The sequence below is a fragment of the Esox lucius genome, chromosome 13, assembly GCF_011004845.1.
Source record: "Esox lucius isolate fEsoLuc1 chromosome 13, fEsoLuc1.pri, whole genome shotgun sequence".
NCBI classification, from domain to species: Eukaryota; Metazoa; Chordata; class Actinopteri; order Esociformes; family Esocidae; genus Esox; species Esox lucius.
The window spans coordinates 5807066-5879154 of record NC_047581.1 but is presented as its reverse complement, the minus strand read 5'-3'; the positions used below and the strand labels follow the sequence as shown (position 1 = coordinate 5879154).

Sequence of the window (72089 nt, the reverse complement as noted above, 5' to 3'; positions counted from 1 at the left end):
AGAAGAGGACGATTAATTTGTAGCCTATATAATGCACAGTTCTATATCGTGAAGCTTTGCCCATAGGGGCTTTGCTCCTATTGGTTTACCCCTCTGCCAATAGGGAGGCGCTGCCAAATATGCAAATCACACCTCTCAAGGCCATCTGCCCCATGCCTATAAAAAAGGTCGACACACCCCAATCTGCCTCGCTTCTGTCTTCACGAGAAAGTTTATTATGCACTCAGGGATTTCTACAACGCCAAGGATGGCTTCACCTATTTCAGCCACTGGAGCGCTTCTTCTGACGCGGCACCCCGGCCGCCGACGTCTGTCGGCCTGCTGGTGTAGCAAGCTGGACCCGGCGGTGGACCGCTGCATGCTCGTGACGGTGCCATCGAGGAGCCTGTGTGCTCCGCCTGTGCCGTCCTCCCTTTACCTGTGAGGATGGAAAGGCTGGTGTACTTCGCAGAGGAGGTCCCCCTCTGACGTCCCCCTCTGACGTCCTCTCTCTCCTCTCTGAGGAGGACTCCTTTCAGGAGTCTGGGTCGGAGGCTGAGGAGACCGGCCCGGTCTTGGTTCCGCCCGCCTCGGGAACTGTTCTCCTCTCGGCTGAGCGGGTGCGGAGTTGTTCCGGTTCTTCCTCTTCGGAGGAGGTGGTGGTTGCGCCCCCCAAGGACAGGAGTGTCGACCCCCCGGCAGTGAACGAGGATTTCTTTGCTGCCATCTCTGCTGCTGCCCAGCGCCTGCGAATTCCTAGGAGATTGTTGACCTTTTTGAGGATGCCCACAGGACGCCGCCCAACGCCAGAGGAGGCGTGAGGTGCTCCTTTCATGACCCGGGGGACTGTGAAGTCTCCCCTCGCCTTCACCACGCTGGCGTCCTCCCTGGCTTGAGCACTTGGACTGACAAGCGCCCTGCTGTCGGTGAGGGACTGTGTCTCCCTCCGCCAGCCTGGCGGAGAAGCAGTACGCCCTCTCGGTGCAGTCTCGCGACCTGCAATAACGTGGACCTTCTTGCAGCGGCTGTGGCCGGAATCTCGTTGTCCCCAGCTGAGGTGAGCGAGGTGGCTCGGGCTTCGGCGGCCATCTTAAAGCTCACGCAGGCCAACTCCCTCGGCCAGTTCTGAGTGGAGCGTCGCCCATAGGGTTCATGCCCTGACCGGTCACTGACGGATTTCTCGTGAAGAAAGGTATGTCGGGAGACAGAGCAGAGTAGGACGACCTCTTTTATAGCCATGAGAGGTGTGATTTGCATATTTAAATGTTCAGCGCCTGCCTATTGGTAGAGGGGTAAACCAATAGGAGCAAAGCCCCTATGGGCGACTGGGGTTACGAAAGTATCCATCGTTGTTGGGTGTTTTTGTTTAGGCTTCTTTTATTTTTTTCTGTTCGTTAAATTGTACATTCTATAAATGAAGTTCATACCTTAGTCTTTCTGTTCTCGTCACTTTACTTCAGCAGTAGCTGAAACATCGGCAGTAGATCTATTAACCGCCAGCAGTAGAGCTATTAAATGTTGGCTAAACAACGGCGGAGAATCGTCGTTCAAATATCGGCGGAAGAGAGCAGCCGACGGCCATACTGCATTCCGTGTGTATGTTGGGCCGACAGCGGTAAGACGTATGTGTGCTAACTGAGGGAGTACTTGGATGCATGTTATGGAGCATTGTCCTGCATAAAGAACATGGCCTTCTTGAATGCTGAGGACTTCTTCCTGTACCACTGCTTGAAGAAAGTATCTTCCAGAAACTGGCAGTAGGTATGGGAGTTGAGATTCAGTCTTCAACCCGAAAACGTCCAACTACCTCATCCTTAAATTTTAGCAGCCCATACCAGTAACCCTCCACCTTGCTGGCGCCTGACTCGAAGTGGTGCCGTGTTCATTAGTCCATCTGGTCCATCAAGAGTCACTCTCATTTCATCTGTCCATAAAACCTTTGAAAAATCAGTCTTCAGGTATTTCTTTGCCCAATCTACATGCCTCAGTGTGTGAATCTTATTCAGTGGTGGTCTTTTTTCAGCCTTCTTGACCTTGGCCATGTCTCAGCATTTGACACCTTATACTTCTAGACACTTCAGGTAGGTTGCAGTTCTGGAATATGGTGGCCCTGGAGGATAATGGGTTCCTGGTAGATTCACATTTAATTCTTCTCAAGTCTTTTGCAGTTAATTTGCATCTTCTCCATGCATTTTTTGCCACCCAGTTGACTATTCACAACAAAACGTTTGAGTGTCCAGTGGTCACGCCTCAATAGTTTAGCTATTTCAAGTGTTGCATCCGTCTGAAAGGCATTTTATTATTTAACTTTTCAGTGTTAAATCTATTTATTGGCCCATTTTACCTGAGGTCATGAAGCTGCCTAATAATTCTGCACACCTTGATATAAGGTGTTATTCACTTACATCACCCCCTCCCTCATTACACAAATGTATCACCTAAAAATTATTCAAATTCAATGAGCATTCAAGTTTATATGATTTGGAGTTGGAAAATTTGCATAGAAATATGATCAGAATATTCACTTGCCTAATAATTGTGCACGTATTGTACAATGTTGAGGTATGTTCTCTCATCTGTCATATTATTTGGTAAAAAAATATACAACCATATATGATTTATGACCAGAGTTGATTATTTTCTTTTGAGTGCTTGTATTTTAATATGTTCTTGTGACCACATGACCTGAACTTACTTAACACTGTGCATGACCAAATCTTTCTTTAAAGACTGATGCTTTTCCAGTGCCATGTTACGTGTGGGGAAGAAAGTGTTCATTCTTTAGGGATGCTTTTTTTATTTTAGAATGTTTCCACCTCCATGCTTACTGGTTGGTAGGTGATCAAATACTTATGTCATGCAATAAAATGCAAATTAATTTTGATTTTCGGGATTCCATCTCTCACAGTTGAAATGTACCTATGATAAAAATTACAGACCTCTACATGATTTGTAAGTAGGAAACCCTGCAAAATCAGCAGTGTATCAAATACTTGTTCTCCCTACTGTATATCCTACTTGATTCTTTGAAGAACAGAATGAAAAACCCAACAGGTTATGGGCCCAGGCATGGTAAAGGAGGAAGATGGAAGAGATTAGTTTTGACGGAGATGAATAACTACGACCTTTATGGTGTTAAGTTTCTTGGCCAGCTGAGACAAATGGGATTAAAAGACAATACTCTCCACCACCGAACCAGATCTAGAAAATAACCTGCAAATGCTACGCTGAGTTAAAAAATTCCTCGACGATAAAAGCATATCGTTGGTGATGAGTGCCGGCAGAAGATGGCAAAAAAGCTCTAAAAATGCTACGTGCCCATTATGCATGTCACGGTAAACCTAGAATTATCGCCATATATATAGAATTAACTGAAGAAAGAATCTGAAGAAACTGTGACAGACTATATAATCCGATCTGAAAAGGCAGTAATGTCTCTAAGAAATGCGAAGGAAGCAGTTAGTGCTGAGCTGAAAATAGCCATGGTTCTGAAGGGACTTCCAGAATCGTACAAATATTTTACCATACAACACAGAGCAGCAAGGATTTTAACATTTACACAGTTCAAAAGTTAACTACGGAGAGAAAAGTTTGACACCGGACAATGTTATGAAAGTGGATCATCTGTGGCTTGCTATGGATGTGGAAATCGCAGCCATATTGTGAGAGATTGCTGTCCAAAAGGAGCCAGTAAGTGGTGCAGCTACCACAGCAGCTCAACACACAGCGATCAGACATGCAAACGAAACACCAAGCACAAAGATGGCGCAAAACATGCTGCGGAAAGACAAGACGACAATGAGGGAAGAACATTTGTATTCTAGATTAGCCAAGGTTCTCTGCCGGAAAATATTAAAACAAACCGAATAATATTAGACTGGTGTGACATCCCAGATCATAACAGACAAGAACAAATTCAAAAGATTTGAAGAGACATTCAACCCAAAGTCACATTTCATGAAACTAGCTGATGGAACCCCCATACGGAAAATAAATTGTTTTAAATATATTTTTGCAATGCAAAATGTATGCTGAATATATGTCGAATACATTTAACTTAATTCAAAATACATTTCAGGTATCAAAATGTACAAACCGATTCCAAAAATGTTGGGACACTGTACAAATTGAGTAAAAAAGGAATGGAATAATTTACAAATCTCAAACTTATATTTAATTCACAATAGAATATGGATAACATATCAAATGTTGAAAGTGAGACATTTTGTAATGTAATGCCAAATATTGGCTCATTTTGGATTTCATGAGAGCTACACATTCCAAAAAAGTTTGGACAGGTAGCAATAAGAGGCCGGAAAAGTTAAATGTACAGCTGGAGGACTAATTTGCAACTTGTGTCAATTGGCAACATGATTGGGTATAAAAAGAGCCTCTCAAAGTGGCAGTGTCTCTCAGAAGTCAAGATGGGCAGAGGTTCACCAATTCCCCCAATGCTGCGGCGAAAAATAGTGGAGCAATAGCAGAAAGGAGTTTCTCAGAGAAAAATTGCAAAGAGTTTGAAGTTATCATCATTTACAGTACATAATATCATCCAAAGATTCAGAGAATCTGGAACAATCTCTGTGCGTAAGGGTCAAGGCCGGAAAACCATACTGGATGCCCGTGATCTTCGGGCCCTCAGACGGCACTGCATCACATACAGGAATGGTACTGTAATGGAAATCACAACATGGGCTCAGGATTACTTCCGGAAAACATTGTCGGTGAACACAATCCACCGTGCCATTCGCCGTTGCCGGCTAAAACTGTAGGTCAAAAAAGAAGCCGTATCTAAACAGGATCCAGAAGCGCAGGCGTTTTCTCTGGGCCAAGGATCATTTAAAAAGGACTGTGGCAAAGTGGAAAAGTGTTCTGTGGTCAGACCAATCAAAAAGTTCCTTTTGGAAAACTGGGAAGCCATGTCATCCGGACTAAAGAGGACAAGGACAACCCAAATTGTCCAACATGACAATGCCAGACCACATACTGCATCAATTACAATGTCATGGCTGCGTAGAAGAAGGATCCGGGTACTGAAATGGCCAGCGTGCATTCCAGATCTTTCACCCATAGAAAACATTTGGCACATCATAAAGAGGAAGGTGCGACAAAGAAGTCCTAAGACAGTTGAACAACTACAAGCCTGTATTAGACAAGAATGGGACAACATTCCTATTCATAAACTTGAGCAACTTGTCTCCTCAGTCCCCAGACGTTTGCAGTCTGTTATAAAAAGAAGAGGGGATGCCAGTGGTAAACATGGCCTTGTCCCAACTTTTTTGAGATGTGTTGATGTCATGAAATTTAAAATCAACTTATTTTCCCCTTTGTGATACATTTTCTCAGTTTAAACATTTGATATGTCATCTGTGTTGTATTCTAAATAAAATATTGAAATTTGAAACTTCCATATCATTGCATTCTGTTTTTATTCACTATTGTACAGTGTCCCAACTTTTTTGGAATCGGGTTTGTATTTCACCTTTTATTCTGAAATGTATTAAAAAATGAATACATACATTTAACTATATTTAATACATTGCAGCTATTATATGTATTTGAAAATGTATAAATCATTTTCAGTTTTGTCCAAATGTATTGCTCCCAACAATGCTCTCATTACAATTGTAATGTATTATAGAAAATATTTTTTTTTTTAAATGTTGAAGCCCATATTAAAATGCATTTTCCAGGTCCTGTGAAGGTGAAATGATAATGTAATTACTGACGTATTGATTATATCACATTTTGATGTTGAAACACATTTTATAGATGTGTACATTACCAAAATACATTTCATTACATAGTCACAAATATAGTCTAAGGTACTAAAGTAAACTTGGCAATAAACCTAATCATATTTGGTGTAGTGGTTAGTGCTCCTGATTGTGGAAAGTAAGGTTGCAGGTTCGAAACACCACCTTGCTGATTGTCTGGTATATTTTAAAAATGCATTAAATACATTTTTTATAAATGTATTTAAGTGGCCAATTTCCAACATTTTAACATATTTACCAAATATGATCAGGAATATATTTTCCAAATGTATTCAAAAATATTTAAAATACATTTATTTTCTGTATGGGCCAGGATGAACAATGTGGTGTTGAAACATGGCGATGTGGAGGTGGTCCAGCAGGTCACAGAGGGAAGAGGCATTAAGCTAATATTGAGGAAGGCCTTATCATCATATCCACAGAGCACAGTCTCTGTACAAATTGCCACCACAAATTGCCAAAGCAATCTTCCAAGAAGGACAGAATAATCTGATAAGCAAAGATGGAACCATTTTCCACACAGAGCAGCATGAGAGACTGTACTGCCTGAAAACGGTAATTACAATGAACACTGTTAATTATACAAGATTTAGTGATGAAGCAAATTTAATTTGCAATGTCAAAACACAGCATGGAATTCTGGGTCACTGCAATATTGATCTTGTGATAAAATTACCAAATGTTGTAGAAGGTATGAAAATCACAGGTAACACCAAGGTTGATTCTTGGTGTTACCTTTGTTCTTGGTAGAGTCTGCACTGAGGGAAAATTTACCAACAACAGATATAGGAAATCTGATGCAAAATCTTGCGTGCCACTTGAATTGGTACACACACCAATTACGCAATTTTATTTACAGATGGTTTCTCAGGGGCAGTGTCTGTTTATTTTCTTAAAAACAAGGGTGACACAGCATTAGCAACAAAGCAGTTCCTTGCAGACGGTGGAATATACGGTAAAGTTCCTCAGTGCAGACAGTGGAATATACGGTAAAGTTCCTTAGTGCAGACAGTGGAATATACGGTAAAGTTCCTTAGTGCAGACAGTGGAATATACGGTAAAGTTCCTCAGTGCAGACAGTGCACCATACGGAAGAGTCAAGTGTATCAGATCAGACAACGACACAAAACACAAGCCACACCTTTCACGCATCTTTAAGAGATAAAGGTATAAGACATGAGATATCCCCCAAATCTCATCATCAAAATAGTACAGCTGAGAGACAGTGGAGGACCCTCTTTGAAATGGGAAGGTGTCTATTATAACAGAATGGATTACCAAATGTATTGTGGCATTATGCAGTTCAAAATGCTGCTCATATTCACAATGGATGTTGCAATAAGGTGCCAAGTCTAAGATAGGTACAACATCATTCTCCATCTGTGCCCCTCAAAAATGATCCGCAGAATGACCTTAGGTGGATGCATTTTGTGTCCATAACACATTATTTAAAGTGTCTGACTGAACACTTACAGTAAATTGTAAATAAAGTAAATTGTACTTGCTTTTTAAAAATTGTTTTATATCGATTTTAAAATATTTTCACATTTGTTTTTATTGTTTGTTGTAATACAGGGCACCACTGTAAAGGAGACTGCAGTCTTAGCTGGTTTTCTCTGTATAAATAAAAAAATAAATACATTAAATGACAGGACTATAAATGACAGGACACTGCTTCATGTTAACAGGAAGAAAGACAAATCTTTCAAAAAGGTGAATTTTTGGATCAGTTTGTTATGCATACAAACAATATCATAAGAAATGTGAGAAGGGCATGTTTGTGGGATACAGCAAGAATAGCCCAGCATACCTGGTATATCATCCACATATGAAAAGGGTGTCAAAGCACAGACTGGTGAAATTCATTAGAAAAAACAGTGTTAACAACAAACTGATGAATATGATTCAGAAGTCCAAGAATACCAAGGCAGTGAGAATAGTGCTGATATCCCACAGAGTGAGAACGGCACAGAAAATCAGATCCCAGGTGGGAACGGGGCAAAGGTAAATGCAGAAAAATCTGACATGTCACAACAGGAGAAAATAACAGAAAACAGTCATAGACGAGAACGAAAACGGTGCAGATCCAAAACTTAGACTTATTCAAAATGAACACTACCCAAGAAGACATAAGAGGACCCCAAAATACTTAGATGATTACAGATTTTGAAGATGTAACTCATGTAACTAGTGATTATTGTTACAGGGTAACGTGGAGTTCCCCAAACCTATAAAGAAGCCCTGATGTCACCTGAGGCGTCTGGGTGGGAACGCCCTATGAATGAAGAATTTTAATCACTTAAAGAAAGCGAAACTTTTGAACCGACCTCTTTACCTGAAGGTTGAAGTACAATGGGAGGAAATGGGAATATGTCATTAAAGGAAATGTTGAGGGTGGAAAAATACTTAAAGCTAGATACGTTGCTGAAGGGTACAACCAGATAGAAGGCATAGACTGCCATAAGACGTTAGCTCCGACAGCAAACTTCCGTACAGGCATTGATGCAGGTAGCAGTGCAAAATAACTTAATTGTCCATCAGATGGATGTCAAAGCAGCAATCTTGGAACAACCAGAGGGTTTTGAAAAGGCATCAGAGACAGTGGAGAATTAGTATGTAAATAAAAGAAATCCCTTTACGGTCTAAAACAGTCGTGGGGAAATTGGTACGAACTTCTGTATGATTAACTAGAACAAAACAACTTTGTGAGAAATCTATCCGACCACTGTGTGTATAGAAACAGATAAGCAATGAGACAATCATTGTAATTATCTGGGTTGATGATCTAATCATTGTTGCCAGCAATAATGACCTGCTAAACAGGTTCTAAGACAGACCTGGGTAAGATGAGAGTGAAGAAGAGCCAGAAAATTCGGCTGGTGTATCAGTTGGAGGCTCAAGCCCAAACCAATTACACTGGCAGAGTAAGGAATAATCTCTTAACATCAAAATAACAAAATCATAATATTAATAATATAGATATGGTTTACCTTGTTAGTGCTAAAGATATTCCCCTCTCCTTGTATCCATTCCTCCAGCTCCACCATCTCACTGAGTGCCATGCAGCAGAGTCACTACTCCTCAACCTGGAGGAAACTGTCTAGGTAAAGGGGCCCCGTCTAGATTAATTGTTTTTCAATGGCAATCCATTCATGGGGTTGAAATAGGTAGTTCATACCAAAATGTTGAAACATACAAATTAATGTTCCCCATGACCAGAGATTTTTTGTTTGCCATTGTTTGGCCCTGTAGCTCGCAGCATACCATTGGTTAACAGATCACAACCATTTAATAGCAATCTCTCTCCCTTAGCACCTGACCATGGGGCCGGACCGCAACACCCTTCACCACCTCAACTCCCTGCACCTGTATTTAACATGAGGAGAGTTACTCAAGGTAGGGACTGATTTCTGAAATATTAGTGAATTGGAAGGCCCCAAAGTGTATTATAAGTCATGGTTAACAGATGACTACCATTTAATTTAAAATAATTCCCACTCTCTCACACCACCCAACTCACTATGGGCCAGGAACGGCAGTCCCTCCTCAACTCCCTCCACCCCCCGCACCGGCCCTCAACATGAGGCGAACAGAGGAGCCCTCTTCAAGCCTGGCCTACAGACCAACATGGCGAGGGGGAGGAATGACCGATACCATTCCCTGCTCTGGTGAGCACTAACTGACAAATCCATAGGGGCATTCTGTGCCACAGATTTTGGAAAAACATCCCACAACCATCACATATTTTCAGAACTTTTGTCATTAACTATTGTCAATAACTAAGGTTAGTTATGAGTAATGAGGATAAACACTGAAACGTGATATATTTTATCCACTACATTTTAGCTATATTTCTTGTGTGTCAACAGTGGCTGAGGTCCACATCCTTAGCCTGTTGGAGACCATTAAACAACAACAAGACCAGCTTGTGGCAAAGGTGAACTACCTCAGCAGCAGGCTGAACAGCACCCCGGGGCCAGATGTTGAGATGCCGGACAATATCCAGTTTCCCCTGGAACAATTGGAGGCAGTGGAGGCATTTGAAATGTTTTTAAAGGAACCGTCAAATGGCCCAGCTCAACAGAGCGTGGTGAGTTCTCTTACTTAATATGAATCTTGCCTTTAGGTTTATTGATTGTCCATGATTATTGCAAATGTTCTATTGAACAGCCCTGAACAGGCCTGTCCTGATCCACCTTTTCCCAGTGGTTAGATTCTGTCAGTGAGTGACAATCTCCCTCGTGGAGATGCTAATTTCCGGCACAGTCTTGGACAAGACAGTGGCATACCTGTATTTGTGCGTAAGAGCGCAACTACGGTCGAAATTTGGGGGTTGGAATCACAGTGGATTGTCATGTTATCGAAGTAAATGCACGCAAATGTATTTGCTGCCTGGTGGTTGTGATAGCTTCGCTTGCGTACATTTGTCTTGGCTCTCCATAATAATAATAAACACTGATGGAATGCAGTTGTGTGGTTTGTAAATGACCATGTGAGTTGTATTTTAATTTAGTGTTGCTTTTGGAATGGTTAATCTAACACTAAGGTCTCTGCTGCAACATATAGCTTGAATGTTAAGTTGCTTTGGATAAAAGCATCTGCTAACTGACGTAATGTAATGTTAACCAGGGCTGTAGTAGAGACTAAACGCAAGTAAATGGAGTTTACCCACCGCTCAAATGTCAGAAATAGAGTTTATCCATCTGTTAAGAGTTTACCTCCAAATAGAATCTATGTAGGACCCTACCAAACTTAAAATACTGATTTATCCACATACAATTGTGCTCTGATCAAAAACCATTTAATACCACTGATATTGTTTGAACATTTTGGATGTCTTTTTTAAACATCCGATAGCGAAAGGTGTGGCAAACCTTACCCTGATCACAAATTAATAGTTTACCCACCTCTTATTTTAACCACCGCAACCCTGTTTATAACTTTATAATAATTTATAGTCATGTTTCTTTTTTAATTTAATCTCCTTAATATCTATCTCATATTGTATTGTGTAAGCATACTTGGCTTTGGATGCCACATACCATAATCATATCTGTCTGTTTGATTACAGGTGCTGTGAGGAAAAACACAGTGACACGGTCAGCCACGGACGCAGAGGTCACCAAGCACGCAATCAGGTGGTTCAACCTGGCAGCGGATCGGGCAACGAGGAGACGTGTCCCGCCTCAAGCCACACAAACGGAGTAATAGGAGAAATAAGCAATAAACAATATTTTTATTGAACTTCTTGTCGTTCACCAGTTATTAATTTTCTGATATTTTAGCTGTGCATTTCATTGAAGTTTTAGCCTAATGGATAAAATATTTTATGTCTGCACCGACCTAGGCCTATAAAGCACTAAATTAGGTTTTGACCACAAAATGAATGTAAAGCAGCTTAGCCAACGTAGGCTACTTAACAAAAACGGAATAGAAAGAACGTGTAACTTTCCATAAATGTATATGACAATTTTATATTTCCATTAAGTAGTGATTACTTTTGTACAGTGAATTGATGTCTTGACTTGAACCTTTTCTGTTAGGCCTATTGACAATATTGTTAGGTTAAAAATACAAGGCAATGCAGATTTAAGATTAGGTCTATATTGCTGGAGTAACCTAGACTAGGCCTAGTGATAGAAATCCTATGGTTTAGTTTATCCTATTTTTATCCTACAGCAAGAACAGTCCTAGGGATTTTGAAAATGAGAAAAACAGGTCCAAAACGGACCCGGGCCAGATGAGCCAGGAATTTTATGAGGCCGTTACGGGTCCGTGGCGGATGTATGTATCAATTAGCGGGTCCCAAATGGACCCGCCGCGGAGGCAAGGTTTTAATCGCGGATGCGGAACAGATGCAGCGCGGAGCCGCGATCCGCTTTCGTTGCGGATCCGTCACTGAGCTCTAACAGACACCGATACAGTTCCGCTTCGCGAGTCCGTTCCGAAAGCCGCAATACCTCCGCAGCGGTTCCACCGCGGAGTCCCTTTGCTGTGTGGGATAAGGCCTCCGGGCCGGATCCGGCCCGTTGAGTCTTTCTATCCGGCCCGCGATACATCCAAAACCTTTAAAATAATACAAAATAAAAAAATACAGAGGTCCGCAGATTACGTTACTTTATTTACTGTTGCATATTTATTTATTTTCCAATTAAAAGTCCCGTGGCACTCCCAGTAATAAGTCCAGCAGTATCATAATGTCTGTTTAAAATACCTTTAAGCTGAAAAAAGGTATTTGCGCTGCTATGATACGTAGGGACCAGCACCACAATCCACACGTGGAAGTTATCATTTGTACGTACTATACGCAATAATGGCTAGCGATCTCTGGAAATGACCCTAAGAAAAGTTGATAACGAAAGCATGCAGGGTATTTAAAAAACTATTGACAGGAAGATATGTATTTGCAGATGTCGCAGGTAAAGCAACTTGCTTAATATGTTAAGCTAACGTCACAGTTATTATAGAGTACAATTTGCAGAGGCACTTCCTGAGCAAGCATGCAGCGAAATACAAAAAACTGTCCAAGCGCAGATGCAGCCTCACTGATGAACATCTTGCAGCAGTACCGCACACTGCTTCAACAGAAATGACTCCTGACTTAACCTCACTTGTCAACGCCCATACGAGGCTCTCCTGTTGATATTGAGTGAGAAGCCCTAAAAGTTGGTCTGAAGTCGGCTTGAATCGCTGTTGTTAAAAGCAAGTAGTACAAAACGTATACTGTATGAAGTTAGATGACGGAAATTATACCAACATTTGCTTTGAGTGAAAATCTTCAGAAGTGAGTTCTTAGACTTATGTCTGCCCTAAAAACTATTAGACCTATATAACTGTTATACACTATACCTTATATAATGTAGCTTACTCTGTTGAGTTGAAAGTTAAGTTTTAAGGCAAATGTGTGTTGCAACTTTTCTGTTGAGTAATAAAAAGGGATTTTTTTTAGGCCTTTGCCTGCCATAATAACAGTTGTTAACATAAAATAATTGTTAAAAAAAACTTTGTGAAAGTAAATTAAGTTTGATTATGAAATAAATAAATATGCATGAATATAATATGCAAGTTAACAGAGTTAGCTATGTTGTGTGTTTTTTAGGTATGTTGGTTAAAAAAGTAATCTGGCCCACAATGCTCTCTGGCATTTTCAGTGTGGCCCCCCAGTGAAAAATATTGCCCACCCCTGGTCCTAGACATAAATATGTTCCAATTTATAATGAAGGATCTGGGTAAAATATATTTCTGGGGAATCCAGTTTTCACAGAAAGGAGTGGAAACCAAAATGAATCAGAAAAGGTACATGCTAAAAATACTTGATAGGTTTGGAATGTCAGATTTTAAATCTAGATCTACTCCATGTGAGCAAAAATTGGATGAGAAAAGCAATGAGGATGTTAATCAAAAAGAATACTGTAAGGGGATGAGGACTTAAACCTAATGGCAGTCAATGATTCTGATTGGGAATCTTCTTTGGAAGATAGATGTAGCACTACAGGGTACTGTTTTAGCCTGACCAAATAAGGCCCTGCGAAATCAAGGAAACAGCCTACAGTGTCACTCTCCACTTGTGAAGCTGAATACATAGGTCTAGCCACAACTACCCAGGAAAGCATGTAACTAGTTCAACTGTTAAACTAGCTCATTTGAGATGATGAGAACAAGTGGTGGTGTTAAGGTACGTTTTCTCAGCTTTCAATTTATTTGGTAAAATTGATTTTGGTTTATGATCAGAGTTTATTCTTTTCTTTTGTGCGTTTGTATTGTAATATGTTCTTGTGGAAAAAGGGAATAATGCATTTGACTACGAAAATACACTGATCAGCCATGATATTGATAATCTCATTATCAAGGGATCTTTCAGTGGGTGGGATATATTAGGCAGCAAATGGACATTCTGTCCAAAGTTGATGTGTTAGAAGCAGGAAAAATGGCAATGGCCAAATTGTGATGACCAGACGACTGGGTCAGAGCATCTCCGAAACTGCAGCCCTTGTTGGATGTTCCCGGTCTACAGTGGTCAGTACCTATCAAAAGTGGTCCAAGGAAGGAAAAGCAGTAAATCGGTGACAGGGTCATGAGCGGCCAAGGCTCATTGATGCACGTGGGGAGCGAAGGCTGGCCCGTGTGGTCCAATCCAACAGATGAGATACTGTAGCCCAAATTGCTGAAAAAGTAAATGATGGTACTGATAGAAAGGTGTCAGAAACTACAGCGCATCTCAGTTTGTTGCTTATGGGGCTGTGTAGCCGCAGACCAGTCAGGGTGCCCATGCTGACCCCTGTCCACTGCCGAAAGTGCCTACAATGGGCACTGAGCATCAGAACTGGACAACGGAGCAATGGAAGAACGCCTGGTCTGATGAATCACGTTTCCTTTTATATCACATGGATGCGTGTGCGTCGCTTACCTGGAGAATACATGGTACCAGGATGCACTATGGGAAGAAGGTAAGCCTGCAGAGGCAATGTGATGCTTTGGGCAATATACACTCACCTAAAGGATTATTAGGAACACCTGTTCAATTTCTCATTAATGCAATAATCTAATCAACCAATCATATGGCAGTTGCTTCAATGCATTTATGGGTGTGGTCCAGGTCAAGACAATCTCCTGAACTCCAAACTGAATGTCAGAATGGGAAAGAAAGGTGATTTAAGCAATTTTGAGCGTGGCATTGTTGTTGGTGCCAGACGGCCGGTCTGAGTATTTCACAATCTGCTCAGTTACTGGGATTTTCACGCAGAACCATTTCTAGGGTTTACAAAGAATGGTGTGAAAAGGGAAAAACATCCAGTATGCGGCAGTCCTGTGGGCGAAAATACCTTGTTGATGCTAGAGGTCAGAGGAGAATGGGCCGACTGATTCAAACTGATAGAAGAGCAACTTTGACTGAAATAACCACTCGTTACAACCGAGGTATGCAGCAAGCATTTGTGAAGCCACAACATGCACAACCTTGAGGCAGATGGGCTACAACAGCAGAAGACCCCACCGGGTACCACTCATCTCCACTACAAATAGGAAAAAGAGGCTACAATTTGCACAAGCTCACCAAAATTGGACAGTTGAAGACTGGAAGAATGTTGCCTGGTCTGATGAGTCTCGATTTCTGTTGAGACATTCAGATGGTAGAGTCAGAATTTGGCGTAAACAAAATGAGAACATGGATCCATCATGCCTTGTTACCACTGTGCAGGCTGGTGGTGGTGATGTAATGGTGTGGGGGATGTTTTCTTGGCACACTTTAGGCCCCTTAGTGCCAATTGGGCATTGTTTAAATGCCACGGCCTACCTGAGCATTGTTTCTGACCATGTCCACCCCTTTATGACCACCATGTACCCATCCTCTGATGGCTACTTCCAGCAGGATAATGCACCATGTCACAAAGCTCGAATCATTTCAAATTGTTTTCTTGAACATGACAATGAGTTCACTGTACTGAAATGGCCCCCACAGTCACCCGATCTCAACCCAATAGAGCATCTTTGGGATGTGGTGGAACGGGGGTTTCGTGCCCTGGATGTGCATCCCACAAATCTCCATCAACTGCAAGATGCTATACTATCAATATGGGCCAACATTTCTAAAGCATGCTTTCAGCACCTTGTTGAATCAATGCCACGTAGAATTAAGGCAGTTCTGAAGGCGAAAGGGGGCCAAACACAGTATTAGTATGGTGTTCCTATAATCCTTTAGGTGAGTGTACATATACTTAATATTTTTACATTTTCTGCACTACTCAATTTGCACTTCTGGTTAGATGCAAACTGCATTTCGTTGTGCTGTACTTGTACTAGTTCAATGACAATAAAGTTACCCCCTACTATCCCCCTAAAAAGCATGCACGGATGTGCACTTCAAAAATCCACCAGAAATAGTCGCGACCGCGACTAGTTTTTGTCTCTTAAAATTGTGCGCTAAATAGTTATTGGATGTAGCACAAAATTCTGGGGCCTGTACATAGGCGGTCTCTGAGGGCCCCTCCCCACTTTATTCAAGATTCAAACATTTTTGAGGGCCCCTCTACACATTAGGGCCCTATATACTTAGTACCCCTTTTCCCCCCAGTCCAACGCCCCTGGTTATGACTTATGCCTAATGCATGTGTGATTATGATTTTTTGTCTTAAAAACTTTGTAATTCACACACAAAAGCTGTGCGTAAAGGACAAGTTAGACTTGTTACAGAAGCACTTGTTTTTTAAAATATTTGATCTATTTTGCCTGAAAAAACTGAGTATGCCTACGTTGATATTAGCCTACCCATATTAAATGTGGTTTAGTAGCCTAATCTGCTACTGACGGATATTTCTTAATAGGCTAGGCTATACCTAGCATTTTATCTTTTTCCGATTTCAGATAGGACTTAGGCTACGATTTGTCTACAAATAGCTGTAACAAATAGCTGTAACTGCCTTCGAGATTAAACATTTTCTGTAATTTTTTGAGCCTGACACGCGTTGCTACTCCTGCCGACTGAGCTCCGTCTCCGGTACAACCGCCACTTCCCGTTCACCCTGAACGGAGCAGATTCTCCCGGTCCCTATCTCCCGAATACTAGACACCTGTTCCCAATTACATCCTGTGTATTTAAGCCTGTCTGTTTCCGTCTCTCTCCGTGAGGTATTGTTTGTGACACTGCGGCATACTGAGCCTATTGTGGCTTTATTTATTTATTTATTTATTTTCTCCCCTCCCCTCCCCTGTTCTCGGTTGACTTTTGCCTACTCCGACTTCGTTTCCTGCCTTCTGATTCTGTACCGTAGCGCATCGGAATTCTTGACCCCTGATCCCTCCACCTGCCTCCCGTTTATCCTTCCCGGATTCTGGATTGTACTGCTGCCTTCTGACTACCTGTGTACCGACCTCTGACTACCTGCACTCTGTTATTTGCCTAGTGGATTAAAGTTACGCCTTTGACTTTACTCTATTCCTTACAAATCTATCATGAAATCTGAGGAGCAAAGGTGCTTTGACAAGGATTTGGCCCATGGAGTGCCACTCATGAGTTCCATTTGATTGCCATTTATTTTGCCTTTCTAAATCATGTCCAATTGATTGAATTTGCCACAGTTCTAGATAAATCTCAAGGACAATAAAAGTAGATAGGATTAAATTTGGAGTATCACAGCAAAGGGTCTGAAAACATATTTTAATATTAACTGGCACAGATATTTTTCATTTTGGGGTATTGCTTGTAGATAGATGGCACATTGTATTTAATATATTTATATATTCATGATTTTTCAGTACAAAATACAACAAAAAGGGAAGAAAGTCATGAGGTTTGAGCACTTTTCACAAACACAGGACATACACAGATAGCAAAATATATTTGGGACAGATTTGGCCCACATCCGCCACTTTTTTCCAGCCCCCAGCCGTTTTGGATTTCCGGCCTTGCAGTGGCCCGTCTGCTGCTGCTCTGAAGTCAGCCCCATAATTCCCAATTATAACCTCATATCAGCCAGTAATTCGGCAAGGTCGCCAGAACTGGACCTTATACAGCCAGCTTAAAACCAGATGGGAAGCCTCATTTGGGCCAGCAAATTAATTGAGCACTTTTCATTGGGCCCTGAAGGGACTCATACGCAGGTGAAAAACATTGCAGCAATAAAGACAAACTAGGACGGTACAATTTAATTGATTTTATTAATACGTATACCAAATAAAAACAATTGCATTTCAATAATTACAGTGGTAGACACTTTTAAAGGAATGTATACAGCAACAAGGCCTGTCTTTTGCATATATTGAACATATAATAGACAATACATAGTGAGTATTTTAACATTTTGAATCTTCAACAAATATAAAACCATCTAATCTAAAACATGTTATACTTCTAGTAAGTGTGCTGAAGTTGTGTTACCATCTTAACTTAGTAATTATGCGCCGTCTTGTTTTGCTCCACTTACTAATCTGAATCAGAATGTGAATTTGATAGATAATTGTTCTGACACTTAAAACTAAATGTATACTGCATTTACCACAATTAATTGGGGTTCCTTCATTTTGTGTTTTTGCTGTGACATAACAATTGTCTTTGGGGAAAATAAACATTTTACAAATACCAACTCACATCAGTGGGAGGAGAGCAATATTACCAGATGACTTAGCTCTTTCTTAGTAAGTTTTGGTCGAAGTTCTATTTCTGAGATGTATTTGGCAGTCTAGTTGCCTGCTCAAGCAATAATTGATAACCACTGTCGTAGAAGAAGGATATGTCTTATAGGTCCTCAAGTCCTCTCCTGACAAGGCAAGCATAATAGCGTTGGGTAGGCTACAGTATGAGAAGCTAAAATATACAAGAAATGTACTTACCTCATTAAATTGTTGCTCACTGAGTGAATACTGTGATAACCCACTTCTAGGTTTCAAATGTTCACATGATGTGTTATCAGGCTGCACGTTCATATTGATGTCAAACCCACTGGGTCTCTGTTGGAAACAGCAGGGGTCTGTAGTAAATTGGTTCTCACAAAAATGTCAGGATGCTTTTGATTGGGTCAAATTCGTCAGATTTTAAAAACGGATTTTAAAAACTTTAAATAGGGATAGTTCTTGCTGACATCACACTTAAATTGCATATAGAACAGTAGTTTCCATTCTTGGGGCTTGACTCAAAATGGGGCACCTTGGTTTTTTTAAAATTAATTAATACATGAAAAAGGATTTATCACATGCAAAACTGTTGGTAACCCATGCAGTAGAGCACTCAATGCTGCTACAATCATTTCATGAGGCTAAATAAAAACAAATTAACCCATGTAACAGAATAGAGATGAAAATAGATTATTTTTTATTAATCACATAATTTCATATAATGGCACATTACAAACAAAAATACAATGAAAAAACACTCCAGTGTTGGTGGGATGGATGTTGGACCTGGTTGCCTTATTGTCTCATTGCACTCTAATGACTTGTGTGGTAGGTCAGCCACCTGCATGCTCAATGTATCTGCCTAATAATGTTGATATCTGAGGGAGAACTTGGAGAATCTGGGAGAATTTATAGTAGAATCAAGCTATTTGCAAAGCTTCCGTCAAACATTAGCCAATCTACTGTAATTTGACAGTCATAAATTAAACCCTTATGATCAATCATATCATTGTCTTGTGCTTTGGGCGCATGCAAGTGCAATAATGGTTGTTGGCCAGGAAATGCACTCTCCTCCATCATGTGCAGTGCTGGGGGAACACACATGGTTCAACTACTGGTGTAATAAGACGCAGAGTTGCTTATTGATTTCTCATTAACCCACTCTGCAGTTTTTGCAATAATTCAATAAGGCCAAAAATGCATATTGCACATCATGAAAATGGGACAGGAATCGAATTTGGTAAAAAAAAATAGAAAAAATAAAGAGTTGGCAACCTATAACAAGCCACAATTGGGCCAACATTGGAGTGCTGTGATAAAACCAAAATCCTTCCCCATGCTTGGTCCACAGTTATAACACAGGCATATGTGTTATTTCACTGATTTGATATCTTCGCTATCATTTGACAATGTGGAAAATATAAAGAAAAATAAGAAATACTCTTGAATAAGTAGGTGTGTGCAGACTTTTGACTTGTACTGTAGATGTAAATGTTGATTTGAGCAATTTTTTTTGTCTGACTTTGTAACTGATCATCTTTAACTGAGAGTTCACAGCAAAACCAACCTCCCTCTATTGAAATCATTCTAAACCTTGATTCTCTGTAGATAGTAAATTAAGTATTTTCTTAAATAACATGTCCTGGATGTTTCTTACATTTTGATATGTGCATGCATATAAAAAAATACATGACATTCAGATCAGGTAAATTATAATCATGATCATCTTCCTTATCCGGGTCCGGGTCGCGGGGGCAGCAGTCTGAGCAGAGATGCCCAGAATTCCCTCTCCCTAGACACTTCCTCCAGCTCTTCCGGGGGGACACCGAGGCGTTCCCAGGCCAGCCGGGAGACATAGTCCCTCCAGCGTGTCCTAGGTCTTCCCCGGGGTCTCCTCCCGGTGGGACGGGACCGGAACACCTTCCCAGGAAGGCGTTCCGGAGGCATCCGAAACAGATGCCCAAGCCACCTCAGCTGACCCCTCTAGATGTGGAGGAGCAGCTTTACTCTGAGCTCCTCCCGGGTGACCGAGCTTCTCACCCTATCTCTAAGCCACCCTGCGGAGAAAGCTCATTTCGGCAGCCTGTATCCGGGATCTTGTCCTTTCGGTCATGACCCAAAGCTCATGACCATAGGTGAGAGTAGGAACGTAGATTGACCGGTAAATCGAGAGCTTCGCCTTGCGGCTCAGCTTTTTCTTCACCACAACAGACCGATAAATCAACCGCATTACTGCAGAAGCTGCACCGATCCGTCTGTCAATCTCCCGTTCCATCCTTTCCTCACTCGTGAACAAGACCCCTAGATACTTAAACTCCTCCACTTGAGGTAGGCACTCTCCACCAACCTGAAGTGGGCAAGCCACCCTTTTCCGATTGAGGAAAACAAATTCTGTTAAGAAAATGTACGAACATTTCTGTTACAAAATTACGAACATTTCTGTTCGTAATTTTTATGGACAGAATTTCTAGGCGCAGCCAGGGGCCGGAGGGTGTCAGGTTTGGGGACCACACAATTTCGTCTCTGCTTTCGCCTCTGCGGATGATGTTGTCGTGTTGGCCCCTTCAAACCAGGACCTTCAGCATGCGCTGGGACGGTTTGCAGCTGAGTGTGAACCAGTGGGGATGAGAATCAGTACCTCCAAATCCGAGGCCATGGTCCTCAATCAGGTAAATTACTGTATTGATTATCAGTATTTCTACTGAATACATCTTATGTGTGTAAGATAAATTGGTTTCAAGTTGAAAAACCTGGTGGTGCTTTGTAGTTTATGTTTTAAGAACATTAATAAATTGAGTAATTCATTATAGTCATGATGAATTCTACCAAATTCCCTAACATCTTTGTGAAGAGTCGCCACATTGTAAAATGTAGTCAAATTAAATGTTGTAATAGTATTCGCTGTAGCTTTGGGTTCTATTGACCTAAAGAAATTTGCGCTTATTAAAATGGTGACTAACTGATGTGATCGATATACAAAACTTTAGACAAGATATTGTATTAGCAGCTTTATCACAAATTCAAAATAGACTGTTTGGAAGTATGATTTCCAATTATGAGCTGAAGTTTTATAAAAATAAATGCATAATTGTTGTGTTGCATCTAATATATGCTTGACTTGCACATTGCTAGACCAGATCTTATGTCTGGCCTAGGCCATATGCTGTTCTAGGTTACAGAACATGCTCTAGTCAATTCTATGAACAAATAGGGGAAAACATAAAATGTACAGTTAGATGCACCATTTTGAGTCAAAGGAGTCTCTGGAAAAAATAAGTAATTAAAAAGGTTTTACAACAGAAGATACACCTAAAATCATTAAGGTCAGGTGATTTTCCTGGTTTTGATTACAATCAGGAAAAATTACAGCAGCAAATGTGTTTTCCACACCACACCAGTCCAAGACCTGGCCTGACATCCAATACAAGTGTATCCATATTTCGAGTTTATTTATTGTAGTGTAAATTATACAATGCATTTTTTAAATGACAAAACATTTAGCCTATGTTATTACAGTATTTTTGTGTTTCAATTTGGTCGTGTCATTTGGCAAATACGAGATTCACAGTCTAGTCTTTGGGGTCAGTAAAATGTTCTAAAATGTGTTTTGGCTGCGGGGAAAGTCGATTATGTAAAGAGATTATGCGCGCTCATCAGTTGGCCGCTTGGGCACTGGGCAATGTGTGGCGAGCATGCGCGAAACCAAGCACTGCACATACGTACTGATGTTTACACGAAGAATTTAAATTAATAAAGATACTGGGTTACTTCTTTGAGACGGAAATATTTTTGAACTAGAAAAAGGTAAGTTATATTGTTATTAGAATATTTTACGCACGGTGCGTTTTATAGGTCATGGCTATTGGTGAACAGTTCGCCTATTTTTATTGAACGTTCTAAGCGAGTTAGAGAATTAGGGCGCGATGACCAGAGACTTTAGGTTTATGTAGGCTATAGTTTGAACCCAGTGACTCTCAAAGCTTTTCATAACAAACGGTGCTTACTACGTCGTATCTAGTTGGAGTCATTTTATTTGTAAGCGGAGTAATATTTGTAAACCGAGTAATATCTCGAGAACAACATGTTCCAAAACCAGGACGCAGACACTGTATCCAACAGACCATGATTGGATTCACAAATTCAACCACCGTCATGGGACATGTAGCACAATAGTCTGTGTTATGTAAGAAACGGAATACATGTTTAACTAACTATATTTTGGCAGTAAAAAGTGTTGTTATTTGAAAACGACGGTAATTTCGCAAGCCAGGTCTAGTAAAGGTAGGGTAGTGATTTTCTAGTTTAACCAAATACACGTTTACTTTGCAAATTGCTGTATTTAAAGAAGGCTACAATGAGTAATGATTTATGTTCTGCGCACATCACCTGCGGGAAATGCGCTTTATTTTGGTTATTGTTTCATAACCAGTTTTCGAGCAGTAGGCGACTCTGCGTGTTTTGGTGGCTCTGTTTAAGTGGTCGTTGTAATTAGTGTATTCCAGTCTTGCCGCGTGCATTGCTAGGGATACACACCCACTTTTTATGCGACTATACTCCCCCCGATTTCTACTGCTCTCGAGTTCCCAAATACTGTGTGTAATACTGTGTTGTAGAACCCTGGTCCAACGTAAGGATAATCTAGCATTTACTTACGGTTTTTGTAACAAGTTTTGTATTTAATCACTGCCATGATGGTGCGGTAATAAAACGGTTCCACTATGCTTGATCGCGTGTACGTAATGACTGCGCACTCAGCATTTTCTGCAGTTTGGCGTGTTTTTGTGTTTTGCTTGCACACGTTTAGAAATACTGACTCTATGAGGGTTTCAGTGTTAGTTGCATCTTGGCAGAACTGTTAATGGCAATTAGTCTACTACTCTACACAGTCCCATTAAATGGTATTCCAATTGGCCACATGGTTGCGCTATAACAAGCGATGCTGGGACATGTTCAAAAGGTCACCACCTTCACCCGTGTGACCAAAAGTTGGCACATACATCCGCATCCACAGAAGGAACACATTTTCCTCTAGGTCCCATAAAGTCAGCCATGATGGATTTTTTCCCGATTTGCATATAGCTTGGCATGTAGCATGTATGGATGAGCTTGGTGAACATGTTCACAATAATTGCAAGACATCATGTGTGTAAGCACATTCAAATTGACCAAACAGTGGCAATATAAAGGTAATGTGTTCATATCTGCTAACATTGAGTGGGGAAATGTTGCCTAGGAATGTAAGGGCTTAAGGCTTATTTACATTATGATACATTTTCTGAGATATATTGTAGAGGACTCAAGACGTTATTCATTTGTTGTGTAAACTTGCAGATACTGATATCTCGAGAGGTCATCTTCACAAGGTAGCATGCGCTTCATTTTCGATTAAGCCCCCTGAAAGTTTTCAAGTGTGAAGACAATTGTGTTGGAACTGTATCATGTTTGAGAGCAGTGCGCAAGCGTATCACTATGAAAATGGTCATGTAAACACAGATAAGGCTATCTAGAATAGTATTTATTCGATTTCCACTACTTGAGAAGGTGGCATCTTGAGCTATTGATATCTGCAAGTTTACACAACAAAATAATCTTACCTCTTAAGTCTTCAGTATGTCTCGGAAAATGTATTGTACTGTAAATAAGCCTTAGGTCTAGCAAAACTCTGAAATTGTTTCTTTTGGGGCTTAAAGCCAGAAGCTGGTCAAAATTTTATGGGCATTGGACAAACAGTTCCAGAGGAGCAGCTTTTTAAATTGAAGAATGTAATTAGAAATAGTTGAAAACCTGTTGCAATATATTTTCATTGTTTTCTAATTTGTGATATTTTAAACTCAGAAATGTTGCTTGCAGCTTTAATTTAATGTTTTCTTTTTTATGTTGAGACTTGGTTATTTTTTTGGATTTAGTATAAGCTGTTTAAATTTTGAGTTTAGCATGAGGTAAATCCATAACCAGTTTTGTGGGGATAATACATTTTTATCAGTACTTGTCACATTTAACTTTTTCACTATTGTAATGGAAATGGTCAACCACAAACTGTGTGCATATATTTAGCCTATGCTGCTGTCAATCAATATATCTACATGGAAACTTCAACTTACTCCTCAACTATATGGACTACTTAATTTGGTTTTAAATATATGGTTTTATTTTATTCTTTTACATTTTACAGTATATTACTTTATTTTCCTATCTGAACATATATATATAAAAAAAAAACATTACATATTTTAGTCATGCCCCATGTTCTCACAAACATAATACAATCACGTTTACACATTTTACACTAACCTTGGACATGGACAGAAGCAAAGCATATATGATAACCAATATGAATTAATGTGAAGTCTTTACAACTATTAAAAAGAGATACCATGACCAGCATGGGCATTCAGCCTACACAATCACTCTGCGATTTTAGTGAAAGCTTCCATCCACATCAGATCAACTGAAAGACGCAGCAACTGCACATTCTGTTCTTGTAATATTGTGGATGATGGTTAAACAATGCTCCAAGGTAAAACTACTGTACTATTGTCCAACAGAATTCAAATAAATGTAAACATTATGAAGAAGGGATTAAAACCTATTAAGACCTGTCCTGGAATAGATAGTCTGGATTAACATGTTCAATCCTCTATCATAGTGGCTCAAAGTCATCATCTAAACTTGAGGAAATAGTACCTGTCCAACATCCAAGTCATGCTTTAATATTTGTATAGAATTTGAATCTAAATCTGGTTTATGGGTAGTAAAAAGCATGGTTTAGTACATTCTCATGCACAAGTAGAGAGCTAAACCAAACAGCTGGCAAGTATAAAGGAGCATAGTTCTGGCATTTACTGCCCTGGGGGTATGTACAGCTGGAATTCAATGGAATTACACATCACGCATATGTAAACTGACTGTGGCTTTCACTGTTCATTAGTCATACAAACTTGCACACAAATTCCCACATATTGTACAAATTTGCATGTACATGCATTGTGATATTCTTACTTGTAGTTGTTTGGTCTAGGTGCAATTTTGGTTGAAGTCGGCTTTGGCTGGGCCACTCAAGGTCACTAACAGACCTGATGCCACTCCAGCGTTGTCTTGGCTGTGTTCTTCGGGTCGTTGTCACACTGAAAGATATATCTTCGGCCCCACTCTGAGGTCCCATGTGGTCGGGATCAGGTATTCTTGAAAGACCTCGCAATATTTTGCTCTGTTCATCCTTCCCTCAATCCTGGCCCCTCTCCTTAGAGCATGATATTTCATGCTTCACCATAGGGATGTTATTAGCCAGGCGATTTATTAAATCAATGACTAATTCAGTCTATAACACAACAAAATGTGGAGAAAGTGAAGAGGGCTGAATACTATCCAAAATCGCTCTAAATGAGATACACCTTGCAGCTTGTCTGTTTGGAAGGGTTGGGTTATATGAGGAGGCCAATTCTCGCTAGGCCCTCACATATTTTCCCTGTTATGGTGAGGCAAGTAGTATACAGAAGTTGGTATGTAAGCACTTTGAAAAACTGGGAAAGTAATACGTACTTTCAAGCTTCTGTTATTAACAATATTTCTATTGCGCACTAGAGATAGAAAATGTGAAGATAAAACAAACTGCATTAAATGTCTTATTTTGCTCGTTGCATGTTAAGTAATCAACCATTTTTGCCAATGAAGTCATCAACACCATGTCGACGTGCAAGTTCTGTCCAAAAGGAGGGTGGAGATGGAGCAAACCTGTACTGCAAGTCCAGGGGACTTTATGGCCGCCAGCTAATCATGTGGTTTGAATAGACTCGGAGGGTGTGTTTGGTTGGTTGGGGACTGGATGCAGAGACTGCATGGGGTTGTAAACAACTATAGCATTGATCACTCAAAACTTTCCTTTTCAACTTTTTTGGAAAGGAAAGAAAAAGGTGCAGTGGTCTTTACATTTTTTCCGGAGCTGTATGTTTCTATTCATGTGTCTGAGCCTCAGCCCCCTCACAGTCTCTATTCGTTCTCCAATCATAAAGTATGGTCCAGGGGTTGTGGGGTCATATGCAAACCCCTAATTCCTGTTTGGCCACTTTTAGCTAGACCTGTAGACTTTCGTTATTTAACACACACACTACATATCACTGTGTTTTTTCTTATTTGAATGTTTAGTGTGTGAATGTAGTTGAAAAGCGCCTGAGGGGCAACTCTTTGCATTCCAGCTCTGTTTCAGGAAATATCCATTATTACCCTGTGATGGTTTCTTCAAAAACATTTGTAACCCAGTGCCACTTTGAACTCCCCAAACAGCAATTTTTTTATGTAAGAATTGGCCTAAAACTCCACTGCCACCTGTCATTGAGATTTCTGTGAATTTCCAGAACAAAACACCTTGTCCCCTCGTCTTCTTTAGACAGGAAGGGGGCAGTGGCGGTTTGGGTGTGGTTGTATGTGTGGGGGGTATATGAAACACTGTTTAAAAAAGTAGTGTTTCAGACATTCTCAGAAAATTGATTCACCATAGTCTAGTGGCAAAAAAGTTAAATAAAACATTCTGGAATATAAAACAAAGAAGTATCACACTAATAGCTGCTTGTTGACCACAGTTTTATGACGATTAACATTTCCTGAAGTTAATGCGTTAAAGTGCTTCACTTCTGGCACCATGAAGACTGGTTTAAAACCTGCCCAAATCAGATTTGCTACTAGTTATGCAACACGTTGCATGGTGGTAGCCACATACGTCTGTTAGCGTGAAAAGTCTTTCATTGTCATCATGGGGCCTGCTAGATATATTCCTACTTGGTTGACAAACTTAGTAAGTTGTTTACTATAAGTAATACTGAAGGTCACAAACTGAGATCCTGCTTTACAGGTGTTCTATTATTACGTGTTACTAAGTCACTAGCACATTTGACCTGTGCATTTAGAAATATATTCCTCTGACATTGTAGATGTTGTTTTAGTGTTCTCAAGGTTGACAAGTTTAGATTTGTGAAATTTAGTAGATATTTTTTTCTGGAGCTGCTTATGCACGCTTTTTCATAATGGAAATTAAACCCACAATACTGGCATTGCACACACCATGTTCAACCAATTGAGCTAAGCAAGTTCTGTGTGTATTGTAAATGAGTTGTCAAAGCCTCATTGTTCTGTTAGATTTTTATTTAGACATTTGTGTTCTTATTGCTTCTAAACAGGTGTTGGGAAGAACCCTTTCTGAAAGGATCCAACTGATATTATAACATATTAAGCTAATAATGTTTTTTAGAAGTCAATGACCCTTTGTGGTAGTTAGTGCTCTGAAAGTAGATCCATTATACTGTTATAACTGAAAACAGATTTATTTTGCTGTTCTCTCTTTCTCAGCATGTGGTGGCCTGTTTTTATTCCTTTGGCGGTTCTGAGTAGCTCATTGGGAATGTTAGTGTTAGCTTACTCCTCTTTACCAGACTTGATTGCAAACAGGAAAATGGGATAGGTTGTGGGATAATTAGTTAGCAATGATAACGTCTGGCATAATTTGGTTAAAGGAGAATTCCAGTATTTTTCAACTTGAAGTTAGATGTTAGAAAAACTGTAATCCAAAATGTTCTTTTAAATAAACTGGTTCTATGTGTTCCTGGTTTTGTAGGTGTAACAGGTATAGGCCCATGGCCAAGTTGCAGATTTGTGTTTCTAATGTCTGACATATTTTTGGGTTACTTGGGTTTTGGCTAACCTTTTAGCCTAACCTCAAAATTTTTTGGGATCCAAGGGTTAGGATAACTTTAAAAAGAAATGTTTAATTGATTTTTAAACTACCACAGGGATCTTATAGAAGCCAATTCCATAAGACGTTCAGTCTTTCACAAGCATCTCTTTTTATATACTTTTCAGCAAATGTCTAATGTCTAATAAAATGAATAAGGACATCCACTATTTGTTTACTTTATCTTCTATTGTTGTAGGGCAGCTAAAAAAACATTGACTGCTCCATAGTGAAACACATGTAAGCCTGAAAGATCAAAACAGGATTGTTGCTATCTGTTATGACAAGTGGATTAAATAACATGACAATTACAGCTCAGTGGACGTGTAATCTTTCTTTTCCTATGTAGATGAACCAAGCTAGTCTAGACCATTGTTTGTTTTGTTGATCACGTTATGCATGCTGAATGATCAACAGTGGTACTTAGAGAGGTTTTCTTAGAAAATACAAAAATAACTGAATCAACTTTGGGGCCTTTTAGATAGCCATGACTATTTAATTAGAATAGACTAACCAAACGATCAATGACAAAATTATACATTCATCAAAAAAACTGAGGAATGCACATCATTCATTTACAAAAGATAATATTATAATACATGTCAAAGGACACACAGACTACTCTGTCCTTTTCTGTGTCCTAAAATGACTCACAGGTTCTGGAGATCTGTAAAGTGCACAATCTTGTCTGCTTGACTGTTAACAGATAGTACAGATCAAACTGTTAGCTTGTTAAGACAAATCTGCTCATTCACCAGTGACCTATAAATGTGGGAGTTGTAGTTTTCTTAACAATAACGGATCTGTAGTCTTCTAGTGTAGTATACCGGCGGGGATGGTGGCAGCTCAATGCTTTCCTTGTACTGCATGGTACCCCCACAGCCGCACAGCAAACTACAACTTGTATATTATGCAAAGGGCTTGGTGCTCAGTTCCATCCAACAGCTGAACTAGTGTACTAACAAAAATAAGGGTAATATCTATACATTTATGTTGAACAACACTCCAAAGACAATGAAACATGCCTATACGCTTAAATAAATTATATAACCCATTAAAAAATATATAACCATTTGTGTTTTGGTGATCCATGTGATTCTCGTGTGAAAATGTTTCAAGATTACAATATTTAGATTACTTTTCTGGGGAAATAAAGGAATAAATATTTTGTGTTGACAGAGAGCTTGTCTGTAAACTATGGTGACTGAGTGCTCTGTGTTCCTGTAAGGATGGAGTTCCCTGTGGATGGCCTAGCTTGTGTGAGCCAAGAGGTCATGGAGAGATCTGCCCAGGAATATATGAACAGCATCCTTTACAGCAATCCAGACTCACCGGAATACTTGACCCTTGCAAATAACACGCAGGTAAAAACACCTCACCTATAGCTGTCCAAACAAGTAAATGAGCTTAGACTTCACTAGACATAAATCAGACATGGAATCTGGGGCAGCAGAGATCCTAGTGGTTAGAGCATCTGGCTAGAAATTGGAAACGGGTTCCAAAAGCAGTCTTTTGCTTGGCCTCACCTTCTATGGTTCCATACAGAATCCTTTACAATTGAAAGTACAATCCACTCTATGGAACCAAAACATGCTATAACTGGAAAGAAAAAAACTTTATTGTGGGTACCATAAATGGTTATCCTAAATGGGCACAACTAAAGAAGATAGTACCTTTTTCTGAATTTAGATTCCTCAATTCCTCAGCCAGCAAGAATAATTATCTGTTGTTCTGTCTTTTGGCACCCTGTGATTTTGGCGACTGTAGACTACAACATATTAATTCATTAAAGTTGTATTGTGTAAAGAATTATGTGTTTACATGCTAATACACAGATAGGTAAGGAGAAATTGTCTTTTTGTCTCTGATTTAGAAATAGTGGCAGTGTAATGTAACATAAACAAGTATTTCTTTTTATTTGCAATGCAATGTAGCAATCAATGGTATTGGAAAATAAATTATAAATTGTACATACATTGAAAATTCACATAAGCATTTACCTTAAAATAAATTACTTTTACACAATTTATATATTGTACATAATACTGTATATTGTAAAAAATGTTGAGCGTGTTGTTGAGCATGCATGAGTATATATAGTGAAAGTTCTAGATGACCTTTCACCTGTCCCACCCCTATGAAAAAAATTGTACAAATAGCCAGATTTTTGTTTGGCATTTACAAAAATACTGAAATTGTTTGACCTTGTGTTCCTGTCCTCTCAGGTGCCCATTAGTCTTTCCCACGTGGGGTTTACCCCTCTGTATGGAATCAGCTCAAGACAGAAGGTCCTCGCCCTATTCTCCCCACAAGACCAGCTTAAAGGTCACTAACTGACTCCCAGTTCTAGTTCAAGCCTTGAAATGCCTAGATAGGTGTTTTACTGATGAGGGTATTATGTCATTTAGCAATCTGGAGCCAGACTCAATAACTTTTGTATAAATGCAACATCTAAACTGGGGAATGCAGCTGCTGTCTTATGAGGAAACTGTTGATGATGTGGAAACATTGGAGACTGAGCATGAATCCCAAAACAGCCCTACCCATTGTCAGGTTTTGCTTACAAACGTGACTTCTAGAGCCGACGAGGAGACCACTAACCCCATCGATTTTGGGAGACACGTGGGACTTTAAGGTTGCAATTCACAATCCTGTTTTAAATAATGAATTGAGCATTTAAATTCACAACGCGTGTGTCAAGTCTCCAAATCAGATATAAATAATTACAAGTGTCATTACAGTATAATGAGGCATGCTTAGCCATTCTTCTAGAAGCCCAACCTCTCCAATTAAGATCCTATGATTTATGTATTATTTCTCTCAGTGGTTGGGCTGTACCTGCTGGATAGATGGTGGTCGCTGGAGGACATTCTAAAAACCGCAGACCCTAACAGAGATGGATGTCTTGAGGTACTATCTCTTAATGCTTCTATGTTCAAAGACTATTTCAGCTGTATTTGTGGAAATACCCACCTGGTTGTATAGAGACTGCCTGTGCATGATATCTAAGCATAAACTGGTCAGTATTGGTAGACATACAGGGGTTCCTGAAATGGTTGTGTTCTGCTGTGTGTTCTTCTGCAGGTGAAGACTTTGGGGGAGAGGATTGTTCTGTACATTTTGAACCGTTTTGTGTACAGAGGAAACGAAATGGATTCAGATGAGATACCTTTCCTTTGCCATGCGGAGAGCGACAAAGCCAAAATTCTCTGGAAAGGTGGACAGGCAGCTGGCTTCTACTCTGTCAAACCTTCTGGTAAGTAAACTAGAATTAGCATGATAAGCAAATTTTCTCAGTTGTCATTAGGAATCAGTTAAGAATGGAGTACAGACCTATGCGCTGTGAAGTAAACAATTTGTGGTCTTTAAATGATACATAGTGTGGCGTGTGTATGGAGAGCCAGTCGCAGGAGTTCTGAGCAATAAGGAGTTTATTTCTTCTCAGAATAATGTGCACTTGCACAAACAAAGGCATTGCTTAATGTGGAGCTTTCAAAAGCAAAACAACAAACAGGGTGAACCTGGAAACAGATCAAATGCCTAGACAACTGGTACGTCAGGAATCAACACTCTGCATAAAAGAGTCAAGCACAAGGACAAGGGGAGCAGAGGGAACATATATACTCTTCATGATGAGGGGTGAAGGAACAGGTGTGTGTAATGACAAGACAACAACAACCAGAGTTGGTTAATGAAAAGGGAGCGGTGGTAGCTAGTAGACTGGGGATGTTGAGGGCTGGATCCCACCTGACAAGCTGCTCCAGCAGCGGGATGCCCCCAGTCCCGAGGACATTCACGGAGGTGTGGGAACGGGGTGCTCTGGATGTTTGAAGTCATGGAGACGGGAAGGATCCAGGACATCCCACTCCGGAACCCAGCACCGCTCCTCAGGGCCGTACCCTTCCCAGTCCAAGAGGTACTGGAGAAACCCCGCCCGATGCCTTGAGTCTAGGATGGAATGGACCGAGTACGCCAGATCCCCCTTGATGTCCTGAGGAGGGGGGGGGGGTCTACCCGATCCCAGCCTCATGGAGAGGGCCTGCTACCAGCAGCTTGAGAAGAGAGACATGAAACGTGGGGTTAAAATGGTAATCGAAAGGGAGTCGCTCTCTGCACGTTACCTCGTTCACTCTCCTCAGGACTTTGATTGGCCCCACAAACCACGGTCCCAGATTCCAACAGGTGGAGGGGCAGGTGGAGGGTTGAGAGCCAGACCCGGTCACCCGCTAAGAAAACCGGTGCCTCACTAACAGTCTGCTTGGGGCCTTCTGTTGGAGCACAGCATGCCGAAGCCTGACGTGTGTGGCGTAAATGCAACGCTGTACCGGTTACGTTGCGGGACCCCCTCAGTGGCTGACACGGGAGCAAGAGAAAAAGGGCATCTTGGCCCCAGCAGCTGCCAGAGGAGTAACAGCGACCAGGTTCGTCGGTCATGAGGGATACCCGCGTACTTGGATGCTACGGTCCACCACCTCCGGCGCGGGACCACCATGCAGGCGGATCCGGGAGTAGGAGGAAGACCATCGGCCCAGCTCCTGCTGAAGAGGAGAGCACCCTGGAAGTTCCTGCCCTGTTCTTACTGTCCAGTTGTCGGTCCCGGTGCAAAGCCTCCACCAGGCATCTGATTCTCATCATATCATCACACACACCTGTTTTCCCTCATCATGGATCCTATAAGTTCCTGCTTCCCCATTGTATCCGGTCTGTCTTTGGATTGGGTTTAACCTATGTAACGTTGTTCTGTGTTTTGTTTTTGTTCCTGTCAGTTATATTTCATTTATTAAATGTCCTCCGTTCTCCTGTGCTTGTGTCCTGCCTCTCCATCCGTTAACTACACAGACACAGAATGTGTGTTAAGCAAAGATAGTGCCTAACTCACAAAACCAATCTAAGTTTGTTATAGAGTTTACATGTGCTGTATACTCTCCCATATACTTTTCGATACTATCTAGTAATGTTCTTTTTATGTTTTTCTCTACAGGCAGCTTGTGCAGTTCCTATATAACCCAGTGCTATCAGCTTACTGTCATGGACTCCATATTCGTAAGGAAGTGTCACCGAGGCAATGGCCTGGGCCTTCAAATGCTGGAGGATTTTGTTGACAGTTTTAAAGAAGAGGACTGCCTTGGGTTGAAAGGATCCCTTTCAAAAGCTATGTATAAAGGTAATCATCTGAGTATACAGATATTATTTACACTATATGGCCAAAAGTAGGTGGCCACCTGCCCATCACATCTAAATGAGCTTGTTGGACATCCCATTCAAAATCCATGGGCATTAATATGGAGTTGGCCTCCCCTTGGCCCCCGCTTTGCAGCTATAACAGGCGTCACTCTTCTGGGAAGGCCTTCCACACATTTTTTTTGTGTCTCTGTGGGAATTTGTGCCCATTAGCCAAAAGAGCATGCACTGATGTTGGACGAGGAGGCCTGGCTCGCAATTGCCATTACAATGAATCCCAAAGGTGTTTTAAGGGGTTGAGGTCAGGGATCTGTGCAGGCCACTCGTGTTCCTCTATACCAATATCCTCAAACCATGTTTTTATGGACCCCGCATTGTGTACAGGGGCACTGTCCCTGGAACAGGAAAGGGCCTTCCCCAAACTGTTGCCACATAGTTGGAATCACCCAATTGTCTAAAATGTCTTTGTATCTTGTAACATTAAGATTACCCTTCACTGGGGCTAAGGGGCCTTGCCCAAACCCTGAAACACAGCCCCAGACCATTATCCCTCCTCTACCAAACTTTACAGACGGCAGTATGCATTCCGGGGGCTGGTAGGTATTGTTGTCCTGGCATCCGCCACAAATAGATTCGGACACGAGACTGCCAGATAGTGAACCAGGATTCATTACTCCAGAGAACACATTTCCACTACTCCAGAGTCCCATTGTACTGTCAATGTTTGTCTATGGAGATTCCATGGCTAAATGCTGGATTTTATGTACCTGTAAGCGATGGGTGTGGCTGAAACACCTGAATTCAACAATTAGTAGGGGTGTCTACATACAGTACTGTTCAAAGTTTGGGGTAACTTAGAAATGTCCATTGTCCATTAAAAGAACATCAAATTGATAGTGTAGACATGCTAATTTTGTAAATCACTATTTTAGCTGAAGACAGCAGATTTTCTATGGAATATCTACATAGATGAACAGAGGCCCATAATCAACAACCATCAGATCTGTGTTCCAATAGCACATTGTGTTTGCTAATCCGAGTTTATCATTTTAAAAGGCTAATTCATCATTAGAAAACCCTTTATTGATTATGTTGATACTACTGAAATCTGTTGTGCTGATTAAAAAAGCAATGAAACTGTCTTTCTTTAGACTAGTTCCGTATCTTCAGCATCAGCTTTTGTGGGTGCAATTACAGGCCCAAATGGTCAGAAACAAATAATGTTTTCTCAAACTCGTCAGTCTATTCTTGTTCTGAAACTGAAGATCTCGTACAATGATGCGTAGTACTCCCTTCACAAAACTGTGCAAACTAACCATAACAGAAACTTGCCTTGTTTCTTGTTATTATTATATCTGTTTTACCCAAGTGTTTGAATTTCATAACGGTAACTCATATATTTGGCCAAAAAAAACACAAATCAATATTTTATACAAATTCTACAGCCCTACTCCCTACTTCACTTTAAACAGTTGACCAGTTCATTATAAATAAGTTTTGTTGTTTCCAGTGTGTGAGAAGTTCTTGAGACTTTATCCAGCTGACAGAGACCTGCTGTGGGAGGTGGAGAGTGTTGGCGGACCTAGCCAGAGGACCAACATTGCCGACAAGATCCAGACTATGAACATGTGTGGTACGTTTGTTACAACTTTGGCTCCTATGGCATATACAGCTCTGGAAGAAATTAAGAGACCATATTGAGCTCAAATGTATTAACTGTAAGAAAATAGAAATGTAACTTAAATATTTCGTAGTATGAAAAAACTAAATTCAATCGTAAGAAAAAAACTGATTCAAGCGTGGAAATAGTTTAAGAATTGTATAAGCTTAGTTTATACAAATCTTAAAATTCTCTCCACAGGTTGCATTGGAAAGCAGTGCATGGAAAGGCTATGAATCTCACCTCATAATGGTGTGACTCATGGCTAATCGGGTGCAAGAATTCAATGCCCAGATAAAGCCCCGCCTCCATGCCAATAGAGGCTCTAAACTTGGTTTTGAGAAAACATGACTCGAACGAAGGTGGGAAGAAATTGGAATTGAAGAAGCGAACGTGGAAAAAACATGTTTGACCGAAGACATTTTAAGATCGGATGCGAAAATCTATTTAAAGATTTTAGCATACACTTTTTCCACGCTTGAATCTATTTTTTTCATAGGATTGAATTTAGTTTTTTCATACTATTAAATATTTCAGTTACATTATCATTTTCTTACAGTCAATTCATTTATGCTCAATTTGGCTCCATAAGACCATTCCTAATTGTTTTTAAATCAGCATAACTACATGTATGGCAGCCATTCCATTCCAGTGTCTGTTAAATTCCAACACAGGCACACCTCATTTTACTTAATGATGTACTGATTTGGTGATTACCTGAACCAAATCTAATTTAACAAGGAAAAGTATAAAAACCACTGCTGTGGTCATCACTATCCTCTTGTAGTAGGACCAGCTGGATGGCAAAAACAGTGCAAGTAATACCTCAAAGGTAATTAGAGCATGACAAAAGAGTTGATAAGAAAAGCTTTGAGTGAGGAAAAGAAGGGTTCAATTCTGTCTTTACTGGCAGAATGCTTCCATCCTGAAAATGTCAAAGACGGCGGTTCTGAAGAACAAGGTCAAGCAACAGCCATTGGGGACAACAAAGCTACAGACTGGCAGATGACGAAAATGACTGTCCACTGACCGAGATGAGCGTCAAGTCATTCCAATGTCACTCAACAACCGTGTGATGACATCAAATGACCTACAAAAAGAATGGCAAACAGCAGCTGGGGACGGTAGAGGACGGTTTGAAACAGGCTCCTAGGGGCAGGGCTGAAGTCGTGCAAAGTTAGAAAAAAGCCCTTCATCAATAAGAAGCAAAGAAGAGTCAGGCTGAAGTTTGCAAAAGACCATAAGGATTGGACCGTAGAGGAATGGACTAAGGTCATCTTCTCTGACGAGTCACATTTTCAGCTTTGCCCAACACCTGTTCATCTAATGGTTAGACGGAGACCTGGAGAGGCCTACAAGCAGCAGTGTTTTGCACCCTCTGTGAAATTTGGTGGAGGATCAATGATGACCTGGGGATGCTTCAGCAAGGCTGGAATCGGGCAGATTTATCTTTGTGAAGGACGCATGAATCAAGCCAAGTATAAGGTTATCCTGGTAGAAAACCTGCTTCCTTCTGCTCTGACAGTGGTCCCCAACTCTGAGAATAGTTTTTTTCAGCAGGACAGTGCTCCATGCCACACAGCCAGGTCAATCAAGGTGTGGATGGAGGACCACCAGATCAAGACCCTGTCATGGCCAGCCAAATCTCCAGACCTGAACCCCAATTGAAAAACATTGCAGAGCTACTTGAATTTTTGTGCCAGGAGTGGCATAAAGTCACCCAACAGCAATGTGACAGACTGGTGGAGAACATGCCAGGACGCATGAAAGCTGTGATAAAAAAATCAGGGTTATTCCACCAAATATTGATTTCTGAACTCTTCCTAATTTTAAACATTAGTATTTTGTTGTTGAAAAATGAATATGAATTTGTTTTCTTTGCATTATTTGAGGTCTAAGAACAATGCATATTTTTTTGGTTATTTTGACCAGTTGTTATTTTCTACTAAATGACAATATTTTTATTTGGAAATTGGGAGTAATGTTGTTAGTAGTTTATAGAATAAAACAAAACTGGCAATTTAACTCAAACACATACCTATGAATAGTAAAACCTGAGAAACTGATCATTCTGCAGAGGTCTCTTAATTTTTTCCAGAGCTGTGTTTATTTACTTAAGGTAGTGGTGTAACACATAGATGATCACTAAAACAATGGAATTCATGGCATTGTTCTGCTTTCCCCTCAGTCTTATCCAGGAACCTCTCCTTTACGGAGCACTCCATGGAGAACCTTGAGGTGTCTGAAAATGAGGTTGTCATGGATGAAGTGACTTTGCACATATCGGAACAGGACGCCATGGAGTATACAGTTGAAATTCTGGTACATCAAAAGTGTTTTTAATATGAAACATTAGATGTGACCAAAAGGTATCCGTTTATTGTTCAATATTTAGTGTTGTATGGTTTTCTTACAACCCTGTTTCCCTGTTTAAAGGTTGGGACGCTGTGTAAAATGCAAATAAAAACTGAATACAATGATGTGCAAATAATTCATCTGTATATTTAATTGAAAATAGTAGAAAGATAACATATCAAATTTTGAAACTGAGACATTTGTTTTTTGTTGAAAAATGCACAGCCATTTGGAATTCGATGCCAGTAACATGTTTTGAAAAAGTTGGGACAGGGGCATGTTTACCACTGTGTTGCATCTCCTCTTCTTTTAACAATACTCTGTAAGTGTTTGGGTACTGAGGAGATCAATTGCTTTAGTTTTGAAATTAAAATGTATTCCCATTCTTGATTGATATTGGATTTAAGCTGCTCAACAGTTTGGGGTCTCCTGTATCTAATTTCTGTTTCATAATGCACCAAATGTTTTCGATGGGTGACAGGTCTGAACTAGTCTGGCCCATTTAGGACCACTCTTTTACTATGGTGCCATGGTGTTGCAATACATGCAGAATTTTGGTTTGGCAGTGTCTTGCTGAAATAAGCAAGGCCTTCCCTGAAAAAGATGTAATCTGGATGGCAGCATATGTTGCTCTAAAACCTGTATATATTGTTCAGCATTAATTGTGCCTTGACAGATGTACAAGTCACCCATGCCATGTGCACTAATGCACCCCTATACCATCACGGTTATTCTGTAGGATGCAGCAACCATTATTCCCAAAAATAATTTCAAATTTGTGAGACCACAGGACAGTTTTTCACTTCGCCTCAGTCTATCTTAAATGTTATTATTAAATTGTTGCACCATTTGCCCGCACAATATTTCACAGAATGCTGAACCCAGCCCCATCCTCACTTCTGACTGACCCATCCTCTCTGGAATGATCTTTTAATACCCAATGATGTTACTGACCTGTTGCCAATTGACCTAATTAGTTGTGTTATATATCACCAGGTTTAATTTTTGCCGGACCCGTAAGTGGAGCCGGCCAAGAAGAGAGAATGTCTCTTACTGAGTGAGTGAGTGACTGCATCCCCTTGTTAAATAGTGTAGTGGTTAAAGACGACTGGTGTTTGATCCTCATCACTGACAAAACAAGTTAGGCATTAGGATTTGTACAGGATAGACAAACACTTTGCTAGTTACAAGCATCAGTAGTTACGTTATAGTAGGCCTAAAATAAAAGTTTACGGTTGTATTGCGACTATTTCTGGTGGATTTTCAAAGTACTCATCCCTGCATGCTTTTTGTGGTAATATAGATCACAATCCCTTGCGCAGTAAAAGAGGAGGGGTTTCCACAATTCTCTCATTATTGTATCAGTGTCAATGTATCAATGTCATTCACAAATGAAAGAAAAAACGAATGTTCCTGTGCCATGAAATGATATAGCTTTGGCAGTGTAAAGTTCATCTTCCGTCTCGCTAGCAATTGCTCAATTCATATGACTATTCCAGTACTAAATAGACACTAGTAGGCCTATTTCTGGTTAACAAGCTGCTACAGCAGCCAGTGGCAACAGCCATAGAGTTTATAGATGCTATTTGTGGTGGAAATAGGCTAAACCTAATGAGAAACTTTAGGCATGTTAACTCAATGCTTTATGGTGTTTAGCTAAATATTCAAACTTGGCGTGATGTTAATGCATAACAAAATGATATAATGTCGAGACGCAATTTTTTACGAGGTTGTATGTCCCAATCGGTCCCTTTACTGGCATACTAGCTTAATATATGCAAAACAGTAGTTCACCATCATCTGCGAAGTAGTAGCCTATGTAGTATGTAATATGCAATTTGAGAATCACCATTGCTTTCGATTTACATAGTAGTTCACATAGTGTAGTGGTTGGCTATTTATCTGTCATTGTTTTCTAAAGAAACAAACCAGCCATGGAATGATTCTAAAGAAATGAACCCACCATGTTTCGACTGATTGGTTTAACAATGGAGAAGTATGCCGACACTCTGCCCATGTATAGCTTAGTGGCGTAGTTGTTCAAGACACAGCTTGTCACATAGGAGAACTCAGTTCGAATCCAGCGAGGGCAACACAATTCATCCCTTCTAATCGGGGGCTTGCCTGGGTCCTTTTCTTGTTTAGCATTATACAACTTTTCCAGTCTTTTGTTGCCTTTGTCCCAACTTTTTGGAAATGTGTTGCTGGCATCAAATTCAAAGTGGACATTTATTTTTCAAGAAACAATAAAATGTCTCAGTTTCAACATTTGAGATGTTGTCTTTGTACTATTCTCTTTCGAATATAGGGTTTAAATGATTTGCACATCATTGCATTCTGTTTTTATTTACATTTTACGCAGCGTCCCAACATTTTTGTTAACGTGGTTGTACAATGTGTTTAGTTTTGCTTGAATAACAACATTTCCTTCATTTCTAGGAGGAAGTGACGTTGGTCAAAGACACAAAAGGTATTTATTGGTTGTTTCATTTGTTGTTGTCAGTTAGAGCATTCAGCCAGTTAGTGAAAGACTGCTACTTAGAATCCCAGTCATGTGCCATTAAGTAATGCACTAAACCCCAGTTACGCCATGGTCGGCATTTTATATAGGCTGGTCCTGTCCTGCCTCTGACAGTGTTTTAAGAATTTGGAAAATTCTAAAAGAATTTCAAAGTTTTTTCCTAATGTCATGTTTGTTGTTTTGTAGAGACTGAAGAAACACCGGTTACAACACAAAACAGGAGCAGTAGCCACAAACAAAAGGAAATCTCAGAGAAAAGGCAGTTAGAGAAAGTCATCAGGTAAAAGAGAATGTACATTTTGCTTTGTTTCAAATGGTCATGGAATACAGTAAGAAAGGGGAAGGCACCTCTGAGGGCTATACTACAACCTACTCAGATTTAACTCTGGGTTATCAAGGAAAGTCAGGGTTGACAAACTTAACGGCTAAATCTCACAAAATGGCAGCCAACAAAGCCAGGGATGCTTGTTGGCAGCGCATTGCCGACAGAGTAAATTCAAAAGAGCTGGGTTCTTGTCATGTGATATCTATTCTGTATTACAGACTTTTCTTTTATTTGCAGTAGCCTATGATTGAGATGTAAAGTAAGGACAGGTTAAATAATCTATCTAAATATGTGAAAACAATTAATATAATTCAATTATGGCCTACACATGGGCTACACCTCTGAAAGATGAAGATGAGATGAGAGATAAAGCACCTAGGATGTAGGGCTACCTGTATGACATTAATAATCAAATACCTGAACAGGAATGCTGTGAAATTACTTCCTATTTACATAACACCCCTCATGTTCTCCCAGGGGGCGCTCCCAGGGGCCCGTTTATAGCCTAGGCCCAAAATAGGCATATTTAAAATAGACCAAATATTTTTTGTCAATTACTTTGCATAAACAGCATATTTGATCTTTAGATGGCCAGGAAACACAAGCAGTTTGGTGAGTGCAAGTACCCCCTTGCGAACTCCACGGCATACAGTTTTCTTGCTCAGATGTTCATCATCACCGATGGAATACATGAAATGTCTGAGGGCATTACTCCGGCGAGTGGCATTAGATATATCTGGCCTTAGAAGCTGACAAAGATACGGAATTCCCTCAGATGAGAATCAATATCTTTATAAGAAAACACACTGGGGTAAACTAGGAGTTACAAGGTCTCTAAAAACCCTCGCCCTGCAGAGGGAGCCTCTCATAATCCGTGCAGCAATGTCGATTGGGTCTTTCAAATGTGCCGGTCTTTTTGTAGGCTGATGAGCGGTGTACATTGAGTTAACCTGCTCGGAGCAGTTTAGAGATGCAGCGTAAATTGCCATGACAACATATTTCAGGTAAAACGTATTCACCTTTCGTAGTACGGGTTAATTAGGAAGTTACACCCAACTAAGTTACTTCTGAAGTTACCTCGATAAGCCAGTTATCTCGCTTCGTAGTATACCCCTCTGGTCCTGGAAGGTACCAAACACTTCTGTTTTTCAAACTCCTTCTAATAGGGACTGATTCAGATCATTAGATACCAGGTGAGTACAATTGACTACCAAAGGGAAACAAAACCACGAAGTGTTTAAGTCCTTTAGGTCAAAAGTTGCCTACCCTTGCTTTAAAGCACAAACAAGTAAATAAATATGGCGTAAACTGAGCTTTTTTACTGTGTGTTGTAGGGTTGAGGATATTGAGGCCGAGACACCTAAGGCAGAAGAAACTGAAGCTGTTACTGTTGCTGAATCCAACAAAGAGGAGTTAGCTATCGTATGTATCAACAATGCATTAATGTTTTTTATCAATATGAGTAAGGAGTCTAAAATGACACATTTTAAATATTTGACAGGATGTTGTGGAAACAACAACAGAGAATGAGCCTGGATTGGAGATTGGAGAATATCATACAACAGAGACCAAGATGCGTCAGACGTCCACTGTGTTGCTGGTGGACCTGGAGAAAACACAGCTACAAGAAATTTCACAAGTGGAGATCGAAAATGTGGCCTCAGAGATTGAGGAGGTAGAGAAGGCCCAGGAGGCTCCAAATGAGGTCTTAGGAAGCTATCACAAAGCCAAAGAAAAAGAAACGGAAGTACAAGAGGATAAAGTAATAGAGGAGAAACCAACTGTTAAGCAATCTGTTGAAGGACATGAGAAGCTCTTGCCACCTGAGAAAGTGGAGGCTCCAGTGGTAGACACAAGATTACTGAGGAGAGGAAGAAAAAGCATTCCAGCTACACTGACTGGTAAATGTAATTTCACAAAAAAAGGAAAACGGCCTTCTGAGGAAGAGGAGAAGGAAGAAGCTCCAGATGCAAAAACAACAGCTCAGAGGAGTGGAAAGAAATGTGTTCCAGGTATTCCAACTACGGAATGCAAGTCCAAGAGATATGCAAAAGGCAAACATCCTCAGGAAGAGAAGGTAGAGAAGCCAGAGGAGAAAGCTGTGGAACCACAGAAACCAGTAGCAGAAGCCAAAGTTCTTAGGAGAGCTACTGCCACACCAAGACACAAAATTCCACAAACCAACAAAGACCCTGAGAATGAGAAGAATGTGGCTGAACCTGTGTCAGAAGTGGAGGAGGAAGAAAAATATGTGATTGAGGAAGAAATTGAACAAGAGGAAGCAGAAGTGAAAAATAGATCATTGGAAAAGAGTGTTGCAGAAGTTAAGATAGAAGAAGTAAAAGAAGTGGAGGACAGAAAAACCGAGGACACTGAAAGGGAGGCAAAGAAACAGGTGGAAGTAGAAGAGGAAACAGTTGTTAAAATTTCTGTAGATAAACAAAACGAGGTATTTGAAGGGACAGAGAAAGTCGAGGAAGACAAAGAGGCAACAGTAGTGGGAATCGTTACAGATGAAGTGCCAGAGTATCCAGTTGAGGAACACACACTTGCACTAAAGAAAGCCACTGTGGTGGTAGAGGAGCTGAAGAAACCAACAATCCGTTCAGCAATGGAGATCAAAAATAAAAAAACTGATGAATTGACAGCGGGGGAACTAGTTGACAAAGTCCCTGAAAAACCTATTGAGGAAGGGGAAAGGATTGCCAGTAGAAAGGATGCAAAAGCAGAGAGCCTTAAAGAGATTGTCAAAGTTCCTCTAGTTGTGGAAACTAGGGCTTCAGCTTCAAGAAGCAGGACTATAACCATTACACCCAAACAAAAGTCCATGCAAATTGAGCCCTCAGTGGTTAACAATGAACAGAATACTGGAAATGCCCATATAGACCTGGTGAAGGTACCTGATGCTGCAACAGTGGAAAGTGTGGAAAAGGTGGTGAGAGAAGCAACAACTAAGAAAGAGAAAATGATGGAGAGGTTAAACCCTACAGACAAAGAACAGGTGGAAATATTAACAACCGAGGAAGAGAAAAATGTGGAGGAAGAAAAGAAAGTGGTGGAAACAGAAGAGGATATCATTGTTGATCTAGCTGTAGAAAAAGTAAAAGAGGACACGGAAGAAAAAGGGGAAGAAGATAAAGAGGCACCACTATTTGAAAGAACTGATAATGAAAAATTACAAAAACCAGTTCAGGGACCTGCCGAAGAAGTGTTGAAGAGCATAACATCTAAGGAAAAGAATACCTCACTAGTTGAGGAAGAGACTTTACCACTTGAGGTGGAAAAGGGTCCAGTTATAGGAAAAAGAGTCCTTCAAAGAGGAAGAAAAGGTGTTACTGGTGCCCTGTCTACGACCTGTAGGTCCACAAGAAGAGGCAAACAGTCTGAGGGAGAGAAGGTGGCAGTGGAAAAGGCAGCTGAGAAAGAAAAGGAACCAGCAGAAGCACGGACAACAAAAAGAAAACCAGGTCTTGCTGCTGCAATTGCAATACCAAAACGCAAATTCAAACAAGCCCACAAAGAATCTGAGGAAGCAGAGATGGCTCAAGCTGTGCCAGAATTGGTGGTTGAAAAAGTGGAGGAAAATGAAGAGATAGCTAAAGAAAAAACAGCTGCTGAAGAAAAGCTAGATGAAATAAAAGGAGTAGAAGACAAAGGTTCAACTGAGGAATGGGACAAATCGGAGGAAGCGAAAAAGGGGCAGGAAGCAGAAAATAAAACAGTTAAAAAAGCTATAAAAAATCTAACAGATGTTGAAGAGACAGAAAAGGTGGATGAAGAGAAAGTAGAGGCAGTAGTGGGGGACAGTTATGTAGATGAAGTGTTAGAAAAGCAGTTTGAGGAACCTACCAAAGAACTGGTGATAACCTTACCAATTGAGGAAAACAAGGCTTTACATACTGAGGAAGAGGAGAAGATCTCACCACCAGAGGTGAATGAAGAGGCAATTATAGTTCTTCAGAGGGGAAGAAAATGTTTTCCGGTTGCCTCAACTTCAAATCGCATGTCCAGAAGAAGAGGCAAACAACATGAGGAAGAGAAGGTGGCGGAACCAGAGGAGAAAGAGACAGCTGAGGAAGAAGATTCACCAAAAGTGGAAACCAGAGTTCTTAGAAGAGGAAGAAAATCTGCTCTTGCAGCAGCTACTGCCACACCTAGACACAAATCCAGACAAGCCCAGAAAGAATCTCAGAAAGACGTTAACACAGCTGAAACTTTGCCAGATGCTGTGGATGAGAAATTTGAAGAAAAAAAGGTTGTGGGTAAGGAAAAGGTAGAAGAGGAAAGGGAAGCTGAAGCAGATACTGCAGAAGTGGACGGGAAGATTGTCACAGAAAAAATGGTAGAAGTAAAAGCAGTGGAGCAGGAAGGAACAACTGAGGATGAGGAAAAAGTGGAGGAACCGAAGGTGGATGCAGAAAAGGATAAACTTGTTGAAATTGCTGTCAAAAAACAAGTTGAAGGGGAAGAAATAATGGCTATTGGTGCAGATGAATTGCTAAAAAAGCCAGTGGAGGAACCTGCCAAGAAAGAGGAAAATGGAGAGAGTGTTAGAACACATCCACACAAGGTTCAGAAGGCCAAAGTGATACTAGTGGACATGAAAGAAATAATTTTACCAGTGGAGATAGAAAACATGGGTCAAAAAACGGATGAATTGACAAAAGAGAAAGTAGATGGCAAAGCCCAGGAAAATACTTTTGAGGCTGAGGAAGAAAAGGCTATATCAACCACAAGCCAAGTAGACATGGAAGCAAAGAGCATTGAGGAGGATGTGGAAGCACCTCCAATGGTGAAAACTGGTGCATTGAGTGTAACAAAAACTGTTTCAGTAGCCACACCCAAACAAGAGTCCATACAAGGCAAACACTCTGTGTATTGTAATGAACAGGTTGTAGAGACAGAGAAAACAATCAATGAAACCACAGTGATGGTTGAGGAGGAAGCCTTAACTGAAACAGTGGAGAGTGTAAAGGATGAAAAGGTGGGGGAGGCAAACCCCACAGAGGGAGAAAATGTGGAGACTGCAACAACTGACCAACAGCAAAATGTGGAGACTGCAACAACTGACCAACAGCAAAATGTGGAGACTGCAACAACTGACAAACAGCAAAATGTGGAGACTGCAACAACTGACAAACAGCAAAATGTGGAGCAAGAGAAAAAAGAAGTTGAAGCAGAAAAGGAAACAGTTTTAGATGCTGTAGAGGAACAAACACGGGAAGTTGTAGAGGCAGGAAATGTGGAGGAAGAGAAAAGGCAGGTAACAGTGATGGAAATTGGTGCAAATGAGGTATTTGAAGATTCTGTTGAGAAACCTGGCCTAGAGGTAGAGAAGAGATTCCAATTTGAGGAAGTGGAGAAGACTTCACCATCTGAGGAAGAGAAGACCTCAACAGTTGAGGAAGAGGAGAGTACCTCATCACCTGAGGAAGAGGAGAGGACCTCACCACCTGAGGAAGCGGAGAGGACCTCATCACTTGTGGAAGAGAGAACCTCACCACCTGAGGAAGAGAGGACCTCACCACCTGAGGAAGAGAAGATGACCTCACCACCTGAGGAAGAGAGGACCTCACCACTTGAGGAAGAGGAGAGGACCTTGCCACCTGAAGAAGAGAGGACCTCACCACCTGAGGAAGAGAAGATGACCTCACCACCTGAGGAAGAGGAGAAGTCCTCACCATCTGATGAAGAGGAGAAGACCTCACCATCTGATGAAGAGGAGAAGACCTCACCATCTGATGAAGAGGAGAAGACCTCACCATCTGATGAAGAGGAGAAGACCTCACCATCTGATGAAGAGGAGAAAGCTTCACCATCTGAGGAAGTAGAGAAATCATCACCACCTGAGGTAAAAGAAAAGGCACAAGTTGTAGAAACAAGAGCTCTTAGGAGAGGAAGAAAAAGTGTTCCTGTTGTCCTAACTTCAAATCGCAAGTCCGCAAGAAGAGGCAAACAGCCTGAGGAGGAGAAAAGGGAGGTGGAGAAGCCAAAAACACAAGAGGCAGATGAAGAAGAAGAAGAAGCACAAGATCTGGAAACCAAAGTTCTGAGGTTAGGAAGAAAGTCAGCTTTTGGTGCCATTACTGCCACACCCAGACAAAAGTACACATTAGCCCACAAAGAACCCAATAAAGAGACAGAGGATAAGCCAGCTGAACCAATGCCAGAAACTCTCTGGGAAAAAGTGGAGGAAGAAAAAGCAGCAGATGAGGAAAAAGCTGAAGTGGAATTGAAGAGCACTGCGGAACAAACGGGAGCAATACAAACAAGACAGCAGGAAGAAAAAAATGAGGAAGATAGGAAAGAGGAAGAGAAGGAAGAGGTGGAAGCAGTAGATGAAAGCGTTGTAAACATAACGGTAGGAAAACCAACAGAGGCTGTTGAAGATACAGACAAAGTGGATGAAGACAAAATCGAAACAACAGTAATGGGAATTGCTGCAGATAATCTGCTAGAAAATCCAGTTCGGGAACATGTTGAGTTAGAGGATGACAAAAGTCTAAAAACACAAAATCTCAAGCTGCAGAAGGCCACTGTGGTGCTGGTGGACCTGAAAAAAACAACATTACATCCACCAGTGCAGATAGAAAATGTGGACTGCAAAACTGATGAATTAACAGAGGAGGATGTTGACAATGAGACCCTGGTAAAAGCTGTTGAGAAAGAGATGGCAATAAAAACAAGTCAAGAGGAAATGGGAGAAAAGTGTCTTGAGGAAGTTGTGGATGGTACTCCAGTTGTGGAACATAGACAAACAAGAAACAGGACAAAAACTGTTGCAGCAGTCACACCCCAACGAAAGTCCATACAAAGCAAGCCATCTGGGGACCAAAACAAAAATAATGCAGAGGTGGAAGAATCAGGAAATAAACCCACAGAGCTGGTGAAGGAAGCATTATCTGAAACTGTGGAGAGTGGAGAGAAAGAAAAGATGGAGGGAGAAACAGCTGAGGAAGTGACAGACAAAGACAAGCAAGTGAAGAGTTCAGAAAAAAATATTGAGGAAGCTGACACTGCAATAGTGGAAAAAGTTCAGAAAGAAAGGGTGGATGAGAAGGCATACCCCATGGATGAAAAAAAGGTAGAGAGAGAAACAACTGGAAAAGAGGAAAAGGTAGAGGATGAAAAAAAAGAAGTGGAAGTAGAATTAGCTGTTGAAAAACAAAAAGATGAAGAGAAGCCTGTTGTTGACAAAGTTTTCATAGTCTCCCCACCTGAGAAAAAGATGGCATCATCTGAAGAGGAGAAGGAGAAGATTTCACCACCTGAGGATGGAGAAGAGTCAAGTGAAACAAGAGTCCTTACAAGAGGAAGGAAAAAAGTTCCTGCTGCCTTGACACAAAAAAGTTCCTGCTACCCTAAACGCAAGTCTACAAGAATAGGCAAACAGCATGAGGAAGTAGAGGTGGTGGAGCTAGAGGCTGAAGAAACACTAGCTCTTGCTGCAGCTACTGACACACCCTGTTGCATATCCACAAAAGCCCAAAAAGAACCGGAGGAAAAGGTGGACTGTCCTAAACCTGTGCCTGACATGTTGGAAGACAAGGGAGCTAACTTAGAAATTGCTTCAGTGGAAAAGGAGAATGGTGCAGAAACAGTTGTGATAGAACTCAAAGCAGTGGAGGAAAAAACAACTAAGAAAGAAAGAAAGGTGGAGAATGAGAAGAAAGAGAAAGCTCAAGCTAAAACTTCAGCAGAAGAAGAGAAGATTATTGCAGAAGAGAAAGTGGAAGAGAAAGCAAATGCAGTTGAGGAAAAAATTGATAAAGCAGCTTTAGTAGAAGAAGAAAAGATGGAAGCTTTAGCTGAAAATGTTGCGAGAGTAGAGGGAAAAGAGGGAGATGTAGCCATAGCTAAGGAAAAGGAAGAGAAGACAGCAGAGATATTGGAGGAAATCATTGAGCAAGCTGCAGTTACAGCTGGAAGTATTACTGTGGAAGCAAAAGTGGTGCCTGCAAAAACCACAGAGGTGGAAGCAATAACTGAGGAAGAGGGAAAAATGGAGGGAGAGAAGAAAGAAGAAAAAGGTATTGAAAAAGATGTAGACAAGCCAGTTGGGGAAGCGGTGAATACTTCACCATCTAAGGAAAAAATGGTGGAACAGGAGGTTCCAGTTATAGAAACAAGAGTCCTGAGGAGAGGAAGGAAAAGCATCCCATCTATTCCCACACCAAAATGCAAGACCAGAAAAAGAGAGAAACAGCTGGAGGAAGAAACAAAAGATAAGCCAGAAGAGCCATCAATAGTGGAAGGCGGACTTCTGAGGAAAGGAAGGAAATCTGCATATGCCCCAACACCCAGACGTCAATACAAACGACCCCGTAAACAACTAGATGGGAAGGAAGAAAATGTAGATGAGGGGCCTAAACTTGTAAAGGAAGCTATGGAGGAAAAAGCTGATGGAGAAAAATGTATGGAGGATGAAAACCTGAAGAAAGAAAAGATAGATGAGGCCGCAGCTAAGAGTGTGGAAAAAGGGGTTGAGGTGGCAGAAATGAAAGAAAAAAAGTTGGAAGAATCAACATCTGACAAAGATAAAGTGGAGGAAGAGAATGAAGCTGCAGCTGGAACTCCACCAGCGGGAGAGGAATTAGGACCAGAAGAAAAAGCTGAGGAGGTAGTGAAAGCTGTTGAGGAGGAAAGGTTGGAAGGGGCAACGCCTGAGGAAGAAGAGAAGGTGGAAGAAGCATCAGCTGAGGTGGTTTTGGTAGAAGATGCAGACAAATTGGAGAATGATGTGGAAAGGGTTGCAGATGAAGCAGTAGAAAAGATTGGGGAAGAGGAGAAAGGAATGTCATCTAAGGAAGGAGAGGATGCTCTTGTAGAAACAAGAGTCCTGAGGAGAGGAAGAAAAAGTGTTCCTGTTACTCCTACAAAGCGCAAGTCCTCACAAAAATGCCAACAAGCTGAGGAGGAGGCGGAAAAGTTACCGGAGGTGGCTAAACGTATGCTGGATCCTGTGGAAGAAAATTGGAAGGAAGCAACTGAGGGAGAGTTGGTACCAGTATTGGAAACCAAAGTTCTTAGGAGAGGAAGAAAATCTTCTAATGCCACATCCAAATCCAAACGAGCCCGCAAAGAAACTGAGGAAGAGAAACAGGTGGAGTCTAAAAATATGGAAGAGGCATCTCAAACTGTGCCAGAAGCAGTGGGAGACAAGGTAGAGGGAAGGGATGCAGTTGAGGAAATGGTGGGGCAGAATAATTTGGATGTTGCAATAGTGACGGACCAAGAAAACACTAAACTACAATCAAACAGTGGTGCTATTGAGGAGAAGAAAGTAGTAACCATCCCAAAGCAGACAGTGATTGATATGGCTGAGCAAACAGAGGAGAATGAAGATGAGAACACAAAGATGATAACTACAGAAATAGCTAAAGAAAAAGAAGCAGGTGAAATACAAGAAGTTGAATCAGTAGATGAGAAGGAACAAGATGTCATCGAGGTGGAAGAGGACGAGATGGAGGAAGAACCAACAGATATTACCTTTTTGGAAGCAGTCAAAAATGTCCAGGAAAAAACTGTTGAGAAAGAAGAGAACGCCATAATAACAATAGCAAGCCAAGAAGAGGAATCAGCAAAAAGCCCTAATGAGATTTCAGAAGTTCCTCCATTTGTGGAAACCAGAGCTACAAGGAGCAGAACAACATTTGCCACACCCAAACGAAAGTCCATGAGAAAAAAGCCCCCTGTGGATTATAATGAACAAGTTGCAGAGGAGGAGGAAACAGGAAGTGAACCTGTAGTGGAAAAAGAAAGGAATAGTGTAGTGGAACAAGAAGCAGGCATAGAAGAAGAGGATGGGGAAAAGGAAAAAGCTGTGGAGTCTGAAGGTGCTGATAACAAGGAGATGGTGAAGCAGCCAGAGGAATGTGGAACAGAGGAAGAGAAAGAAGAAAAGACTAAGAACAGTGGCATGGACAATATAGAGAACAATAAAAATGAGGCTGATAATGAATTTGACCAGGTTGGCCTTCATTTAAAGTTAGCAGAGGATGAAGAGGTGGAGCAGAAAAATGAGGAGATGGAGGAAGAGAAAAATGCCACCGCTGAGTTGGAAATTCTGAAGAGCTCTGAGGAAATGGAGGAAAAGAAGGGTCCAGTGGTTTCGCGGGAGAGGTTAAGCTATGCTAAGCCCATAACAACACCCAAGCGTAAATCTACAAGACACAGCCAAATAGTCACACCCACACCTAGTGGGGTTGTGCTTTCTTCAGATGAAGAGCCTGAAGACAGCCCTGCGGAGAAGAGAAACCTTCGGATGAGAAAAAGTTTTCAACCAAGAACTATCCGCAGGTCCAAGCGCAGCAAAACCTAGACTGCGGAGACAGCTTTTTTTCTTCCAATTTTTTTTTTTTAAATTAAGCTGTTTAGTGAAGATTGCATATGTGACCAGATAAATTCCTTTTCTAATTTCAGTAAAAGAAAATGTTTTATGTTACATATTTTAGGATACTTTTCAAGATATATTTTTTATATTTTGCAAACATTTTGCATAGAAAGTACAAATACTATTTTTGCAGAATGAAGTCTTTATTTTGATAGTGGTGTATGTTAACATGAGTTTGAGTCGGGTCTGAGACAGGGTTCTTTTTAGTTTCTTATACATTTATACAAAAACTGTTTCAACTTGCCCTTTCTCACAGCACACGTTAAACACACAGTCTGCTTTGACTCAACAATTGTAACAATATGTGCGTCCTACATTCATTTTGGGACACACATGCAACCCCATTTCCAAAAAGTTAGGACGCTGCGTAAAATGCAAATAAAAACAGAATGCAATGATGTGCAAATAATTTATCCCTATATTTAATTGAAATTGACATATGAAATGTTGAAACTGAGAAATGTTTATGTTTATGCAACACAAGCAGGAGGACTTTGGACAGGGACTGCAACGAGTCTTTCAAGCCTGGTACTCCGGAGGTGTGGGCCAAGACCTGATGTCATCCTAGTTTAAACAGGGCAAGAGATGGAAAATATAAGAAATTGCATTCCTTAGATCTACAAGGATTTACAGTGGAGAAGGAAAACTGAATGGAGAAGGAGAACTGACCCTACTTCCCCAGCACAATAATATAGCAGCGTAAAACCTTGGGGCTGAGACAGGGGGGTCCAGTGACACCGTGGCCCTATCCGGGGGGGGCCCCAGACAGGGCCCAACAGGCAGGAAGTCAATCCACCCACATTGCTAAGCATCTATCAAAGAGACACCCACCACCCGGAAGAAGACCAATTGCTGTTGTTTTGGAAGTGAAATGTATTCACATTCTTGCTTTATATAGGATTTCAGCTGCTCAACAGTTCGGGGTCTCCTTTGTCATATTTTTCGTTTCATAATGGCTTTTGAACTGTGTGCTGATAAGAAGCTCCGGACTAAAGAATGATTGCCTAAAGAGGGACCATGATTCCCAAAAATAGTCAAGGATTCCCAAAAGAAATTCAGATTTTGATTCGTCAGACCATGGGACAGTTTTGCACTTCGCCTCAGTCCATCTTAAATGAGCTCCGGGCCCAGAGAAGGCAGTGGTGGTTCTGGATCTGGTTTATATATGGTTTCTTCTTTGCATGGTATTGATTTTAACTTGCATTTGTGGATGCGGCGACGTACTGTGTTCACAGACAATGGTTTTCAGAAGTGTTGCTGAGCCCATACAGTGATCTCCACTACAGAATCATGTACAGCCTGAGGGCTGGAAGATCACGGACATACAATATTGGTTTTTGGCCTTGTCCCTTGCATACAGAGTTTTCTTTGGGTTCTCTGAACCTTTTAATGATATTATGTACCATAGATGATGAGATCACCAAACGCTGTGCAATTTTACATACCATACCATCATCTTCCGCTTATCCGGGGCCGGGTCGCGGGGGCAGCAGTCTAAGCAGGGATGCCCAGACTTCCCTCTCCCCAGACACTTCCTCCAGCTCTTCCGGGGGGACACCGAGGCGTTCCCAGGCCAGCCGGGAGACATAGTCCCTCCAGCGTGTCCTAGGTCTTCCCCAGGGTCTCCTCCCGGTGGGACGGGACCGGAACACCTTCCCAGGAAGGCGTTCCGGAGGCATCCGAAACAGATGCCCAAGCCACCTCAGCTGACCCTATCTCTAAGGGATCGCCCAGCCACCCTGCGGAGTAAGCTCACTTCGGCCGCCTGTATCCGGGATCTTGTCCTTTCGGTCATGACCCAAAGCTCATGACCATAGGTGAGAGTAGGAACGTAGATTGACTGGTAAATCGAGAGCTTCGCCTTGCGGCTCAGCTCTTTCTTCACCACGACAGACCGATACATCGACCGCATTACTGCAGAAGCTGCACCGATCCGTCTGTCAATCTCCCGTTCCATCCTTCCCTCACTCGTGAACAGGACCCCTAGATACTTAAACTCCACCACTCTCCACCAACCTGAAGTGGGCAAGCCACCCTTTTCCGACTGAGGACCATGGCCTCGGATTTGGAGGTACTGATTTTCATCCCCACCGCTTCACACTCGGCTGCAAACCGTCCAAGTGCATGCTGAAGGTCCTGGCTTGAAGGGGCCAACACGACAACATCATCCGCAAAGAGCAGAGACGAAATCGTGTGGTCCCCAAACCTGACACCCTCCGGCCCCTGGCTGCGCCTAGAAATTCTGTCCATAAAAATTACGAACAGAACCGGTGACAAAGGGCAGCCCTGCCGGAGTCCAACATGCACAGGGAACAAGTCTGACTTACTGCCGGCAATGCGGACCAAGCTCCTGCTTCGGTCGTACAGGGACCTGACAGCCCTTAGCAAAGGACCCAGGACCCCATATTCCCGAAGCACTCTCCACAGGATGCTGCGAGGGACACAGTCGAATGCCTTCTCCAAATCCACAAAACACATGTGGACTGGTTGGGCAAACTCCCATGAACCCTCCATCACCCTGTAGAGGGTATATGGATATAGTGTTCCACGGCCTGGACGAAAACCACACTGTTCCTCCTGAATCCGAGGTTCTACTATTGGCCGTATTCTCCTCTCCAGAACCCTGGCATAGACTTTCCCGGGGAGGCTGAATTTTACATTGAAATTTTACAATTTTTCACAGAGTGGTGAACCCCACCCCATCTTTACTTCTGACAGACCCATCATCTCTGGAATGATCTTTTAATACACAATCATGTTACCGACCTGTTGCCAATTGACCTAATTGGTTGTGTGATATTCCACCAGGTTTCGTTTTTTTAACATTACACAACTTTTCCATTCTTGTGTTGCCTCTGTCCCAACCTTTTTGAAACATGTTGCTGGCATCAAATTCAGAGTAGGCAAATTCAACATCAGTTTCAACATTTGATATGTTGTCTTTGTACTACTTTCTCTTGAATATAGGGATTCAATGATTTGCACATCATTGCATTCTGTTTTCTTTACATTTTATGCAGCATCCTAACTTTTTTGAAACAGGGTTTTAGTATGAATCAAACTAGCTCTAATAAACTATCCTTAAAGGAGAAAGATCTATGGAGAAATCTTTAATAAATACAGACATCACTTTTTAGCAATGTCTTATATCTTTTATTTTGAAGGCAAAACTAGAATTTCAACTATTGTGGCCAACTTCCGATAGTCCTGTGTAACTTTCCAAGGACTTTTAAAAAAAATTATAAAAGTTTTAACACATTGTATAATGTTTACTAGAATGCCAAGCCTTCTAGTTGTCATTTAGCTTGCTGCTAAGTCATGAATACATTGTTTCTGCTATTCCCCCTTAGACAATATCTCATTTATGAAACTTTTGGTTTGATTCTCAATCAGGAAATCAAGAAATGACATTATATTGGCAGTAGTTAGTGTTCTTATATGTGTAACATGACACAGTATAATACAAAAAGATGATTATTGTGTGTGTTTTATTATATTAAGAAAATTATGTCTTATACAAAAAAAAAATTCTACACATTTGTGTGACAATATGTTCAGAAGAACTTAGGATCTAAATTCACATTTGATAGTCTTGCATTTTGATAGTTCATTTTGACAGTTCTTAATTTAAGTCTCATGTCAATGCTTTGTGACAAGGTTTCTTATGTTTTGCAATATTTGGGACACAAAACATAATACATTTACTTTAAAAGAAACATGCATAATGAGGTGGCAGGTATCCTAGTGGTTAGATTCTCTGAGTCAGCAAGGTGAAAACCAAGGCAGTTAAACCAAGTGCTCTCCAGGTCATGACATAGAAAGTGTTGTCAGTCAAATTACCTTGCACAATTTGGTTCAACTAAAAGAAGCAACATTTGAAAATAATGCTTGTAATAGTTTTTCTACTCACATGTGTCACGTAAACATGTATTTCCACACATCCTGTTTTTTTTTTACAGAGTTAAATTTCATATGTATTAATTTTCAATGTACTGACAGTAGGTTTTAAAAAACTAAGCTAGAACCAAACAGATTGTAAAAAAGCGTATATTTTTTAAGCATTTCTGATAATTAATTAAAACTGAGTTGTGGTGTTTAAGGTTTCTTCCATGAGGTGGGGTATGGGAATATACCTAGTGATCTTAAACTGTGAGTTTTTGTTAGTGTTGTTTAAAACTTTCTCATTCATCTCAGTGCTCCACAAAATCACAAGTATAATGTGAACCTATTCTTAACTTTTCCTCTCTGACACTGTGAATGGTTAGCATCTTCTTTAGTGAATAAAGTAATTCACTGTTAGACCTGTATGTGTTCTTATTTTCTATCCTTGTGCATGTGGGGGCCAACCAAATAACTGTAACTTGGAGAACTTAAAAAGCCAATAATTATAGAGTTGATGCAAGCAACGGCTCTATCTGTTGGTCTTGTTTGGCTCATTTTATTTTTTTAAATGTTAAAACTGGTGGCCTAGGGATGTTCAGCAGTCTTAGCCACTACCACCACAACAAACCGCCCTGTGCAAAAAAGATATATCTTTATCCATGTCTCTCTATCCTTAGTAAAGCATAAACATGCAGGAAAATCTAATTTAAAAAATCCCATACCGTGTACATACCGTGTACCAAAAGTATACTGTCCTGTAAACTACTAGATAAGAAACATTGGGTAAGTGGCATTATGGGTGAGTAATTGCACATGTAATTAATTGTATGCACCAACTACTGTACTGGTAATTGTATGGACTTACTACAGTAAGTCACTCTGGGTAAGGAAGTTGGTTAAAATTACTGAAATGTAAATGTGTTAAATAAACACATTGTATTTTGTTGATGGTGGACATTTTTGTTTGAGACTTAGCCAACAATGTTTTTGGTTGTAATGGAGTAATTTTGACAATTATATATTGTCTACAGGGTTAGAACATTATGTAACCATTAATTAATTAGGTATTATACATGTGTATAACACTGTATACATAAATAATACACGCTGAAATATTTAAAAACATTGAAGACACTTTGTAATCCCCACAAACAATATATAGGGGTTAGACTGCTTTTCATCAACAGGTGGCGCTGCTCACTACCTTATACATTTTCTTGAACAGCAAAACATCTGAGATCTACTGTAAGTATAGAGGCAATTACATTTAATAATTTAGCTGATGCTTATCCAGAGTTATGATCTGACCAGTGGACAACTTTCCTTACAAGTTTTTTGTATAGTTTTTTGTTCAAACAATAACAAAAGAAATCATCAAATTACAGCTGCTATTTCCTTCTCCGGTGTTACAGCTCCGGTTAATTAAGTGATGCAAAACCTTGTTTTTTTTGTTACATCATTGTTCCATAAGGTATTTGTAATTTGTCGATTATCTGGAACTGCTATTATTTTGGAACCACATATATTGTATTTTAGTACACTAAACTGCATTCAAATAAAACTTAAGTATTCTTTAAATATGAATTAGTATATTTCAGTGTGTTAAAATTGAGCCACATATTTTCATACTTTAGTGTACACTAACGGTCAAAGGTTCTAGAACAGTCTTAAGTCTTAATGTACTCTGTTTAAAGTCTTAATATACTCAGAAGCCACCTTTTGCAGACATGACAGCTAATCACCCTTGTTTCATTCTTTTTACAATGGAAATCAAATATTCAGAAAGTTCCCCCCAACACTTACAGAGGTTCCCAAAAATGTTTTACACCTGCAGGTTGCTTTCTTTTCCTTTCCTGCCCAGTTCATCCCAAACTTGCTCAATGGGTTTTAAGTCTAGAGACTGTGCAGGTCATACCATGATTTTAAGCCTACCGACTTGTTCTTTCTTCTAATGTAGTTGTTTTGGGTCATTCTGGGTGTATGTTTTGGGTCATTATCTTGCTGTTGGATGAACCTTTGACCAACTAGGCATACACCAGAGAGTATTACATGGCACTGAAAAATGGTCTGGTGGCCGCTTTGGTTCAGAGTGCCGACTCTGAATCCAGCAAAAGAATCCCAGACCATCACACTTCCTCCTTCATGTTTGACAGTTGGTGTCACACACTGAGGAACCATCATTTTGCCTACTCGACCGCATACAAAGACCCTCCATGATGAACTGAAGATTTTAATTAATCTGTCTATAAGACCTTAGTCTTCAGTAGTTCACTGGCGGTGCTTTATGGCCCAGGCATGTGCCATCTTAATGCCACGTGACCTGTCAAACCTGCAGCTTGAAGACTTCTCTTCACAGTCAAAACTGAGACTTGTTTACTTCAACCAGTGTTCAGATGTGCTTGAAGCTGTTGTCCTGTGAGCCGAATATCACGCAATCTGTTGACTCACAGAAACGTGTCTTCTGACTCTGTAGCTTTGGGACTGCCAGACCCCTCCCTGTCAGTGTCCTCCAGTTTCCAACTGCCTTCCTCCAATTTCAAACTGTACTCACTGACACCTTGGCTTCCTTTGCAATTTCCTTAAAGGAAAGACTTACACATTTATGGGTTATAATGGGCTGACTGTCTTCCTTTGTTAATTGCCCCTTTCTCCCCATTATGAGGGCAATATACTATTTCCTGCAATACAATACTGTCCAAATAATGCTTAAGAGGGTGTAATAACACATTATGTTCCAACACTGCTTTTACACAAACAGAGGGTTTGGAAGTAATCATCGAAAGTTGGGGAACCTGTAGGAATTGTTAGCGTCAACTTTCAAGGCTTAATTTACTTCCGTTGATTCCGAACAGCTGTTGTTAACCCATTACTTCCCTGTTTTTGGATACAGTAACTTTTTGTTTTTACCTGTCTGTTTAAAGCTTATCTTTGTACATTTTCAGGTTATTTACTGGACTTGAACTGCTTACATTTCAAGAAAAAATCTAAAAATGTGGTTTTCTAAAACCTTTGTCCGGTAGTGAACGTATACATGATTGGAAATACTATTTTAGTACACTTGAAATATACACTTGTATTTCGAATATATAATTATATACTTTTGTCGTATTTTGTGGTGAAATAATTATTCGATTGTCTTTAAAGCTTTACCGTACCGCTCCTTTACAGGACAGCAATACACCTGATTCAACGAACAACGTGTTGTGTTATTAATAAAATAGGTGGTTTTACAGCATAGGTGTGGAACTAAAGCCTGAAAACCCTGTAGCACTTTAGATCCAGCTAAGTCTCGGGAAAATTGTTTATGTAAACTCTGGAGAGACAACGGACAAACGTTTTAAAGCATGACTGGTTTGCATACGCCGTCCTCTTTATTCACATTGTCCCTCCCTCACCATACTTTAAACCCGATTCATTTCCACCAAATGCTGTTACCTCGCGCTAAATCTGACATAGAAAGACATTCCAACAGAACTCTGCTGAGAATTTGCCTAACTTCCATTCCAGATCTCAAATTGTAGATTATGAAAGAAGAAATATAATTCTTTATTCGTTCCAATGAAGAGAAAATACTTATCGAGAACACTGGAGAGAACCAACATATTGGGAATAAGCGTTTTTAAAGTCTAGCTGTGCAACTTCATTGGCCTCAAGAGCATCGTGGTTCATCTTGTAACATTGTGACATGCACGAGTTTTGAAACGGAAATATATACATTCGAAGCTCTTAGGTAAGTTTCTTGTCAGTGATAATTTGCGGTTAAGAACATCAATAAAAATAATAATCATCAATATTGTCATATAGTTACAGATTCATGGCTACAACGACTTTTTGGTGTATTATATATCATGTTTTGTTGAAGCGTTGTGGATATTCAAGGCTCTTTAACGTTGACTGCAAATTGCAGCTATGTAGTGTAAATGTACAATTTGTACACCGTTTGTTCACTATATAAAGGCTGTGAATAGAGATGATTTTCACAAGACAACTACAACTTTTTTTTTATAGAATCCCTGTGGTTTAAACAGCTTCGACCTCTAGCAGCAACCTTTATCATTGCTTTGAAGGCGTATGGATTATATTATTATGGCTTGGTAGCTCGAATGTTCCTTGTGATGTTAACAGTAGGGTAGCCTCTCTTCTCTATAATGTGGCAACTCGGTAATGCAGGAGATGCTTCGCCCCATTGTAATCAGTCTATTACTTTAGTAAGTATAGCTGTTGAGTTTGGTTAAAAGATTGACCTCTCCTTATTTTTTGTGTGTTGCTACAATGAAAGTGCTTTGTGGATGCACTTAACTCTCGGTTATAAAGCTACTTTTTAAAAATAAATTCAGCTCAAATAAATAGTTTAGATAACGCTTCCTTGGAAAACTACAATCTCCACATCAATGTACATTTTCTTCACTGAACAGGCAGCGTTACAGAGTTAAGCTTTGTCCCAAATATGCACTATACATTTGTTAATTTGACCCAGTCTCCTACTGTAGGAAAATTCTGACATCAGCAAGGAATTGTGAGTTGTAATGTGGATTATAATTAAAGGACATGTATCAGTTGATAAAAGATGTAGGGTAAAGTTTACAAAATATAGCTCAAAATAAAAACTTTGTAAGCCTTGTTAACTCAAAAGCATTTCCTGTTATGCTTGTCCTGAAAAACAGTTAAGTTATCCTGTAAAAGGGTGATCAAATTAAAATCTTTCATCTGTAAGTGCATGAGTTGCATCAGATCAAGACACCTGTTTCTAATTTAGGTCTGCAGTATGCCTCCAAAGAAAAAACGTTTGGGAGTTTGACTTCTATGACATCACTCAAAGTCAGAACTTTTCAATGCATTTAAGACAGGAAGTGACAGTAATAATTTTTTTATTGTGTCTGAGTGGGTGTAGCCTAGTGCTGTAGTTTTCAGCAAGGGCTACATTGGCAATCCACAAGGAGTTTTTCAGAAGATTGATTGGCTAAGGGCTTCTCCAGATAAGATAAAAGGTGCTCAGTGAAACAGTCGTTAAAAAAGGTTTAGAACTATTGGCCTAGTGTATGATTTTAGAGAAATATTTTGGTATGGATTGCTCAACTGGGGGTTTAGTAAATGCACTTTTAAGCTTTTGAAAAAAAATGTGCTTTTAGTTTGAAGTAGGAAATTACCTTTCATCTGTCAAAGCATTCAAGATGCTGTATGGTGAAGTAAAATATGATAAAATCTGTTTAGATAAATCTCAAAGTATAAACAGTTTATTGAGCTGCATAACTGTTTTAAAACAGGAAACGATGGCATTCTCATGTGTGAATCATTCTTTTCTCTCCCTCTTCTCAAAGGATTCAATGATCTGCCCACACGAGAGCCGCAAATTGCGCCATAGTTCAACGTCCATGGACATCTTCCTGTTCCACAAGTCATCATATGCAGACAGTGTCCTGATGCACCTCAATACACTGCGGCAACAGCGTCTCTTCACAGATGTGCTCCTCCATGCTGGAAACCGCTCCTTTCCCTGCCACCGTGCAGTGCTGGCCGCATGCAGCCGCTACTTCCAGGTAAAGAAAGTGGACTTGTTAAACATGGCATCTGACTTTTTCTACAACTAATGACCGAACAAGCTGAAAAATCGCATGAATACAAAATTACTAGTACATTTAGCTGAGTTAGTCACAATCAAAATGCATCGCAGGTTTGATGTTTTCAAGCACAGTCACCTATTAAATAGTCAGCGAACTGTTTTAATTTTCCATAAAAAAAACTTGACATATTTAGTCACCATGCTAATGGTCTTTGTTTCCCACCCTTTTTGTTGAAGGCCATGTTTTCTGGGGGGCTGAGGGAGAGCCAAGCCAGTGATGTGAACTTCAGGGACTCCATCCACCCGGATGTCTTGGAACTTCTCCTGGAATATGCCTACACTTCCCGGGTGGTAATCAATGAGGAGAATGCAGAGTCCCTATTGGAGGCCGGGGACATGCTGGATTTCCAGGACATCCGCGATGCCTGTGCTGAGTTCCTGGAGCATAATCTTGCACCATCAAATTGCCTGGGCATGCTGCTGTTGTCTGATGCCCACCAGTGCACCAAGCTGTCTGAGCTCTCCTGGGGCATGTGCCTCAGGAACTTCCCAGCCATCTGCAAGACGGAAAACTTTCTCCAGCTTCCTAAAGACATGGCAGTCACGCTGCTGTCGCATGAAGAGTTAGAGACTGAGGATGAGAGATTGGTCTACGAGGCCGCCCTCAACTGGGTCAACTATGACCTGGAGCGGAGGCACTGCCACCTGCCGGAGCTTCTGAGAACAGTACGCCTGGCCCTTCTCCCTGCCATCTTCCTCATCGAGAACGTGTCCACGGAGGAGCTGATCAACGTCCAGGCAAAGAGCAAGGAGCTGGTGGATGAGGCAATCCGCTGTAAACTAAGGATCCTGCAGAACGATGGGGTAGTGAACAGTCCCCTGGCCCGGCCCAGAAAGACCAGCCATGCCTTGTTCCTCCTGGGGGGACAGACATTCATGTGTGACAAGCTGTACCTTGTGGACCAAAAGGCCAAAGAGATCATCCCCAAGGCGGACATTCCAAGCCCAAGGAAGGAGTTCAGCGCCTGCGCCATTGGATGCAACGTCTATGTGACTGGGGGCCGCGGCTCGGAGAATGGCGTGTCCAAAGACGTCTGGGTCTACGATGCGTCTCGCGAAGAGTGGTCCAAGGCTGCGCCAATGATTATCGCCCGCTTCGGCCACGGTTCAGCAGAGCTCAAACACTGCCTCTACGTGGTCGGTGGCCACACAGCGGGTACGGGCTGTCCCCCTGCCTCACCCTCGGTTTCGCTAAAGCAAGTGGAGAGGTACGACCCCACGAACAACAAGTGGTCCATGGTGGCGCCGCTGAGGGAGGGTGTGAACAACGCGGCCGTGGTCAGTGTCAAGCTCAAACTCTTCGCTTTTGGCGGAACCAGCGTTTCCCACGACAAACTACCCAAGGTGCAACTTTATGACCCCCAAGAGAACCGTTGGTCTGTGCCAGCCTCTTGTCCGCAGCTCTGGCGCTACACCGCGGCCGCTGTTCTCAACAACCAGATCTTTGTCATGGGCGGGGACACAGAGTTCTCGCCATGCTCTGCCTACAAGTTCAGCAGTGACAGCTACCAGTGGACTAAAATCGGAGACGAGACAGCCAAGCGGATGACCTGCCAGGCAGTGGCATCTGGGAACAAACTGTACGTGGTGGGAGGGTACTTTGGCGCGCAGCGGTGTAAGACTCTGGACTGTTATGATCCGACCCTGGATGCGTGGAACAACATTACTACCGTTCCCTATTCCCTCATCCCCACAGCCTTCGTCTCCACCTGGAAACACCTTCCAGCCTGAATTATGTACTCTGCATCCAGCAAAAGCAACCGCCTTCATGGTGAGTGGATTAATAACAATATTGACCTTTTAAATAACCAGGCAATTCGCATTGATATTGACGTCTGAGTGGATTGATGATAAACATTAAGCCAGCCTTTCTACTGCCCATAGCCTTTCTACTGCCTCACACCTCCCTTATACAGTATTCCAAAAATCAATTCAACCCATTTAACAACAAATCATTCAATTTTGACTTTTGATAAACACAAACATTTGCCCTAAAAGTCATTAACTGCAGCCCTCAGAGTAGACCTAGGAATTGTACTAAAGCCAGATGTTTTCTGTCTGTCGAGTTGGGGAGGTTGAAAGGGAGGGGATGTGTAAAAAGCTAGTGATTTGTGCTTGGCCAGAGCAGTAGTGCTAGGTAGAAGGATCTACATGGGCTCGTCGATGGTGGTGGCCCCTATTGTTTATTGAAGTAGAAGCCTAATGTCTGTTTGAAAGGCCTGGGTGGGCTAAACCTCATGGGGTTGCACCGTAGGGTTTGTGCGGACTGTGGAGTGGGAGGGGCCTAGCTCTGGACTGATAGAAAACAGAGTGGTCTAGAGTCGGGGTCTTTGTCTTAAGGAATGCTCTCTCGCTAGCTCTGTCTGTCTTTTTCACCATATGTAGCTGTCTATTGTCTAACTTCTTTAATTGTAACTGGTATAAAGGAACAGAGTGATGGTAACGTGCCAGCCTGGCTTCCTTTCTCTGGTTTTTAGTTTCTCTTAATGGCTGTTGTCTTTTTTCCATAGTGCTGTGTAATAGAGCTAGTGCTGAAATACTGTATTGGTTTTAACATAAAGTTCATGTTTTCATCAAGAGTATATCACATTCTGCCACTGCATCAAGGTTTAACTTTGATTCTTAGGTTACTCCACCCTTGGGAAGTCATCATATACCCCATACTGCAAGCATGGGTTTTCAGGGGTTTTCCATAGGGAACTCCATGGTGACATGGTGTGCAATGTTCCTGCCTGTGGAATGTTGCCCACCTAGGTAGCTATGCCAATAAATCGTGGAGTGGTGAAGAGCTAGTTGCGGAGGGTCCTTTAGAGAGTGGGTTATAAATGTTTAAAATAGGCCTCAGTCCCCGCTGACTGCCAAGGACCCCCATCAACACTTTTATAAGCTGCAACATAGTACTCTTCTAAACAAACAAGCAAGCAGCCAAGTCAAAGAGGAGTGGTCAGAGAGTGCTAAAGGAAAGGCTTATTCTCTCCATATCTATTTAAATTATCAAACTATTTATCCATCTCCCAATATGTCTCTCACTCTTTCTCTAAACGATTCTCTCTCCGTCTCCCATAGCTTAGGAAAGTGCTATTGATGTCATCAGTCTTTTCCTCCTCGTTATATATTAAGTATCCTCAGTCTACTCTTATCCCAATGTTGCCGTTAGATGTCTAATATCTAGTAGTGATTAGTCCATTGATTTACCTCTTAAAGGCTAAATTGGTGAACACATCTAAAACATGTTAGTGTAACTAAACTAAATTATGTCAATTACTTCATAAACCACTGCTGTTTTTCACCTGACCAATATTTTGACTTTGTCTTCGTAGGTCTCATCCATCTAATGGATTATTCATCATATGTATAAGATTCAAGACTGAGAAGATGCAAGAATTGCTGTTCAATGCAAGGAAGAAAAGAAAACATAACCGATTACCATGAAGGATTGTCAACGGGTGGATTACTAAGGTAACCAGTGGTGTTTACATGAAGGATGAATATAAACTCTGTCATCTCATAAGGACTTTATATTCCAAAATGTGTATTTCCTTATTTTTCTGTAATGACTGATCCATGTGGACAGTATTTGGAGTAATCAAGTCATTATGTAATTTGGATTCCACTTATTTGTTTTACTTCAACTGTCCTTGATACTGACTGCAAAAGAACTAGCAAGTAATGCACATGGGGCAATGGAAAGATCAGAATTTGCTCTGTTGTAATAGAGAAGCCGCTCTAGTTAAGGACCTACAGCTGAAGAGGAAAGTAAGGAAGCCATTGTTACCACTACACAGGTACCTCATAATCTCCAGCAGGTTAATGTGGAAAAATATTCTTTATAGGATTTTTTTTTTTGTATTTATGAGGTAAGGTTTATCTTTCCCCAAAGACTGAATGTATTAAAAGGGGTGTGCTTTAACTTATTGTTTTTCTGCTTCATTTCTGTCATTTCCTTGCCCTTTTCAACAGATTTTCTTTTAGTTTTTTGAGGTTGAGTCACATGTACGCCTCCAATATGGGAGCATCTCCACTCTTTGTAGAAATTAGGAAAAATACCCTCCATCTGATTGTAATACACTGTAGGCTTGCCAAATGAAATTAGGACACAAAAGTGATACTGTAGGAACTTTTACTTCACCGACTGTCACTGCAAGACAAAAGTGCGACAGTTGGCAGAAATTAATGAACACTTCATTACATTATTACGGAAACATTCCAGGTTTACAGTCATCTTCAACCTAGCTAGCGTTTCCCCCTGAGAAACCAATGTAGGAACTCTGCTCTGACATTCCTTTAACACCTGCTACATTAGGATAATATGTGCCAAATAAACACTGAACACACTAGGGAAATATTTAAGTTGGGTGCATGACAATGTTTGTATTACTGTCTTCTCTATCTCTTTGTTGTGGTTTGTGTCAGCTTTGTGTCTCTGTCTCTCACCTCTGTCCATTCCTGATATCCAGTTGACATGTTGTGGATATCAGGAATGTAGAAACCCATGAAACCTGCACACCAAACCACAAGCCATCATCTTCCTCATAAGTCTTATGATGCAAAAACGTTTTAAATAATTGTGTGCTATGTTGTGTATGTTTAATAACTTAAATATTGTGGCTGCGAGAATTCTGTCACTCACCGCCATCCTGGAATGTGACATCCACCCCCAAACCTTCCCACAACTATCAGACAACACTTCACAACTATCAGACAACACTTCACACCTATCAGACAAGACTTCAGAATGGCTGCTTTAGATAACAGGGGTTCCACCCATTAGGTCAAAAGGGGTTCCGTAGCTACGCCCAACAAAGGGTTGTTCTCTATTGAGATTTTGGGGAGTGTCTCTTGATGGTTGGATGTTTGTTGAGGCCCTGACGTTTTTGTCTAAGACCTCTTCACGCAAACTGATTGACGATGTATATTATCTATTTTTTTTTGCCTGGGTGAATATGTACTATTATTAAAAGATTGTCATTGTACAGTTTAAATGACATGCCATCATACTTGTGTATACATTCCATTTCGTCTACTGGAAATCATTGACATTTTGTACAAGTGTATTTTTTTTCACAATGTGAAATTCATTGCTAATAAAAGTAAGAGTTTTTCTCTTTTCCCATGAATTGATCCACCTGAATTTTGTCTCTTCTAAAACAATGGCTCATATGGGATGATCATGATTTTTATTGCCTACTAAACCTGTTGCTGATTTAATGCATGCTTGTCTTGGGTGTGATCTTCCTGTTCCTATTGTTGAACAATGACATACTGGCTGCATCAAATCATTTAAATGTTTTCGATTGTGTGCCTTCTAATCCCCTATACACACAAAGGGTCTATGTATTGTGGTCATGAAGGGCCGTACTGGAGGCTTGGTCAAACGTAGTGCACAACACAGGGTTTAGGGTTTCATTGGGAACGCAGTCATGAACAGCAGTTAGACCGACAGTGAAATCACATTCCTTTAACACAACGCAACACTCCTTGGGAAAAGGTTGAAATGCCAGCTGAACTTGCTCATGTAGGTTAGGCTTATACACATTTACAGTTGAAGTCATATCTATCTGTGTAAAGACACTAGATGTTATTCATACACATCTTTTGGTCGGCTTTTGTGCTGAATTTGTAGATGATGGGTCGGACATTGAATTAGTGTACTTCATTTTGGCTTCGAAATTGTTTTGTATCCCATGGTATTTCAAATCATGATATTTGGCATTTTTAAGCTTCCAGCTTTAGCTCAGCTAATACACACACAAACAGTAAGGCTTTCTTATAGATACTGTAAAAAACAATGAGGCTCATTGTTTTGACCAACCCAGCAGACAGAAGTCATAAGGATGTCAAAGAGGGGGCATGACTACTTCTTGATGAAGGAATATCAACAACAAACATTTGTATGCAAGGAATTAACATTGCTTTCCTGCTTGGAATGCTACCTGCTATGAACTTCCTTATAGGTCAGTTTAGTTCTTTAACTAACCTGGATTCAGGAGATCTGTTTGACATTTTTTTTGTCAAGGAATTCTCCCTACGGACGCTAACAAGGTGGATTGAAGGCAGGACTCATGTTTCATCAGATTAAGAGTAATTAAAATGATATGGGGTGAACACAAGGACAGGATTGCAGCCTACATTGTCTAGAGTAGACCAGAATGTCAGGTTTGAAATGAGTCCATGATATTGACCAAGAGCAATTATTAGGTCACATATTTTTGGCCTGACTACTGCCTGGGCTGAATAGCTTTGTGCGTAATAGGCGTAGGTACTGATACAGGCCAACCTCAGACAAGTGCACTAAATGGTTTTATTAGAATGGGCTGCAACTTAAAGGGGTGATGTGACAGAAATGCCAGCTATGAAGATGAATGAAATGAGTGTACATGGGGAGCTCAATAATTCCTGAGCAGTAACAATTAGCAGAGAGCTCTGTTGGTCTGACTCACTTCATATTTGACTGATGGAATTTCAATGTAAGACTGGGAAGGTGTGTAAAGTGACCCATTCATGCCCATTTCATACCCACGTTGAAAATAAAGATTATACCAGTTACTAGTTATGCTGGTGACTAGCTTGAGCTGGACATGCTAGAACACTCTTAGGGTATGTTGTTGTTGCTGACCAGCTTAATTTCATGCCTGGTTTTTAAGCCTGTTAAAACAATTTGGTCAGAAATACTTTCTCTGAGACTTTTTTTGTTATATTTATTTGCCCTAAGTCTGTTCCATTGTAAGCAGTGAGATGTGGTGGAACCACACTGTGTGTTTGTGTGTCACAGACCCATGGCTGCTGACCAGCTCAGTGCTTTGTGACTCTGGACCCCACCCACACAAATACACACATACCCCTTGACCGCAAGCCAGATCAAAGTTCACGAGAGATTGATCCCCTTTTTTTAGCTGCTTCTGGGGGTTTCAGAGGCCCTTGGAGACCCCAGTGCAGTTGATAATCAGTTTTGCATAGGCCCAATAAATAACATCTTCTTCTTGCTCTTGTTGACTTTTACTAAAATGTCTTCTCCAGTATTCTGTTTGGTTCAGAGTTGGCTTCTAACAACTAGCGATTCAACAAGACTAAACACTAACCTTAGATGGAACTTCAGTGTGGTGGGTCATCAAAACACAGCATAAGGTGAGTTAGCAATCAGAGGTAAAGCAAGCGCTAACTGGTAGCAAGGTCTACAATCGCAGCAGTGTGCCACAGTCTTAAGTGGATAGTCATTCACCTTTCATGCTATGAATCTGGTAGCTCTGTATGAGTTTTAATCGGCCATGCATAGCTTTGTCTCTGTTTTACTACTTAGGCTTTGAGATACGTCACTGCATGATCTTGTTTTGTGGGCAGGTTGTTGCTGTAAATGAGAATGTGTACTCACTCAATAAAAAATACAAATATTTACAGTCATTACAACAGTTGAGAAGAATAAAAAGAAGAGGAAGAAGAAAAGGAAGAAAGGTTTAATGTCTTGTTCAGTACACTTACAAGATTGAAGGATGTGATAATACATACAGAGTGGAACATGTTGCAAAATGGTTTGCTACAGTGTACACTAATGAGCACGACATAGTTTTGCTCCCAACTGCAATCTTTGGCACTCAGCAGGTATCTTTGTGTTGGGTTACGGAACTGGCCTGAGTTTCTGCCACTGGCTCTGCTATCGATTATGGCTGGCATGCCTAACAGAATAAACTGTATAGAGGAAAATATCTGGAACAACGTCTGGAAAAACACGTCAACTGGACCTCATAATGAAACAATTTACAGAAAGCCGTTAGCAGAAGGCTCCCTTAAGCCCCTGTTCTGGAATGGAACCTTCCAGGTTCCTTTTTTCTCTCATGAGTGATAAACAATTCCATGTGAAAACCATTTCACTAATCTCAACATATTGTAGATTTTAACACTAGATATATTCCACTAAGAAATCTGTCTATTTCCAAATGAGTCTTGCATGACGGAACATGGGAGCTTACATTCTGCCTTGATTCCAGTGCCATATTAAAACTAGCTAGCTTAGCTCTTTGTGCTGAAGCATTCCTGATTCAACTGTTCTAGCTCTGTCTACCGCGGGAAACAAGTGCCCCTTAGGAGGTCCAACCACCGCATAATCCTCTCCTCTGGAGACCGGATACATTGTTATGCTAGTTTGGTTTGAAGAAACAGATGAGTGAATCCCTCCTTTAAAAGAGGAACGAGATGAAGGGATACGAGGGAATAGAAAAGAACTAGTGACCATCTATACCTCCAGGGTCTTCCTGGGGTAATTTCTTCATTCTTTTCTTCCCAGCCATTAACTGCTGAAAGTGGATAAGTAATCCATTCAGAAAGGATTTGTTCCAGTCCACACTAAAGAACATTTTAGAATTGATACAGTCAGTGCTAATTGGTACAGTATGCTAGTTTTGTGCTGCTACTGGAACCCATCGCTTCTGAATGAAGAACGGTGTTGGAGTAGAGGTCATTTCTACATTCCCCCTATCTTTCATTTGGAAAATTTTCCAATGTCCAGATTAATTACATGATTCACATGTTCATAGGGTACAAACAGCCTTCGAAACAGCTAATGAAGCCAGGTTTTAATTGATTTGCCAGTGAATGAGATTGCAGTTAACACAACAGAAAATGAGAGGACAGTGATGTTTACCATTAAACTAATATCAAGCTTTGGCACTGCTCTGATGTTCACCATTAAATTAACATCTGCCTCATGAAACTGTGAGCTTTTTCTATATCTCTGCCTTTGTCAGACTAAAACCTGTAACTTGGTAAGCCTTCATATAAATCAGCAGGCTTCTTAACCTTAATTTCCTGTAGTGGATGTGATCAAGAGGGAGTTGCTGCTACTTCCTCTAGCTCTGGTGTGTGTGACTGTGTGTATAATTGATGGATCTCATCTCCCCTTGGTTTATTACCAAGCATCTATACCCCTCCCTCTCAGTCCTCTGTAGTAGAGGGATGTAGGCTGACCAGAGGTCCATGTGAGAAACCTAGCTATTAAACGCACAATTACTCTCTTTATCACCCATGGCGACATGTCTCCTTAGCTCACGTGAAAGCTTGTGGTGTCAATGGCGGGCTAACCCTTCAAAAAAAATTTGACCCCAGAGCTAACGGTGCAGACATTGTGTCCTGTACCCTTGAGGCCCTGATGAGTAACAGCGAATGGAGTGAAGAGAAATAGGTCACTGTCTTTCTGTCTCCCAAACAGTTTCATGGTTTGTCCGACTTCCCCTTTCTTTATTCGGAAAGGTTCATCAAAGTTTGTCAGTGCATCAAAATTAAGCTGATCTCTGGTTATTAGGTTATCACAGGTGCACTGTTTGATTTGTAGGATTTAAGGACAGTGGGGGCTTAGACCACACCCAGTTGCAGCCCCCCGTTAAAAGAATAAACAAGTTGCAAGTGCACTTTGCAAACATTGAGGATTTAGACCATTGAAATATTACATATTTTTTTATTTTTTAACTTTTTCCCAAAACAAGGGTATTTATCCCAAAACTAGGGGACGAAATAAAAATTAATCTGTTCCGATCCAATATTTTCTGTATATTTAAGACAAAAAGGCTATATACCTGACACCCTCCGACACCACACGATTTCGTCTTTGCTCTTTGCGGATGATGTTGTCGTGTTGGCCCCTTCAAACCAGGACCTTCAGCATGCGCTGGGACGGTTTGCAGCCGAGTGTGAAGCGGTGGGGATGAGAATCAGTACCTCCAAATCCGAGGCCATGGTCCTCAGTCGGAAAAGGGTGGCTTGCCCACTTCAGGTTGGTGGAGAGTGCTTGCCTCAAGTGGAGGAGTTTAAGTATCTAGGGGTCTTGTTTACGAGTGAGGGAAGGATGGAACGGGAGATTGACAGACGGATCGGTGCAGCTTCTGCAGTAATGCGGTCGATGTATCGGTCTGTTGTGGTGAAGAAAGAGCTGAGCCGCAAAGCTCTTTCTTCACCACAACAGACCGATACATCGACCGCATTACTGCAGAAGCTGCACCGATCCGTCTGTCAATCTCCCGTAAAATTCTCAGCCTTCGATTTACCGGTCAATCTACGTTCCTACTCTCACCTATGGTCATGAGCTTTGGGTCATGACCGAAAGGACAAGATCCCGGATACAGGCGGCCGAAATGAGGTCACCTGGGAGGAGCTCGGAGTAGAGCCGCTGCTCCTCCACATCGAGAGGGGTCAGCTGAGGTGGCTTGGGCATCTGTTTCGGATGCCTCCGGAACGCCTTCCTGGGAAGGTATTCCGGTCCCGTCCCACCGGGAGGAGACCCCGGGGAAGACCTAGGACACGCTGGAGGGACTATGTCTCCCGGCTGGCCTGGGAACGCCTCGGTGTCCCCCCGGAAGAGCTGGAGGAAGTGTCTGGGGAGAGGGAAGTCTGGGCATCCCTGCTTAGACTGCTGCCCCCGCGACCCGGCCCCGGATGAAGCGGAAGAAGATGAATGAATGATGAATGATGAAAGGCTATATACTTTATGTAGGTAACCTGTCTTTCAACCTGCCACAGCATATGCTTTCAGTACTTAATTACAGAAGCTGTAAGTTTGATTTGGGTCTCAGTTACCTAAATCATCCTCTTTCCTGCCATTATCCGCTGTGCACTGCTTTTCTTAAGGCTTGGGCATATATAGGCGCTTGGCTTGCGCTCCAACATGAGAGCAATTAGCACCTCATTCACTTCACACTGAATACATCTCAGCAGGGACTGCAGTGTAGACGATCAGTTTTTCACTTGTGCAGGAGATACTCCCTTCTCTTCACTCCAGTTAACTTTTACTAGCGATTTCTCCCGATCTCTAACTAGCTCTGAGCTGGTGTCTAGCGACTAGCGATACAACAAGGCCAAATGCTAAGTGTTAGATGCTAGCTGTGGGTGATCATCAAAACACAACATGAGGTGAGTTAGCACCAAATGGTCACAAGTTCTACAGTCGCCATGGTGTGCCACAGCCTTAAATGTTCCATTTACCTGCTGTCCTCATGCTGGCTCATCTGCAATTTAGAGGTGCGGCATGTCATTAGATACATTTTTTACTTTATTAACTAAATAAATTAAATGCTAATATTAATGAATGCAAAAAAATTATTTGTGCTGTCAGATCTCAATTAACTGTTGTACAGTCATCTCCCAAAAAACTGTGAAGCACCTATTGCAATATTCTCTCCACCTGCCCCAATAAGACACTAAATAATATGCAATTACTGGTAATAAAGGCTACTATAATCTTGACTATAACCAAAACATTTCATCATGTTATTCCAGAACTAGCCTCTTTACTGGCTGTGTGTTAAGAGTAGGTTTTACTGTTAATCTCCACTGACTTGCTCCTACTTATCTCTCTGAATTAGTCCTGCCGTAAATACCTACACGTACACAAATGTCACAAGACTCAGGCCTCCTTACTTTACTTAGAATTTCTAAACAAACAGCTGGAGGCAGGGCTTTCTTCCACAGAGCTCCATTATTGTGGAACGATCTGCCAATCCATGTGAAAGACGCAGACTCACTCTCGACCTTTAAGTCTCTTTAGTAGGGTCCACGACTAAGTGCAGTCTGGGGTAATGTGCCCGGTTGGGAGGACATCCCTCCAGCCCAAAACAAGTGGAGGAAGCCTCCTAGCTATTATGATCCCCCACCCCCTTCAAAAGAGTGTAGTGTCTATGGCCCCCTCCCCCAAATTCAGTCCCATTTTTTGCCAGGGGACTAAGGTCATTATGAATTCTATGCTGGGTTATCCTTCTCGAACTAAGGACTCCTCCCCTTCAGTCTTTCTGTCCTGTTGAATCTTAAGAGCGCCTGAATCCATGGACCACGCGTTAAGTCAACCTGGATGGCTGGCGAAAGTTGGGTTACTTTTTGAGCTGATAGAGACTTTCAACCGATTTTCCCCATTGGAGTCGAAATCAACTGGCAATTTTACATTGTTTACCAGGGGGCAGGGCCACCGATGTAACAGCTAATCTGTGGATGGTGCTGTCAAAGTCTTAAACTGGTCAAAAGTATTGAGATATTGTTATTGATGTTGGCACCAACGACGTCAGGATGATACAGTCTGAGGTTACAAAAAAGAACATGGCATCATTTTGTAAATTTGCCAGAAAGAAATGTCGACATTGCGTAATTGTCTCCGGCCCACTACCAGTTAGGGGTAGTGATGAGATGACTCACACGACTCAATTGCTGTTGAAAAATAATTCTGTCAATTGCAGGAGGTAGAGTTTATAGATAACGGCCCCTCTTTTTGGGACTCAACCATAAAAAGGGCAGAGCCTGACTTGCTGAAGATCAATTAACTCCATCCAAGTTGGAGTGGTGCTTTTCTCTTATCTGGGAACATAGACACTCCTGTAGCCTCACCATGAGATTGAGTGCAGGTCTGGCAACAGACTGTTAGCCAGCCTGCTAGCATAGTGGTTTCGGTTGATAGCATAGCGAGAGTAGCTAGAACAGTTTTCTCCATTGAGACAATGACTCGACCTCGGTTGCATGAGGTTAAACAGGGTGATGTTCACCATACCAATCTTATTAAAATAAATACTTTCTCCATTCCATTCATGTACAAAAAAAGTGTGA

The 72089-nt window shown here is 41.1% G+C and overlaps 2 protein-coding genes across 3 annotated transcripts; both read left to right on the top strand.

Annotated features, from left to right (window-relative positions):
• The first annotated feature begins 21554 nt into the window (after positions 1–21554).
• Positions 21555–50427, top strand: LOC105025408 (titin). Of its 2 annotated transcripts, XM_013136590.4 has the most exons (12): positions 21555–21665; positions 28811–28946; positions 29808–29907; positions 30407–30492; positions 30667–30838; positions 32564–32746; positions 34274–34396; positions 36612–36745; positions 39218–39248; positions 39486–39579; positions 40959–41046; positions 41126–50427. In XM_013136590.4, exons 2-12 carry the CDS (start codon positions 28812–28814, stop codon positions 49943–49945), a joined length of 9966 nt encoding a protein of 3321 aa, XP_012992044.3. In that variant the 5' UTR covers positions 21555–21665; position 28811; the 3' UTR covers positions 49946–50427. The 2 variants fall into 2 exon arrangements, with proteins under 2 accessions (XP_012992044.3, XP_034152480.1); XM_034296589.1 differs by lacking the exons at positions 21555–21665; positions 28811–28946; positions 29808–29907 and adding an exon at positions 30199–30217.
• Positions 50428–57319: 6892 nt separating this feature from the next.
• Positions 57320–64636, top strand: LOC105025404 (ectoderm-neural cortex protein 1). Its single transcript, XM_010896049.3, has 4 exons — positions 57320–57629; positions 59218–59436; positions 59697–61290; positions 62840–64636. The coding sequence occupies exons 2-3, from the start codon at positions 59224–59226 to the stop codon at positions 61248–61250; spliced, it is 1767 nt and encodes a 588-aa protein (XP_010894351.1). The 5' UTR covers positions 57320–57629; positions 59218–59223; the 3' UTR covers positions 61251–61290; positions 62840–64636.
• Positions 64637–72089: the final 7453 nt, after the last annotated feature.

What these genes read in the sequence shown, in the direction of transcription:
- LOC105025408 (XM_013136590.4), top strand. Translation starts at nt 28,812, where the DNA reads ATGGAGTTCCCTGTGGATGGCCTAGCTTGTGTGAGCCAAGAGGTCATG. An exon ending in GTTGGTCAAAGACACAAAAG is followed by an intron (nt 39,249 to 39,485) that starts GTATTTATTGGT and finishes GTTGTTTTGTAG; the next exon opens with AGACTGAAGAAACACCGGTT. An exon ending in ACAAAGAGGAGTTAGCTATC is followed by an intron (nt 41,047 to 41,125) that starts GTATGTATCAAC and finishes AATATTTGACAG; the next exon opens with GATGTTGTGGAAACAACAAC.
- LOC105025404 (XM_010896049.3), top strand. Translation starts at nt 59,224, where the DNA reads ATGATCTGCCCACACGAGAGCCGCAAATTGCGCCATAGTTCAACGTCC. An exon ending in CATGCAGCCGCTACTTCCAG is followed by an intron (nt 59,437 to 59,696) that starts GTAAAGAAAGTG and finishes TTTTTGTTGAAG; the next exon opens with GCCATGTTTTCTGGGGGGCT.